The sequence below is a fragment of the Pempheris klunzingeri genome, chromosome 9 (assembly GCF_042242105.1).
Source record: "Pempheris klunzingeri isolate RE-2024b chromosome 9, fPemKlu1.hap1, whole genome shotgun sequence".
NCBI classification, from domain to species: domain Eukaryota; kingdom Metazoa; phylum Chordata; class Actinopteri; order Acropomatiformes; family Pempheridae; genus Pempheris; species Pempheris klunzingeri.
The window spans coordinates 8,753,186-8,825,274 of NC_092020.1; the positions used below are offsets into that span (position 1 = coordinate 8,753,186).

Consider the following 72,089-nt stretch of genomic DNA (forward strand, 5'->3'; position numbering starts at 1 on the left):
AAATAGTCATTGTTTGCAGTTGGAATTAGTGGATTCATTGATTATTGATTATTTGGCACATGCTGCTCCTCACCACAGTCTGGTGTTGGTTGGTAAATCTGTAGATTAATTTTACATCATCATTCATCTGCTCAAAGCAGCAAATTTCCCAGACAGTTTCAAGTGATGTTTTCATGTGTCTATCCAACTGTCCCAAACTCAAAGATATATTGAGTTTACAATGACATAAAATAGAGAAAAGCAACAAATCCTCACATTGGTTGAACTACCATTTAACCATCTAATTACACTTTAATTATTAGAAATAAGCTATTTTCATGCCACTCACCCTGAAGACAGAAGGTGAATCCACCTACAGATGCAGACACCTAGAATTGCAGGCTGGGCCATGATAAGGACCTGACAGGTCCATGGCGGATCTTCGCTGGGCCGCTGCTAGGTATTTAGCCAAAATATAATTCCCCTCAATTACATAGCAAACACACTGCCCTAACCCAAGCACACCGTGTGAGGAAAGAGGAGGAGGGGGGAGACTCCCAGTGGGTGGGAGTTGGCTCAGAACTTTTCCCCAGCTGTCTGGCAGCTGAATGCTCTTCTTTTGGGAGTAGTGAAATGTTATGTAAATGCACCCACCGCTTATGAATACATGATTCTAGATGATAAGAGTGTGTACAATTTCAGTAACTTACCTGTCACCCATACATTTTGTTAACACAACCAAGACATGCTTTTTGCATGATCCACAGAGAGCAATCAGATTATATGGCAACACTACAGATTTGTTCATTAAAACAAAATATCAGGAGGCTGTATGTGACCATTGCTAAATATTAAACTACCAGTGAATCAAGTAGGCCAATTACCAACCAAGAGGGATCACTGGCCTTAAATGTTAGAGAACATCAATCCTTATGAATCAGATTCAAAGCAACACCACAAAACCCTGGAAATATGGGAATTCAAAGCAGAGGATATGAATGGCCCATACATGAATTATAATCCATCTGCAGTTGTTCATGTTGGATACATACAAATGTATGTTGAGGCACTCCAGTGTTTTTTTTCGCACCGAAAGATGTGCAAAGCAACTCAGTGCGCCAATCTTGATCCATTATCCAAGTTGTACAATGAAAATTGAACAAGGAAGCTGAGCTCTGTAAATAGAGACGGCTTGCCTTCAAACATAAATAGAGTAAATAATGTCCATAATTCGTAACTGTCATTCACACAGTCATAGTTCTGCCACTTTCCCACAATAAATGGGATCCCACAATAGCTGAAATAAATAAATAGCTGCCAACATGATTGCATCTAGCTATCTATCTATCTAAACTAAATTGCTGTTAACTCTTTAAAATAGTTTACTGCGTTGTGCGGAGACTATATCTCCTGCAGTGCCGAATACTCTTTCTGATGAGGTTTTTTTTTTGCAAAAGACGACAACAGTGGTAAGTCCACCTCTGCTTTCCATCATTGTAGTGGGTGGTCATTCAGGGGCAAAGAAATCTGCTTTCTGTACCACATGATCTCCTCACTGGCCATGTCCCTTGAAGCCGGGAGTGATAAGGTGCACTGTGATCGTCACTTATGAACCTGTGGCATAAGACGTTATTGCCACTCGTTCAATATTGGAAAGTTCTTTTTTACTTTTGTTCTTTACTTGGGTATAAAACTCAGGCACCTATTTGTCGGAGAGGTGCTGTCTACTTGGTGTCTTGTGCCTTTGCTGTAGTGTGTTTTCCATATTTATCATAACTACACTGTAAGGTCTGAAGTCCTTAACAATAAAACAGGCTATAGATGCAGTGATTACCATGGACTGAGATGTGGCTGGAAGAAGTTTTTAAGAACTGCGTCTTTATCTTGCGTGTTCTTGCTTGTGCTAGCTGTGCCATCTCAAAAGGTGCATGTTCAGATTTGTTACGGTGCTATGTACTTCTGTTCTACATACTTTACAAAAGGTTGTCAGTCTGGATCTGGAAGTCCCACAGGATCTAAGTTCGGTCATTCTCAACCATTTAAGGAAGTGTCTTCCATCCTGGCCATAGGATTTTCAGCCCATACTCAGCGCAGATGTGCCTGTAGATTATGCCAGCCTCTTGCTTATGGCATTCCATTAGTTGACTTCTCAGGACCTGCCTTACCCCTGGCTGTGGCTGACTTCTTTGCTGCCTCCTTGTGGTTCCCATTGGTCAGTGCTGTAGATCCTGGTGATGTGGATCAGTGCGTCAGTGTCTCACTCATTCCAGGCATACAGCTTGATGTCATCCATGTAGGAGGGGTGACTGATGGTAGCTCCACTGCAGATCTGATACCCTTAGCCACTTTTTGAGATGATTTGGCTAAGGGGGTTCAGGCATACGCAGAACAGCAGTGGGGATAGTGCATTGCCCTGGTATATGCTGCACTTGATGGTAACTTGTGCTATTGGCTTTGAGTTGGCCTCCGTGGGAGTGGTTTTCCACAGCTCCTTTGCTTTCTTGTAGTCAATCCTGGCAGTGCACAGGTTGGTCTGCCTGGTTTTGCAGTCTTTGATGACAGCTCCATCGACCTGGTAATGCTACCAACCACGGGGTAGACCCAAAACCCAATTCAGGGATTATACATTTAATCTGGCCCGGGAAGACCTCAGGATCCCCAAGGATAAGCAGGAAAATATTGCTCGGGAGAAGGACATCTGGAGTGTCCTGCCTGACCTGTTGCCACCATGACCCGACCCGGGAGATAAGTGGTAGAAAATGGATGGGAGAATGGATGGATCATCCTCAAAAATACTACATAAAGTAGTGGTAGTAGTAGAGTTGGAAGCCCTGCAGATGTAGTGTACTATTCAGGATGTGCTCACCACGCTTTTGGTAAAGTACAGTGTGATAGATCTGTTTTTGTTCTGTTGAGAGGCAGCAAAATCTGTTTTTTTTTCTTTTTTTGGCCAGAGATATTTGCCAGATATATTGACAGGACCAAAGTTGGAAATCCCCATTGTGGCAGTTAACCAGCACTCTGGTGCATTCTGCCTGTCTCCTGTAAGTCTCATAGAGAGTTGCTGCTCCTTAAACTAAAAGCTCTGTCCAAAAGTTTGAATTGTTTAATGTTCAGAGGTTCCTGCCTGATGAGTGTAATCAGAAAGTTGGACAAATATACACACATATAAGTATCCTTCATAGTTTACACACCCACTTCCTGCTCCCTCTTTGACTCACAGTTACTTTAGGCATTCAAGATCAATAGCTCCACAGTACACCAACTGCTTTCAGTATACCAACCAGTATGGACCTGACACTCTCACAAACTGTCATTCACATTAGTCTCATCATTAGGAGAGAATGGCTGCTACAAGTTTTCCCCTGATTCCAGTAGATTGAGAGCAAAAAGTGTGCTGCTTCATGTTTCCCCCTTACACACAATTAGATGTGTATTACAGTGTGGAAGCATGAGTGTGTTTCTGTGTTGATGTCAGGATTAGCCTGTCCTGAATCCAAAGCGGCAGCTTTCAAACACAGCCTGCCTCTGTCTCCAACTCCTTTCCTCAGCTCAGCCTTCTTATCAACAAGATGGAGAGGAAAAAGGATGGACACTTGTGTGGACAGTGTGTGTGTGTGTGTGTGTGTTTGTGTTTGTGTATTTCTATTTGTGCAATCTGTCTGTCTGCATGGGGTTGCATCATTCTGGTTGGCCTGAAAGGCTGCTATGATGTAACTGGCAGTAATACCTTCAGACTGACAGAGGGAGAGAGAGCAGGAGATACTGAGAAAAGAGAGAGAGAGGTTCAGGGAGGGGAGAGAAGGGAGAGGAGACTGGGGAAATGGAGAAGAAGCAGAAAGGCTAAATGTGAAATAGAGGAGAAGAAAATGTTAGGAGGGTTGACGCAGCTGCCTGGATATTTGTGAACAGGTTGATACAGGTTCACAAGCCTCATCTGATTCCCATAAATAGCTGCTTCCATTCTACTGATAGTGGATGATTCAAATGTTTTTGATGTTTTGCGTCATGTGCATGAGGTAGAGTCAGGGCGAAGATGATAATGCAGGGAATTGGTTCGCAAAAAACGTTCTATGTCTTAACACAAGAACGGCTGCAAAATCTCTTCAATCAGAATCAAACGTATTATCGTTGCTTCTTGATTTAAAAAAGAAATCAAATTACATCAATCACTAAAATGGTTCTGTTCCTCACGTTCGTATGTTCGTACGTACTATGCATTAGTATATTTTTGAATAGATTACTGCAATTCCCTGGTCCTAGATATAACAAACCAAACCTTCAGCTGCTTCAAAATGCAGCAAAAATGATTCTTCCTGGAACAAAAAACTTAAGCACTTAAGCACATAAGCACCTAACTGCATTTCCTTGTGACCTTGTGAGCTTTCTCAGTGTACTTCAGAATGATCTAATGTGTATGAAAAAGCTATACTTTTCACATAGCTTTTGGATTCAGCAGATAATTATACCTTTTTCATCATTGAAAAGAGATGCTGTGTGAAATGTCTCTGCTCTAACTGTTTCTTGTCTCTGATTTTGCACAGGTGTTCCCACGCCAACGGAGGAGGTTCTGCACCACACGCTAAGTATGTTGGTCCGTGAGCGAAAGATCTACCCGACACCTGACGGATATTTTATCGTAACCCCTCAGACTTACTTCATCACTCCAAGCCTAATTCGAACCAGCTCCAAGTGGTACCACTTAGACGAGCGATCCGCTGACCGACACCAGCAGCAGCAACATCAGAACCAACAGCAGCATCAGCAGACGCAGTGCACCTCCCCTCTCTCTGGCACTATCACTCCATCTGCTTCTGGAGTCGTGCGAGATCGAACACATCAAAAGTCAAGCCAAAACCAAGGTGGGGGTGGTGGGGATTCCTTTTACAACAATTTCCGCGGAGAAGACCCCCCTAGCCACCACACCACCCTGCAGCGCAGATCCCCCAAAGACCATCGGGAGGCATACTCATCTCCACACTCCCCACAAACGCCTCCGCAGCAAGCAGGAGGCAACACAGAAAAGAGTCGCAGCAGTCTTGGGTTCCCCTTCAAGACGGACACACTCACTAAGCACCGAGGCGGGGGAGGAGGAGGAGGAGGGGGATGTGGACCTGGAGAGCTAGAGAAACAAGCAAGTGGAGGAAGCGGTACAGGAAGTCGGAAGTTTGGTTTGAAGCTGTTCCGTCTGAGCTTTAAGAAGGACAAGGCTAAGCAGCTGGCCACATTCTCTGCACAATTCCCCCCCGAGGAGTGGCCACTCCGCGATGAGGAGGTGCCCAGCCAGCTGCCACGCCATGTAGAGATGGAGATCATCCGCAGAATCAATCCTGACCTCACTGTAGAGAACCTCGCCAGGCACACAGCAGTAATGAAGCGTCTCGAAGAAGAGCGTGCCCAGAGGAGCAAAGCTTCGTCAGCCAATCACAGCTCCAGGAGTAGGAGAAGTGGGGGTAGACACAGGAAGCAGTCTCAGACCAAACTCAGCCGCTCACATAGCAAGACGAGAGTGTCCCGTGGTGAGCCAAGCGACGGTTCCCACTTGGAGCTGGCCGACAGGGACTACAGAGCCTACTCGTCCTCACTGGCTCGGTCACCGAGGGAACATGCCCTGGCCATGGAGCGGCAGCGGGCCAGACTTCACCTGGCACACAGCAACCCCAACATTCTCGACTCCTCCCACCTACCTGTAACACCAGAGTGGGATGTGTCTGGAGAGCTTGCCAAGCGCCGCACTGAAATGCCTTTCCCAGAGCCAAGCCATGGCCCATCAGCCCACCACTCCAAAGTCCACCGCTCACACTCCCACACGCAGGAGAGAAAGTCCAGGAACGAACGCAGCGGCAAGGCCAAGGAACGTTCCAGATCCATGGACAATTCTAAAGGACCACTTGGAGCTGGGTTGATTGGACCACCTGATTATTATGACGACCGAAACCGGTACTATACTGACGATGGCACCCTGCGAGTCAATCAGAACACCTCTCACTACACCACTCCCCCCTCAGCTAAGCTGCCTGTGGAATCCCTGGGGCTGGATGGTGGCAGGAGCTTAGAGAAGAGTAAGAGCAGGGACAGCATGCCAGCATACTCACCCAAACCACTGTCCACATCTATCCCTCCTGATGATTTTTTTCAATGTGGTGGTTCCTCTGAGGCTGTTCTCACAGCAGCAAATCCACTGGGAACTGGGAACAAAAGTAGCCATGATGGATTAAAACTTGGCAGCACTGACAGGAAAATGGACAGACAGACACCCTATATTCTAGAAAATAAGGAGGACTTGTCAAAGGTGGGACCCAAGGGTGGCAGCCTGCCTCCAATACCTCTCTCCATCCCAGACCCCCCCCTACCTAATGGAAGACCTCCACACAGTGTCTCCTCTGGTCAGGAGAAACGCAAGGAGATCTTTAGTAAAGACACACTCTTCAAACCTCCTCCTAGCCTCCCCTTGCCTGGCTACAGCTCCCTGAGAAAACCCACAGCCCTAGCCTCCTCAACTCTTTCCTCATCCTGTGATGTACTTGATTCCCAGGAGGCCTTTGATGCTCCCAAATCTCTGGTGGCCACACCATCTGCTCACCAACAGGGGATTGAACCCACGCCCAGTGCAGCAGAGGCCTCCTTCGACTACTACAATGTCTCAGATGACGATGAACTCGAGGAGGGTGGGGCTAAAAGTCAAGGAGAAGACGATAAGCCCGGAGGAGGCATTGTTGGGATGGGAGGTGGTGGAGCAGGTACCATGCAGTGGCTACTGGAGAGAGAAAAGGAGAGGGATCTACAGAGGAGGTTTGAAAGAACCCTCAATTTCCCTGGTGCTAAAGAGAACCTTCAAGAGCCCAGTCAGAACCAGCAGTCAGCCCACTCTGCTAGACTGGACAGTATGGATTCCAGCTCGGTCACTGTGGACAGTGGATTCAACTCACCACGGTGAGAACGTATACATTATCCATATATACAAACTGTTCTACCTGATAGGGTCCTGGTACTATATAATCACATTCACCACTCATTTATTTTTCCATTTATCACATGCAACAGATTGTGTTGTGGGATTGTTTGCAAAAATTAGTAAATGTTTGTCCTTGTAAGCTTTAATTTATATTTAAGTAATTCCTCTTTAGTTTTAAGGACTGCTGGTGATGATTTATAGCCCCGATGACTCACAATAATACTGCAGACTGCAGGTGACACATGCAGAAATAAATCTACTTTTTGCTGTTTTATCAGTAGATTCTCAATGGACAAAAGCTGGGTCAGTCCATCTGAAACGGGCTGTCAGGCTGTCACATCTATGTCAGGAGTCAGCACTGAACATCATTAATTGAGTCTGAATCCAGTATCAGATTCACTCGTCGATGAGAATCATTTTGAATAATAAATAATTTCAATATTTAAAGGTTAGATATTTAGTATTTATATTATAAAGTTTGATATTTTAGTTATAGATAATATAGATTTTAAGTTATTGATATTATAAAGTTTGATATTTAATAGTTTGCTCGATATCACTAAAGAGAGATAGGTGACACTAAAGAATTATCATGACTTTGTGTAATTATTCACACAATAGGAATTATATTATTATAGAAATTGCAAATTATGCGGCAGCTCGCAAAATCTTCACCTCTACTTCACCTCTCCAACTGCCCCTTCTGGTCACTTTTTTCATAACAAACTACATCAACAATATATTTGATTGCTAAATTCCAAGTAGAAACAGAAGTTCTTCATCCTGCATCCCCAAGAGATTGAGCAACATTGTTGCCAGAGCTGCTGACACCATGGAAAAGTTGAGAATTATTAGTTATTGTTGCATCTCTGTGTGATAACAACCAATATCACCTTTACAAATGCAAAAATGTGAAGAGGACATCAGATATACATGTTTATTTCTCTAATAAAACATTTGGGATAGGAATTGATAAGATTTTATTGATATCAATTCGGCCACACAAGATATGTATGTGAACAGATTAAGCCTTCATTGCACAACATGGTACAAATCCAAGCTAGCTTTATTAAATATTAGGTCTACAAAACATGACGTTTGTGGTCAGAACTAAGATCCAGTCAGAGCTTTGATCAGGCAGCGTTTCCCATCAAGACCTTGGCTTTGCAGTTGTCTATGACATCAAGACAAGTTGGACACAACTTTAACTGGCGTGCATTGTGCAGGAGTATGTGAGTGAATGCTCACAACTAAAAGGATTCGTAAAAGCATTGCTTAACATGCAAAAATGTGAAAATAATGTCAGACAACCTGAAACCTCAAATGCATTGTAGAGCTCTGCTTTAAAAACTTAAAAGTAAAACTGACAGAATCACCTGTTGGAAAAGCTGAAAAGAAGAGCCTAACATTTTAACATTTGAATTGTTTCTGTAGCTGAAAGTATAGTGGCCAGCCAACAAAGTACAGAGGAAGAATAAATCACAAAAGGATTGCTGAAAAAGCAGAAATGGGAAATTAATTGCCAGAATTGGAAGCTGATCTGCATTATCTAAACCAGCTAAGAAGCACGAGTGTCCTTAAAGAGCTAGCTTCAACATTTTAATGGTTTCTGTAGCATAAAGTAAGCAGCAGTTGACTAAAAAACTTCAGGAAGTAGAGAAAAGTGCAAAGCTTTGCTGAGAATGCAGAAATCTTTATTATTTATGAAATTCAGGTTTTGTCTGTGGCCCCCAGGTATGCTCCTGTTACCATCCAAGGCCTTTAGTTCTGAAAATCCTGCCTCATCCATGCCCCATAATGAGTGTTATCTGGTGGGGCTTTTATTTTCAAAATCTTGCCTTGTATGTGGTTACAGGTAAGCTCTAGCTTTTGTTACCATCAGAGCGCCCAGCTCCTGTTAGCTTGTTGGGACTTGGTGTGTGTGTCACTGAACACTACAAAAATAGACTTGAAGCTTAGAAAAACATGGGGGATCTACGTGGAACGCAGAAATGACTGATGTGCTGAAGATGTAGATGGATTTGTATTGTTAAAGTGAAGAGTGATGGAGAAGTCAGTGTAAAAAGTCCAATATTTGAGGTTTTGCTCACAGAAGTCCATGGTTCCGTTTGTAAAGGGCCAATAATCAGGAATGATCCTTTCTTCTAGTAAGACTGCCATGTATCATTTACTTTTCACAGCAGCATTTTCTCCAGGAATTCACTATTTCTGCTTAGATTTTAAAGAGGGAAACTCCTTCCACTGTACCCTATTTTCTCATGAACGTGTCTGAGGAGTTGAGGCGTGTGATCGTATGTAGGTAGGATACCTGAATGTTTGGCTTCTGATGGCAGAGTAGATTAATACAATCTACTATCAACTCTTGTCTTGTTTCCTGAAGTTGTCCTGAAGTAAGGGGGAAAGTTCGTGAGGAGGAGGAGTGAAAATCTTTTAAACTGTGGTAATTCATAAAGCGTAAAAGTTTGAATTGTGTTTGTTTGATTAAAGTCTGTAGTTGAAAATATATTGAAAGTCTTAAAGTAAAGTAAAAAAAAATGGAAACAAAGTATAAAAGGTTTGGAAAAATAAGTCCCCCTTGTGAAATATTGCTCAGCAGTAGCAGCAATATTATTGCTAATATTATTGTTAGTTTTAATAGTAGCAGGAGTATTATTAGCAGTAGTACTAGTAGTAGAGAGAGCGAAGCTGAGGTAGGTAGACAAACTGCTGGAGGTCTAATCACCATTAGCTGCGTTCTAGAACCTCTGTTTTAAAAGTCCAATTAGTGGTTTTGCTCAAAAGTTTCTGAGCCAAAGTATCACAAGACTGAATGAGACAGTTGAAGGGCTCTATTGTTGCGTTGATGCAGGAAATTCAAAACTGATATTTCAAAAACTGTAATAGCTCAAAGTCTTGTGACCCATTTAGTTTAAACGAAGTCCAGCTGAAAGTATGTGGAGGTAATAGCATTTCAAAGTTGAGTAAGTTGAGGAGGATTTCAAGTTTGTGCTCACAGGCTTACATTGTGGAAAAAAAAAAGTTAAAAACAGCTGAGTATTTTAAAAAGTATGAAATGTATAAAAAATGTCCTGAAAGAGCTGAACATTATTTGTTTGAATGGTTTGCAGAAGTAGTAGCAAACTGAAAACTGTACAGAAGAATGATAAAGTTTGGGATAACAATAGTGTAAATGCTGAATGTAATAACAATGATTAATAATAATATTGCAATATCTAGAGTGTGAAAGCTGCTAATATTCTTGGGCATGAGTGCTGCAACCGCCTTCTTCAAATCCCACTAGAGTTTTTCTATGAGATTCAAGTCAGGCGACTGTCAGGACTTTTACTGAAGCCAAGCCTTAGTGGACTTTGAGGTATGCAGGATCATTGTCCTGTTGGAAGGTCCAATGACACCAAGCTTCAGTTTCCTCACAATCAATCAATCAATCAATCAATCTTTATTTATATAGCGCCAATTCATAACAGAGTTATCTCAAGACACTTTCCATAAATAGCAGGTCTAGACCAAACTCTTTAATTAGAGAGAGACCCAACCATTCAGGAATTCAACATGAAGGATTCAAGAATCCCCACACGAGCAGCATCACAGACGGCCTGACATTTTCTCCTGGTTTCTGTTTCCTGATACTTGATTAAATCCACGTTGCCCTCCAAACGCTGCAGGTTTCCAGTGCCAGAAGAAGCAAAGCAGCCCCAGCCATGCTTCACTGTAGGCAGGGTGTCTTCATTCTTCCTCCTCCAGACGTACTACTGATCCATAGACCTGAAAAGTTCCAGTTTTGTTTTATCAGAACAGAATCCCAAAACTTCTGTAGCTCATTTATTTGAGCTTATTTGAGCCGACTTGTCTTGTGCCTTTGGGTCAGTAGTGGTTACTTCTTGAAGCTCAGGCATGGAGGCCTTCAGCTTTTAGTATGCTCCTTACTGTAGGAACTGAAACCTCAGTGTCTGCTGCCACCAAGTCCTGCTGCAGGTCACTGGAGGGTTTTTGTCCTCCTGCCTCCTCAGAAATCTGGTTGGAGCCTGTTGATAGCTTCCTCTTTCTGCCACATCAACGTAGTGCAGCCAGTGTTCCTTTAGCTTTGACCTTACAAACTATGCGTCCAGCAGTATCTCTAAAAACAGTCAGTGCCTTTGCTATCTTTTCGTAACCTTTTCCTTGTTTGTGCAAAGCAATGATCTCCTCTCTTAACTCAATGATTCTTTTCACTTACCCATATTTCTAACATGCAACCAAACATCACTGTGAACAAACCTCTGGCCAGTCCAGGTATTTGATGTTTTTTTTTTATCTGAAGCACACCTGATGCAACTAACAAGGCCCTTGATGAGCTGCATCAGGTGTGCTTGAGACAACAGCTGATTTACAAACGAGTGCTCTTATGATGATATTATTCTATTCAGGGGGTTGAAGAATCATTAAAAGTGGCATTCTGTGTTGAATTTGGAGAAACCACCTGTAATAGTAGTTGTGTTTAACACTGCTGAAAGCCATAACACCTACTTTGCAATGGGGATTGAATACTTTTGAGTGCAACTGTAAGCAATCAGTAATAAGGATCGGATCAAGCATTCTGTGAAGCATCCTTGTTGTCCTTTTCCTCTTGTTTGTTTCCAGCAGAAGTGGAAGCTTCAAGCAGTTCCTTTGTTGTCGTTGTTGTATAATTTCTCATTGTGTGTGTCTCTGCAGAACAAGGGAGAGCTTAGCATCTAACACCTCTTCCATAGTGGAGAGCAACCGTCGGCAGAACCTGGCGCTGAGCCCCGGCCACCTTGGCACCACTACTGGCAGTGGTCCCCCCTTCTCCTTCCGCGCCATCCCAGAACCTGCTGGCACCCAACCAGAGAAACTTCAGAAGCCCAGTGCCTGCCTTGCATCAATCACCAGCGTCTAGGGGCAGAACCAAAGGCTGGGTGGAGTGCCGGGTGCAAATGGACTGGGGCTAGAAAATAAAAATCTTACCCCCAAGGACTGTTACATCTTTAGACTGACAGACTGTCTGAATCAGTGGAGCTGCTACAGGCCCACTGTGGAACTATAGCTGTTAAAACAAACACACACACACATACACACACACACACAGATTGATGAATACGAACAGAGCAATTTAGACCACCAGTAAACTGCTCTCTCTCTCTCTCTCTCTCTCTCGCTCTCGTGCACACACACACACACACACACACACATACACAGACTCTGACACATCCACACCAGGCCACTGGGCCAACTCTGACCATGTCATTCTACAGCCTCTAGTTTACACTGCTGTTGTGTTGTTTCACTGGTTCTTGTGTGTGTGTGTGTGTGTGTGTGTGTGTGTGAGTGAGAGAGTGTGAGTGTGTGTGTGAGTGAGTGTGTGTGTATGGGGGGTATGTTTATATAATCTGTAATCTCAGGTCATGTTATTTCCACTCCCATTCCAGCTGCTTCAGATCAGTGTATCTCTCTTGTGGTGTCTCTTGGTATTACATCGGGAACAGATACAGCTCTGCTGGCTACCGTTACTGATGGTGCACACACTTACTGATCCAGCTCATGCTCACTACTCGTCTCTGTTAGCCCCTCTCTGAAAGTCACCACTGTCAGACACTCTGTAAGGCAAAAAAAAAAAAAAACACCCTTGACCAACACAAACACAACGTGAGGTGGTGAAACAGTCAGATTCGTAACCTGTAAAGAAGACTGTTCTTACTCACACACTCTGCAGAATGAAGCTTATTACATATTGTAGCTGTCTGAACACTGTTGCTAGTTTCACCAGCTTTTAAACTGTTGTCAGATTTATGGACAGCTTGAAGTGTGGCTGCAGGGAAGAGATTTCTGATTTAGACTGTTTAGGCTTTTATGGAGACAGATCTTCTTTTTATGTTACCCCTCATGCCCATGGTATGCAACCGTGTCATATTTTAGTTCCATCACAGCTGCTAGAAACAATCCTCCACCATTCTAGCCGGTGTGCCGGCGTCTACTGGATATTCGATCTTTTCTCCACTCTTACTATCGCAACAAACCGGGTGTGTTGTGTCCAATAAAGAGAAAACTTTATTAAGGGGGAATTCACAAAAGCACAGAGACAGGTTGAGTTGGAAGAGAACATATAGGGAGCCTGTCATTTCTCAGACACAAACACACAGAAGACAAACGGGGACGAATAGGAGACCTAAGAAAACAAGAAACCGTAGGCACGGCTGTGACGATGACAGCAGCTTTCACCCGTTTCAGCAGTACAGCTGAAATAAAGAATAACCGATTTAAAACTGTCATTCAGTTGGAACGAGCCGACAACGATGGCACAGCAGCAGATTACTTTACTGCTCAAACACGTATTACCTATGTCACACATATAGGCTCTGGAAAACGAAGCGTTAGATTTGTATGAAGAGCAGTGCACGTTAAGACAATCGCTGCCGCCACACAAATCGCGTTAATTTGTTTTTTAAATTGTTACAAAAATAACGCATTAATTTTTCCAACACTAACATACACATCTACAGTATGTACATTACTATATAAGTGAATTTATATACAGTGTATAAATGCCTATTTTTATTGAATGAAATTAATATTTAATTAAATGAATTGCATTTTGTTACTGACTTTGTCTTTAAGTACATATAGCAGAACTAGTTTTTCCTCGTTTGCCGTCGGTCACTTCACAGTTATGTTCACGCACGAGCTATCGTGGTCCCGCAGGTCATGTCACAGCCTGTAAATGTATTCATACTGACTGCTGAGGTAGCTAATTTCACGTAAGGTCACAGTCGTGTGCCAGTCACAGCACTAAACCCACAGTTCAACTTCTCAATCCTTAAAATAACGAACCGGTTTGATGATTGAGAAGGAACCATTGTTGTTGTTAACGTGGAGCCCGCAGAATTCGCAGGGCTTTCCAGTGATCATGTTATAAATGATGAGTTTAATGTTTCAAGAATATAACTGTAGAAACTAAATAACAGCAATTAGGTTTGCTAGGGAAGGCGTAGTGCAGTGAGTTGGGGGTGGGTGGGGGGGGGGCGTAGGATACTCATGAAGTTACTTTGATCTACATATGATGCCAATCAAGTGAGGATTGTTGTTTGAATCCCTGTTCGAGTATGATTTTGCTGAGTAGCACATTATGTCGCCATGTTCTGTAAGCCACGCTCTGTTAATGTGAAGTTTGCAGTAAAGTGTGTCCGTTGGAAGGCTAGCTACATTAGCTAATTAAGAAACACCCTAAGGTCGTTACGAATGAGAGGGATCATCATACTCCAGACTTGTTCCTTTATTTATTCATTTTTAACACTTTGGCAGACTGAGCTTAGGCTTCATGACCACCTGAGCAGGAAAAGTGATCTTCTGTACTTCTCAAGCTCTTTAAAGCTCACGTGAGGCCTCCTGTGGTCAGATGATGGAAACTAGACCCATTTAATGACTTCATGGATAAACCCATGAGTCAGACATTTTTTTTCGTTGAGCTGCTGCCCCTAAGTTTGGCACAGTCGGGTCTCAATAAACACAGAAATTGAGAAAAATCATATTTTCATATGGACAGTTTTCACCATTTACTGCTTGTATTCATTTCCATTTGAAGCGAGAGGCGCATGGGGAGTGGGTGGAGAGAAAGATTTAAAGATTTGAAAATGCCGGTCAAACAACTCAGAAAAGCTGAACCAAACTAAAGTTAATGTGTGAAGATCAGACTACTTAAGGAAGCGATGCAGCTGCACCTGGTGGACAGAAGATGTTACAGTCACATCCCTAGGCTTAGTTTCACTATCTCTTACCTGTTAAAAAGCCAGTTGCTCACTTCCTCTAAGGGGTTGAGATTCTAACTGGAAATAATCGCTGACCATTTTTCGCTAGAGAGGAAAACTCGATTTGAGATAAAAATGTATAAGTCGTTGCATCCGAGAAAGAAGATTACATTCATTAGTGGCAGCTGGCACCTAAAGTGTCCAACACAGAACATTAGACGGGACTCAGAAAGGACTCCAGACCAGTGTTACACACAACAAGCAGGGATCTGAATTTATTTTTTGAGTTTCTTTATCGACACGTGCCATTTACTTTCATTTTGATCAAGTTTAAACCCCTGAGCCGCCCTCACTCCTAGTGCAAAGGTGGTCGATGATGGCCAGTCATAATAGAAAGAGTGATGATGGAGTTGGACTGAAGTATTAAATGGCTGCTTACACACAGGTCAGGTTTCACCAGCAATGCATTTAGCAATCTCCATTTCGTCCCTTTTCTGAAGCATTTAGGTGAATAGGACTACACAGTGACTGAAGAGACGAACAAGGGTGACCACTGACAATGACACAGGGAGATGTGAATTAAGACCTACGAGCTGAGCTGGGGTTTCCTATCTTGAAAACTCCTGCAGTCTTATAGGCCCATTTCCCATGTTTCCCATCCTCCTATAGGTTCAGGTAGGTGTCAGTCATCCCAGTGTTGTCTTATAGGCTCCTCTACAACTACCTCCACAGCAGCAAAAACACAGCCCATCCTTTTTGCTATCACACTGACATCAGCCTCTAGCCTGTGAATGTCTATACATATATGCGCAAAGTCACACACACACACATTTATATACACACACACTAACACACTACACATCAAAGTGCTGGATTCCTTGTTCTGTTGTTTCCCTTTCCTCACTAAAAAGGTTTCTTTTAGTTTCTTCTTCTGGTACACAGATGAGCACCTGTAGATCAAATTTAGGTTGCACGGCCCCACGTTGCCGTGCAGAAAGTAGAGATGAGCCTTAAGGGGTCCAGTATGCTTGAAACAAACTAGTTTATATGACATGTCAGCTGACCATGTCTGCAGTCCGTGTTTCTACCTGAATTGCCACACCCGCCCTCAAGTGTGTGTTTTGAATTTGCGCACTGGAAGCCGGGGCTAAAATGTCTGCCACCATTGCCTCCCCCTGACTGCATCAATCTTGACATGAGAAAAGTTTGCTGCACCATGATCCAATACACACTTCATTTGAAGCTTACTGACCCTTTAAGTGTGCCTCGGCATAACACCATTCATAGTTTGGCTGCTTTCGGTTAAAGAACTGTGCGTATCAGGACACTTGGTGCTCTCATCTTGACTTAATTTGTACGGTACCTGCTTTTAAAACAATTTATTTTCATAGGTTTCCCTCAATTTGTCCCTTCTCTCAGTGTTGGGTGCTCAGTTCCCGCTGCTCTGCAGTCCTTGTTGCAGCCAACCAAACTGTTGGTCTGGGCAGCGGTGCAGGCATCACGACAACCAGAATGAGTCGTTAGTGTAGCAAAGAGGACAAGAACCCTCGCCTGCTTCCCAAATGCGAATACATGGCGTTTGCTGGAACACATGACCAAGCTAGCCATGCTGCTACTGGGAATCGAACTCCACCCCTTAACTTTCATGTGCTCAGCATAAATGGAAGAAAAACCCTTCAGTCAAACACGTCTCTCGTGAAAACTCCCCTTGATCCCATGAAAGAACCAATCCGATTACTCCAGGTATGATGTAAGGCGGTTTTAAGCAAGGTGTCCTCGCTGCAGTACCATTCTGCTCCCTGGCCTACTGCTGGGTTTTAGTCTTCATTCTACCACTGCGTTGGGTTCCACTCTGCATCTTTACACAGCACAACAGCAAAAGGTTCAGTACGCTTCAAACTACCAATGCTAGGACCTTACTCTCTTGTCTCTCTGTACTAGGGTTGTTTGGGATGTTTCTGTTTCAGTTTCAGAATATGCTCACTGTCCTGTCGGTTTTTTGTGATTCTAATCTCTGTTCAGTCTGTTCCAATGCTGTTCTTGGGTTTTAGTCAGCACGGGCGCTAGGGACTAAAATCCAAGGGTGGGTAAGGGTGACATGACTCATTTAGGTGATACTATACTATTCTTTGAAATTCTAGTCTCTGTTCTATTAGTATTCTAGAATTGTAGCTCGTAGTCAAACGAAATCAGCAGGGTTCTAACACTACTTAAGGTTTTGGTCCATCGTACTCTAGGGGTGGACTGTACCCCCTTTCTGTATAACAGGGTTCTTGATTCTGATAAACCCAACAGTGGGCTTCCAACCCATTACAAAGCCCACAACAGTAGGGCTTTAGTGCTTACATTGTTAGAGTAGAGTTCTAGTCCCAATTATACCTCCGCACAGGTTTGTTGTGCCAGTCGTGCCCACATTGTTGGGCCTTATCCTGAGTCTCCGACTACAGAAAGACACACAGACATGCAGGGGGTGTCCCGTCTCTCAGTACAGTAGTTTGAGCTCTATTGTACCAATAATCATGGGCTTACCATTACAGTCACTACTTGAGTTCTGGTCCCTAGAATGGAGTGTTATCTTTTCTACCACAATTCAGGGGCTGTACCTCCTTTTCCACAGCCACAGTGTGGTTTTTGTCTCTTTTCTACCAGTGAAATAGGACTGTCGTCCCCTGCCTAGTGGAGATCATGGGTTCCATCTTTTATGTCTGATGTTTGCACTGCGCCCCACCCGAAACCTCCCTGTTACCGTTTGGCCCAGTGGCCCCTCATCAATCCTTAGTTCCCTCCAGCCACAGTCCTGTAACCTTCCATCCCTTTTCTACACTGACAGTCCATGAAATGTCTTCCCTTTAACATTGGCAGTGGTTTATGAAAATGGACGTTCAACAATAACATTATTTCTAATGGTGACGGTATGTCATCCTGTAAATGATGTTTATCTGTCATGCCTAGTTAAATAATTTAAACAATAAAAAGAGGGATTTTTTTAAAATATCTATTATATCTTAAAGTCCCTTTGATGTGTAGTACTGGTGTTACCGTTGTTGTAGTGTATGTGATACCCTATGGGGATTGTGTTACTTTTTAAGATAATAAAATAACAATGTTTGGTTACACCATTGTTGTGTGTCTTAATGCGATCACAGTGTTTTTCCGAGGAGTGCACGTGCTCCTAAAAGAATAGAATTAGGAGCACACGCAGTTTAATACACGAGTTTAATAAGAAACATTTTATTACATAAATGAGGAAATCTGGCCTACAAACGCACTGAACACAAGAAATGAAGGGAACACAGAAATCACACATCGGCTCTCAAGGAGCTAATTATTCAAGTTCAAAATCTTTACTGTACATCGTGTAGTTCATTGAGAGCCAGATGACATAACAACAGTCAATGGAAACCAAAATCACCAACAGACTGAGGCACAAAATTATAATCAGGCTGATCAAACTTCATCCCAGACCTGGATCAGGGCATCAGTGAGCTCCTGGACAGACCGACACATAACATCCCAGAGGTTCTCAGTTGGATTCAGGTCTGAAGAACATGAGGGCCAGTTAATGGCATCAGTGCCTTCGTCATCCAGGACCTGCCTTCACACTCTGACCACATGAGGCAGCAGGAGGAACCGGGGCCCACTGCACCAGCATACGGTCTGAGGATTTCATCCCGGTACCTAACAGCAGTCAGGGTACTGCTGGCTATCATCACTGACCCACCACCGATGCTGGATGATGATGCAGGCAGCATAACGTTCACCACGGCGTCTCCAGACTCTTTCATGTACAGTAAGTCACGTGTGCTCGGCGTGAACCTAACTGGACAGACTGATATCCCTGAAGTTTAACTGACGGTGTTCTACTGTGATGATTAAGTGTTCCCTTAATTTTTTTTGAGCAGTGTAATATCTCGATAGTTTAAGGCTAAATGACATATATCCTGATATATACATTTTCTAGCCCCAACCCCATAAAAAAGGTAAACAACTACATGTACATTTTAAATAATCATTGACAGTTTCTTGTCAAAAAAGACAGACCTTCAGCTCGTTCAGTAGGCTGCTGCTACTGGAGCTCTACTGTGAACATTACTCCTGTTTTTAAAGCTTTACGCTGGCTTCAGACTTTGAATTACTGCTGCTAGTTTAAAAGATAATCAATCTCAGACCAAAACACATCTTGAATCTCCTTGCTAGATAGGTTAGCAATCCAGTGTGGCCCTTAGATCGGTGGGAAGCAGTCAACTAAGTAGCAGAACCTCGAGTCACATCCCAATCCTAGCCTTTGACTGATTGAACGGCACCGTAAAAGATAAAGAGATTGAGACTGAACTGGCAGGTTAATGTTGGCCAACCACACACACTGCAGCTCTTCTTACCCTCATGACTGGAATCACCCAGCAGGTGGTGCTGTTGCACTACGGCTGATCTCACTGCACTACACGACACATTGAGTTTGCTTGGTTGTTGTCCCATTCAACACTTTCGCTTGCAGCTCCAAGCTGTATGCACAGGGCCATGATGTGTATTTAATGCTGGCTATAAATAACACACACGTATGATCTGTATTATCTACACCCTTCTACACCTCTATTAAACGTCCCTTTACCTTTTTAGTCCCCTCTTTTTTTTTTTTTGCTCTGTTGGTACTTTCCCAAACTAACAAGCCCTTCGTGTGACGGTAACTTTAAAAGGCAGAGATGACTCTTCTGTCCATCGTCCTTTTTTTCCCCCTCTCCTTTTACTTTCTCAAACCCCTCATGGTCATCGAAAACCACAGTTTTTCCTTTCTCTCATTGCGTTCCGGCGTGGAATTGAAATGTAAATAGTTGAAAACACACCAACGTGAACCCCTCTTGCACCTGATAGGTTGATCACACTCATACCAGCGTTCACTGGACTGCTAACATTGTCCTAAATCAGATCTGGAACAGCCGAACATACGAGCTGAGCAACAGATCAGGCAGTTGCAGAATAATGTTTCAGTTTTCGTGCACAACAGTAACACAGTGAAGATCATGTCCGGTGGTGGAAAGCAGCTGACCAAGTAGATGTATTCAAGTCCTGCTGAGTACAATTTCGAGGGACTTGAACTTGAATATTGGTGTGCAGAGACTACTGGATGTGTTTGTACGTCCATCTGATGATGCTTTACACGCCCCTGCTTGTGTCTGAGTTATTAGAGCTAAAGGCTCGTTGCAAGAAGTTCCCATTCAAACATGATTAAGCTGTGGCTCAGAGGTAAAGCTGGGGACACACTAAGAGAGTTTTTGCCAGATTTTACCCACGATTCCCAGTTGGGCAAAGTCTGCACCAGTCGGGGACAGTCGGCATGGCTAGTTGGCACAAAAATCTGCAGACCCGACCTCAGTTGCAGTCAAACATGTTTGAATTTTTTGAGCTGAATCGATCGGGGGGGTGTGAACTGCTAACACGAGTTGCCAACAGCCAATAACACAGGAAACTACAAACTGATGCATTACCGCCACCAACTGGTAAGTCTGTCTACCCCTTAACCTGTCGACCTCAGTCCAGTTGGCTTTATTTGGTTTGCCGTCTGTGACCCCTCAGCAGGTGCAGCTGTTCACCGTCTGTCAGTGGGTCTTTTCAGAATCTCCACACACTGTGACAGTTCAGCAGTGCGTCCCCATCTTAAATCTCTACTCCCCTTTTCCACTCCCCTGTTGCAACGTTGTTATTGTCATGTGATGTGCTAAAAATTTGTGCTGAGGTTTTTTTTACCGGTCCCACACTGCACTCCACATGAGTACAGTCTGGTGTCGCATGTTTTTTCTCCTCCCCTCTCTCTCCTCTTGTTTTCCTCCCCACTGTAAACAGAATTTCCCCTCGGGGATTAATAAAGCATTTTGATTGATTGATTGATTGATTGAAAGCGGAAGGTCGCTGGTTTGATTCCCGGCTCCTTTGGGTCAGCATGTCGAAGTGTCCTGGGGCAAGACACACTTCAGTGTGTCTCCTCCTGAATGAATGACTGAACATGTGATGGAAAAGTGCTTTGAGAAGTTAAAATAACTCTAAAGGAGCTTTACAGACACAGACCATCCACCTTGTAGCCCCCAACAGTCTGGCCTGTCTGACGGGGGGGGGGGGGCATCCTCACCTGTGATGACCTGCTCCATGCCTCTGTGTGAACATGTCCCATTGTGCCTGTGGCCCCACCCACCACCACCAGTGGGAGTAGGGAGTCGTTCCCTCTCAGCTGACTGCTCACTTCCACCGCGTGCAGTCGCCCGTGAAGGTGCCCCCCCCCCTCGCCCCCTCCAGCCCAGTCTGCGAGCCCAGCACAGCCACCATGTCCCGGAGACGCTCCCCCGCGGGCTCCCTGCTCCTCCTGACCCCGCTGCTGCTGCTGCTGGGAGGGGGCCAGCAGGCCCTGGGGGCCCACCCGCTGCTCGTCTTCCTCATCGATGGATTCCGTTACGATTACATGGATGACCTGCACGCGCTGCCCGGATTTCGCGAGCTCGTGAGGAATGGGGTGAAGGTGGATTACATGACGCCGGATTTCCCGAGTTTATCATATCCTAACTACTACTCACTGATGACAGGTAATCTGTCTGCCTGCCTGTCTGTCTGCCTGTCTGCCTGCCTGTCTGTCTGCCTGTCTAACCCAGAGGTCCGCGGCTCTTCAGCGCCCCCACACTGGGAACAGCTCTTATTGTGTTGATTCTGTGATACAGATTTTATTAAAGCGTGTTTTAATGTTTCTAAAGTGAAATCAACGTCACAGTCTACGTCACACTGTGCAGCCTCCTCCGGTGCAGGTGAGCGGGCTGAGCAGGACAAATCCACTGGGAAGAAGTGGCTGCTAGTTTTTAAGGAAAGGAAGCCGTTCACAGAACCATTCATCCAAACACCAGGGCGTCTAACAAACAGGAAATTGTCTCTCACTACTCTCTGCTCTCTCTGCAAAGACCGTCAGGACATTAAACTGAGCTCCAGCTGTGATGGAAACAGTGCTGAGCAGATACAAGCTGGACTATTGTCACGTTATTCTTTTTAAAGCTATTAGGCTGCAGCTATATAGTTTATTTATGTCAAAGTCAACTACTTTTTATTATTCATTTTCCACAAATCAGGCGAAGACTCAAAGTGGACCTGCATGGTTCTGTGTTTTATTTCTAAGTAGGTCTTTTCTTTCCTCCTCCTCAGAGTTTGGGGTTTTCCTTTGTCAGAACAATAACATTTCCTTTTGTAGTTCTATAACTTCATATACGCAACAAACTACAGCTCTACTATATATAAAACTTAATACGCAGCGTTATCTTCATTTTAAGAGTCAAATAGGTTTCGCGGCTCCAGATGAATGTTATTTGGTGGGATGGGGGCAAAAATGGCTCTTGATAGTAAAGGCTGCAGACCTCTGCCAGAACTATTTCAGCTGAATATATTACATGGCCCCTTATAGCTGGTGGTTTCCTTTTAACATAGTCAGTTGCTTTCATTCAATAGATCTAAAGATGAGCAGCTAACTTACACATTGCTACAGTTCAATGTCAGTCCTGAATTCTTATTGGTTACTTAAATACTAGTGAGAAATATGTACACGTTGTTGGTGGGACCTTTCACAACCCAATCCTGGGAATTATAATTCCAGTATCATTGTAATATCAGTTAAGTTGTCATGATGAACAGGGAGGATTTCTGTGTTTCATCAGGTACATGTAACTGCTAAAACACTTAAAGCACGTGAAAATGCAAATAATCAGCCACTATTTTCTAGTTTTGACGCATGAAAAATGTTAACGTACAGACAGTTGCACTCAAAATTATTCAACCCCCAGTGCAAATTAGGTGTACTGGCAAAATGTACGTACTGTTGGCTGTGTTCAATGAACAACTCAAACAAGCTCAATGAAATAGCACATCGCAACTAATTATAAACATTATAATATTACAGGCGGTTTCTCCAACTAAATAAATAAATAAAGATTGATTGAACTTCAACATAGAATGCCACTTTAGATGACTTCTGTATATTCTAAATGATTCAACCCCCTGAATAGAATAATATCATCATAAGAGCACTCGTTTGTAAATCAGCTGTTGTCTCAAGCACACCTGATGCAGCTCATCAAGGGCCTTGTTAGTTGCATCAGGTGTGCTTCAGATAATAATAAAGACATCAAATACCTGGACTGGCCAGAGGTTTGTTCACAGTGATGTTTGGTTGCATGTTAGAAATATGGGTAAGTCAAAAGAATTGTCCAAAAAGTTAAGAGAGGAGATCGTTGCCTTGTTACAAAAGACAGCAAAGGCACTGAATGTTTCTAGAGATACTGCTGGATGCATAATTCACAAGGTCAAAGCTAAAGGAACACTGGCTACACAAAAGAGGCTAAAAGAGGAAGCTACTAACGGCTGCCACCAGATTTCTGAGGAGGAAGGTAGCTAAAAAAAGACCTGCAGCAGGACTTGGTGGCAGCAGACACTGAGGCTTCAGTTTCTACAGTAAGGAGCATACTAAAAGCTGAAGGCCTCCATGCCTGAGCTCTCGTACACCGTTACTGATCCAGAAGCACAAATTGGCTCCAATATGCTCGAAACCATATAAATAGGACACAGAAGTTTTGGCATTCAGTTCTCTGGAGGGATGAAACAAAACTTTTCAGGTCTATGGATCAGTGGTACATCAGGAGGAGGAAGAATGAGGCATGGCGGTAGCTCGGTGATGCTCTGGGGCTGCTTTGCTTCTTCCGGCTCTGGAAACCTGCAGCGTTTGGAGGTCAAAGATGGATTCATTAAAGTATCAGGAAATCCTGGGAGAAAACATCATGCCACCTGCGAGGAGCCCTTAATTAGCATGGAGACATGGCAGTGGGAGGTAAAAGGACATTGGCTGCAGGCAATGGTTTGAAGAAAAAGCTGATCCTCAAGAAGTGGGTCTTGAAGGGAGACGAGGATATTTTCAGAGGGGAGAGAGCATGGGTTATAAATGGGTTACTGCAGATAGGGCATGATGTCTAGAGAGGAACAGGGTAGCTGGTGTGTGGCGTAATATGCATTAAAAGAATTCCAGCCAAACAGGCTGAGAGAATGCTTGGGGCCAGGCTGCTGTGGTTAGCCTCTTGAAAGGGTTTTTTTTTTGTGCATGCAAACAACATCAATTGGCTAAAAAAAACAACAGCCACACACACCTCTACACACTTCAGACTGGTCAAGTGTATTCCGCTTGTTCATAAAGGAGATGTCTTATTACTGATGCTCATCTCCTGGCCGACAATGTATTATTAATCACACTCTCTGATCTGCTCTATATTCAACTTCACCCAACTCCCAAGTGCTGCTGCACATCCATGAGCCAAAATAACAGGTTTAATGTTCAAAAAAACACATTATTTTTTCTCTATTTTAGAAAAACAGAATAATCTACAGCTTCAATCTTGCCTTCAACATCTCTGCCTCTGGTGAGGCAGATTCAGCAGGTGGTGACAGTCGGCCTACTGAAGGGCTGGATCACGTGATCAGCAGATCTCCTTATGGCATTATAAAGGGAGTCGAATCTAAACAGTGTGTTTTCACACATATTCAGTGAAACATGCAGCAGGAGAAAAAGAGAGAGGATGGTCTTTACTCAGATTTGTCTGTAGTCACACCAGGGACACATATTTATGTTGAAAAGACTTGACACTCTAATGAGGGACCTTTTAACCAGCAACGCTGTCTGCTGTCCTCTGCTTGTGCGCTTTGCTTGTCTCTCACACATCCCCCCAGCTTACTGTTACAGACTGCACCATTAACCTCCACTCATCACAACTAGTCAAAACTTGTTTTTTCTATAATATGAATGTATTATTATTATTATTATGGGCAGCACGCAGTTGTGCGATGGTTAGCACTGTTACCTTGAACCTTTCTGTGTGGAGTTTGCATGTTCTCCCCATGCTTGTGTGGGTTTTGTCCGGGTACTTCAGCTTCCTCCCACAGTCCAAAGACATGCAGGTTAGGTTAATTGATGGCTCTAAATTGCTCATAGGTGTGAGTGGTTTGTCTGTCTCTGTTAGCGACCAGTCCAGGGTATACTGGAATGGGCTCCAGCTCCCCCTCGACCCTAATGGATAAGTGGTATAGATAATGGATGGATGTATTATGTCTGTAACAATCAATCGTTGTCACTTGGGCTGAATCAGATCCTGATGCGATCTGTCTTGTAGTTATTAGATGGCAGGGTAAGTTGTGTAGCCTTTCTGAATGTTCATGTTATCAAACGTAGAAAGTAGAAGAATTCTTCCACAGTGGAGCCAGCATCAACACAAGGGGGTCAACTGGCACGGCAAAAAACAGATTCTTCAGACATGCTGAAACTGAAACAACTTTAAGATTGAAGATGACTTGGTGAGATGGACAATTTGAGATGTTCACTGGTTGACTGCAGCATGTGTGTGTGGTTGTGTTAGTGATGCATGCTTGTGTGTCAACTATCTTAGTAAGCCCTAAAAACAACAGCCCATCCTGGCCAACAGGATGTGAGCCTTTGAGCCTGCCCCTGATGATTTGCTGATGTGTGGGTTTTCATGGAGCACATTCTCCTCTCTGGCTGGTACACATACTCATACACTCATGCACGCATCCAGTGTATTAAAACCATGCAGCTCTGCTTGATGCTGATATTCTTTTGCTTGAGCTTGAATTTCCAAATTTGCTTTGGATCAAAATCAGCAATGTGTTAGTTTGTCCCTAACCCATCTGTCTCAGCTGTAGGTTCTGACTGAAGATGAAGATGAAAATCGTTAAAAACAGCTCACTCGTAGAGATAGCTTAATCTGTTACAAAGACTAATTTCACAAAAGTCTGCAGTGTTTGTGGTAATGAAGGAACATGTCACCCAGTATAACATTTGATCCCATTTCAAACCATAATTTTTATGATACACTCTTTAGATCCTTGTTTTATCTAAATGTGGCTGGCTAAAAACTTTTAGTCTATCCATCTAGTACTTAGTCAGGAGGACTCAAAAACAGACACATTATATAAGAGTCTTAACACGATTCACATGTAGGCAGTCAAACAAAGCAAACAATCCAGGGAGGGTAAGGCAGAGACAAAGTCAAAAAACGAGAAGAGATCAAACTAGCTAAGGACTCAAGGAAAAACCGCTGAAATGCTTCTCACAAGGAACAAAGATGAACTGGCACTTCACTAAATGTTCTTGGATAGGCAGGTAATTAGACAGTGGTGGAACTGGTGGGGCAGAGAAACAATCAACAGTGACAGGAAAAACACCATGGGAGGAAGTAAAGACTCTGAAACGAGAGGAGAGGTAAATAACAAAATAAAGGGTGGTCCCATGTAGACAGCTACACCCTCTTCCCGGGATGGTATGTGGTGGTGCCAATGTGGTGGTAATTTGCTGTCCCATAGTGGACTGAACTCCACAACAGAACCAGAGGATTCGCCGATTGAGGCTGTGAGAAGACTGGATGCTGACCACTTTTTCCAACTTCGAATGGTGGCAATTGGTAGTGGGTGTGAGTGTGACTGCTTATTCCAGGAGACTTAGTTCTGGGAAACCAGGCAGCACAAACAAGTCTCCAGCTCCTTGTTCAGCCACTCAGTTAGTTAGACTCTGGGTGGTACCCAAAGGAGAAACTGATGGTGGCCTCAAGGAGACAGCAGAAGGCCTTCCAAATGGGAGATGAACTGTGATCCCTAGTTTAACTATTATCTATGGGGAGATGGAATGCATTGCTCGTACTGTTGCCTGGGGGCAGGGGGTAACTTGGGCAGGGCAAGGAAGTGAACCATCTTCGAAAATCTGGCCTCCACCGAGAGAATGGTGGTGTTACTTTCAGAGTGGGGTAACCCTGTGAAGATATCCAGGGTGGTCAAACCAGGATATCAGACCAGGGGCAATGGGGCACCGGTGCATGAGGCCCAAGAGACTGAGGATTCCGAGGATTTGTACAAAGGGCATGTAGCCACACACTCTCCGCTTCCTTAGGAGCTCAGTGTTTGGCCTGCGAGCCAAAAGAAAACAGAAACAAACCGTCTGGGACTTGATTATTGAGGTTAGCCTGCCCGACCTCCTTCTCAATTCCCTGTGAGACTGCCCCTACCACACAGGAGGAAACAGAATGGTGGAGAAGGATCTCAGGCCAGCTTCAGTTTCAAACAGACGTGACAGTGTATTAGGTTTGACATTTCTGGAGACAGGGTGGTATGACAGAGAGGTTTAATTGAAAACGTTAAAGGAAAGAGCCCACCTGGCTTGTCTTTAGTTAAGTCTCCTGGCTGAGGGAAAGTTCTTATGTTCATTTCAAACCAGAAAGTGGTACTCTCCTCCCTTCCAGCCAATGCCGCCACTCCTTCAGCACTATCTTGACTGCCAGCAGCTCTCTGTTGCCACATCGCCTACTGAGGCAGTACCACTTTGATTCCGCTCCAGGGGGAGTTTAAAGCACACACTGAGAGGGCAATAGTAGTGAATTTCCTGAAATTCCTCAACATGTCATTTGTGAAAATTGAATCTTTGTCAGGGTGAACAGGCAAACAGTCCAGTGAGGATACGGCAGAGATGAAGTCAAAAAATGAGCAGACATGAACTAGAGGACAGAGCAGAATATGACTTTATATCATGGAAGTCTATACCTGCCTACGGAAGGCCAGCAGTGATTACTGTCAAGCTACAACATCGCTGTGGACTCCTGTTGTGGAGCCCTTGAGTGTAAGTCTGCCACTTCTGCCACAACTTTTCTTGCTGCACCTTCCCTATACCCTGCCCAGTGCCTCCATCAGCACAACCAGATTATGCCTGGGTATGGATGGGGGCAAAACCCAAGGTTCCAGTCTGCTCTACCCCTTAGAAATCCTGGTCCATGGATACAGAGTCCATGGATACATGCAGATTATCCAGGTGATTAGACATAGTTGACATGTCTCAGTTTCCCTCCTTAGCTGGAGCTCCAGCTGCCCCTCATCTTACTTGAGTTCCTCCTATGGGATTAACAAATCGACAGAGCCCCATTGCCAAGGCATCCCAGGCTGCTTCTCTCCCTCAAGCCTTGTTGTCGGCTCATCCATGGCCTAGCATGTTTCTATCCTTGTAACGGAAATCTTTGGCCAGGTATCCCACATAAACTCACTGCCCCCAAACATTTTTCACAATCATCTCTTTGCATCTACTGTCTTACTCCCAAGGAAGTCAGTAAACATTTTAAAACAACAAACACCCATGAGGTAAAAGGCCCTGATGGTGAACTTATACCTGCCAGGGTCTTCCAAAGGTCTTACAGTTTTTTCTCTCTGGACAACTATAATCATTCCTCCTCTTCCAAATAAACCCCAACTATTCCCTAAGGAAATATTGACTGTAGAACAGTAGCCCTCGCCTCTATTATAATGATGTGTCTGGTAATGGTGTGAAACTTCTTCCACTTTTATTGGTAAATGGTAAATGTACTGTACTATATAGTCTTTTCTTCAAGTGCTGTAACACATTCACATTCACATACCATCCATACATGGCACAATGTAAGATTCCAAGCTGCTCACCAGTCAGACACTAACAATTCACATTCACAGCAATTTAGCTGTGGTACATTACCCAAGGATACTTCATCATATGGACTGAAGGAGCTGGGAATCAAACCGGCAATCATCAGATTAGTCGACCACTGAGCCGCAGTCGCAGTTTTCTGATGATACTAATGTGATGCTACCATATTAGCACTTAGGATATGATGCAGACTCTGACATTACTGGCTATAGTTTTGAAGTTAAGTAAAAAGTTTGTACAAAGGTGTGATGACCATCTCACTAGTGGATCATTTTGTACTACTAGTCCATAACACTTGTATTATTCAGGGTCCACCATCAAAACTTTACTAATTGGAAAGTTTTAATGGTTTTCATCAGCTAATTGTGGTATTGCCTTTTTTCTGTTACTGTTTGTCTTTTGATGCTGTTTTTCCTTTTCTTTGTTTTTGTAATCGACACCATGTTTTTGTAAATGTGGGTTGCCCTTCAATGATTATAAATAAAGGTTGAATGAATGAATAACAGTGTAGAGTATTGATGTGGTTTTAGGAGTTCTCTTGACATTGGATACTCACACTATGCTGTCTTTTGCTATTTCTGTTGATTTGTCAGGCCGTCACTGTGACATTCATCAAATGACTGGGAACTACATGTGGGATCAAGCCTCCAATAAGGAGTTTCTGATTGGTACCAATCCTGACAGCCGGTTGCCTCTTTGGTGGAATGGATCAGAGCCATTATGGGTCACCTTGCAGAAGCTGGGGAAAAAGGTTTTCATGTACTACTGGCCCGGTGAGCAAACACATTGTTAACTGACACACTCAACTGAAGCTGTTTGCATTTATTGGTGGCGTTTTGCAAACTGCATGCACAAAACAGATATGCTTTTATTTTAAACAATAAAGCTGCCTACACATATTATGTAACAGCTTGCATTGTACTTGCACTATATCTACTATGTTGCACTATATGCTTGTAAATGCAACCCAAAGGCTATTTTCTCCTGTTTAAAAGATATTGTGTATTTTCTGGTTCTGAGCGCTGCCAAAACACTGAGGATCATTACACTTAATACTGTTTAGACACAGATGGAGTACTGAGGCTTTTGCTGCTGCTCTGCTAATGTAATGCTTATACTATGCAGGATGTGTGGACATTGCGTTAGCCCTGAAGATGTTTCTCCACTCATCCAGAGGCTTCATCAGTTCTATCCACTGGTGGAGAGCTCCAGAGTGATAATGTAAATGTCTCTGCTCCATTTGTTAGTCTGATGTTGCTACTACGACTTTTAGTGACAGAAGACAGAATCTTTGAAACATGAGTGATGGAGACCCAAATATGTGGTAACAAGTATCAACACGTGTAGGTTTGCAACATTACTAAAATACCAAAAGCATCTTAAACTGTCTTTAAGAATGAAATAAGAGAACCTTCAAGTCTCTTTAGTTAGTTTATTTAAGACACTTGGCTGTAATTGAGTCTATTCAGTGTCAGTGTCCATAGAGGATAGTCAATGTAAGAGAATAGCAACGGTTAGACTGAAGATTAAATGACAGCAGTTAGTAGTTGCGGTATATTGAACATGGGGATTCTGTTCCTCTCCCTTAGAGGTTTACTGTGGGTGGCCAGGGTAACAGCTGGAATCTGAAGAGGCATGTTTACAACTTGCAAAACATTCATTTTCAACAGAAAAACATTGCATTTTCAATGCATTCTGTGCGCTCACTGTGATTTAGAAATTTAAAAATTTCGTACAACACTTTTAAAGCCACAATATCCACCTTATCAATGACAGCAAACATGTTGGTTGTCAGCAAAAAGACATTAGATCACCTAAGTATTTGATACAGTTCTCTTAGCATTGAAATAAGTTTAATGAATTGCAGAGCAGTGCCCCCAATTGAATTGATGGAAATTGCTGTGCGGAACTAAACTGGATGAACCCACAATGCAGACACAGAACAACTGGGTGGTTGGGAGACAGATGGGTTTATTTACACCAATGGATAGGAGCAAGGACGGGGAAAAGGGGCTAGCAGGAAGCAGGACCGGGGTGGGGACCAGGGAAGACAACCAGGCGGAGCAGGGAGCAGGAGCGGGACGGAGACCGGGGAGGGAGACAAAATCCACGACATTAGTTAGTGTATACACCCCCCCAGCTCTCTTTTTGTATTGCTATGCTTGAAATGTTCGTAGACATTCATGGTCTAGTACATTTCATACTGACTTGGCTTGTGGAAATGCTGTGTAACTGGTAACTATGCAGTCATTTAACAATTGATAAAAGTATTTTTTATTCTGCTATTGAACTTTGATCATAGCACAAAAGAAATGCAAAACAGACCAAACTTTGACTTTGAATAGAATTCTCTTACTTCCTTGTTAGTCCCTCCCTTTCGTCCCAGCATCATTTCACTTTCCCATGTTTGTATTGCTGTAGTTGGAGATGTTTTATGGGATGAAGGTTGGTTATTAATTTAGGACACTATTTTTCTCTAATTTATTTGTTATTATTACTACATCTGATAAATACTCAATGTGGTACACAAAATAGGGCAGTTACAAGGAAACTAGTGAGAAACAAATCAGTAGCAATCCGATAATTAAATGGAAAAGTGTACTCGGTAGAGTGCAGATCGCTGCCTGCCGATCTCTGCTTTGGCTAACCATAACTGAACCTGTAATATCCGAAGCTTTACAGGATATTCATGTAGCTTTTCTTTTTTTTATTACAACCTTTGGTCCTCCTGGCATATTTTTAGTTGTGGACTAAGCTGTATACACTGTAAACTGTTTCTATAAAAAAGTTAATAGATGCAGGAGGACCACTGCTTCACCTGGCTTTATCTTTGCTAAGGTGCTAAAAGCATCAAAGTGCAAGCTGATAAGAAAGGTCTCTGCACACTTAGATCTGTTTAATATATCACTTTATTTCTGAAATTTAAGTCCATCATACCTTCATCTTAGCATACATGAAACAACTTTGGAGAGGCTGCAGCACACCTGGATACATCCTAGTGGTAGAGACTCCACCTCTTGGGAATTGTAGTTTTTAAGTACTGAGTGGAGTACTGAAGCTGAGGAACAGAAACAGGGATGGACAACAACAACCAGAAAGACACACTCCTGGATCCTTTGTACTTTTGGTCTTATGTCCCCATGAACCTTTATTGGCTTCACATGCACAACAGATGAAACTCATCTGTTGTGAAATAAGTGTTGTGGTTCTCCCATTTACAATTTAACCTCCACACAACTACTAGCTTCCCTCATTTTATGGATAAAATGCCCCTGTCTTGAGAAAAGGTTGTTATATATTGTCTCTAGAATTTTTTTTTCCAGAGCCTAACAAATTGAGCATGTGAGGACCGTATGTGACCTGTTCTATCATTTTGTGTCACTTTTGAGTTTTCTGTATGTCTGTTAAGGGGAAAAGTCTCAGCTTTATGACAATACCACCATTATCTTTCTACTCCAACTATTTTATGCCCTTCAATTGTAAACTGTCATGAAACCTTTTTAGAGAAAAAGGGCACCTAAGAAAACTATCAACATTCAGCCATTATCCAAATGAAGTGAAAGACATTTATGAAGACTCAAGGCAAAATTCACAGATTTCTTGGTCTCACGTGATAACCCACATTGAAAATACATGCCCGTGGCCCATGAAAAACCTTAGTTTTCATGTATTTACACTGAACAAAAATATAAATGCAACACTTTTGTTTTTGCTCCCATTTTTCATGAGCTGAACTTAAAGAGCTAAAACATTTTCTATATACAAAAAACAACCATTTCTCTCAAATATTGTTCACAAATCTGTCTAACTCTGTGTTAGTGAGCACTTCTCCTGGCCTTTTATTGTGGCCAGCCTCAGGCACACCTGTGCAATAATCATGCTGTCTAATCAGCTCATGTAGCTTTTCTTTTTTATTACAACCTTTGGTCCTCCTGGCATATTTTTAGTTGTGGACTAAGCTGTATACACTGTAAACTGTTTCTATAAAAAAGTTAATAGATGCAGGAGGACCACTGCTTCACCTGGCTTTATCTTTGCTAAGGTGCTAAAAGCATCAAAAAGTGCAAGCTGATAAGAAAGGTCTCTGCACACTTAGATCTGTTTAATATATCACTTTATTTCTGAAATTTAAGTCCATCATACCTTCATCTTAGCATACATGAAACAACTTTGGAGAGGCTACAGCACACCTGGATACATCCTAGTGGTAGAGACTCCACCTCTTGGGAATTGTAGTTTTTAAGTACTGAGTGGAGTACTGAAGCTGAGGAACAGAAACAGGGATGGACAACAACAACCAGAAAGACACACTCCTGGATCCTTTGTACTTTTGGTCTTATGTCCCCATGAACCTTTATTGGCTTCACATGCACAACAGATGAAACTCATCTGTTGTGAAATAAGTGTTGTGGTTCTCCCATTTACAATTTAACCTCCACACAACTACTAGCTTCCCTCATTTTATGGATAAAATGCCCCTGTCTTGAGAAAAGGTTGTTATATATTGTCTCTAGAATTTTTTTTTCCAGAGCCTAACAAATTGAGCATGTGAGGACCATATGTGACCTGTTCTATCATTTTGTGTCACTTTTGAGTTTTCTGTATGTCTGTTAAGGGGAAAAGTCTCAGCTTTATGACAATACCACCATTATCTTTCTACTCCAACTATTTTATGCCCTTCAATTGTAAACTGTCATGAAACCTTTTTAGAGAAAAAGGGCACCTAAGAAAACTATCAACATTCAGCCATTATCCAAATGAAGTGAAAGACATTTATGAAGACTCAAGTCAAAATTCACAGATTTCTTGGTCTCACGTGATAACCCACATTGAAAACACATGCCCGTGGCCCATGAAAAACCTTAGTTTTCATGTATTTACACTGAACAAAAATATAAATGCAACACTTTTGTTTTCGCTCCCATTTTTCATGAGCTGAACTTAAAGAGCTAAAACATTTTCTATATACAAAAAACAACCATTTCTCTCAAATATTGTTCACAGATCTGTCTAACTCTGTGTTAGTGAGCACTTCTCCTGGCCTTTTATTGTGGCCAGCCTCAGGCACACCTGTGCAATAATCATGCTGTCTAATCAGCACCTTGATATGCCACACCTGTGAGGTGGGATGGATTATCTCGGCAAAGGAGAAGTGCTCACTAACACAGATTTAGACAGATTTGTGAACAATATTTGAGAGAAATGGTTGTTTTTTGTACATAGAAAATGTTTTAGATCTTTGAGTTCAGCTCATGAAAAATGGGAGCAAAAACAAAAGTGTTGCGTTTATATGTTTGTTCAGTGTATTTTATGCCCTTCAATTGTTAGCTGTCATGAAACCTTTTTAGAGAAAAAGGGCACCTAAGAAAACTATCAACATTCAGCCATTATCCAAATGAAGTGAAAGACATTTATGAAGACTCAAGTCAAAATTCACAGATTTCTTGGTCTCACGTGATAACCCACATTGAAAATACATGCAGATGCACGCCCAGTAAGGATAAGCCTACCCATTAAGCCCATGAAAAACCTTAGTTTTCATGTATTAAGATACAGACTACGATTTGGAATATTATGTTACATATTTATTACATTTGTTTTGCTATATTTAAAATGATTTCCTATCATTTTCATCTCTCACAAATGCTCATGTCTTGACATTAGCTAGCCTACACACACAAACATTACAAGCCACCTCTAACTAGTGATTTCCTTGTCCATTTATCATTAGAAAGCACATTACACGGCTTCATCAATAGAAAAAACTAGGCTTGTGTAGCCAAGCTAAAGTTCAGCTCTTAACACTATTTATTTCTGTGATTTATTCGCATCCTCTCACCGTCTCCTTGGCATAAAGTGCTGGTAGCGCAGATTTCTGTTGAGTTTGCAGCTAGCTTACACTTGTACTCCCAGGCTTGGTCCACTTGTCGATTGAATTCAGAAGTCGAGCGATTTCTTCTTTGCGAGAATTCATTTTGTGTGAGCTGCTCTATTAATCCATCTGTCTTCGTCTTCCTCCCTCAAAAACATTTTGATGCACAACACCAGTGAACATGCTCACTGGTGTTTTGACTGCTGACAGTTTCATTTTGTTTATGCGAGCTTGTGAATACTTAATATTTTAAATGGATTTTGGCATTGAAATAAAGCTGAGACTAATCAGAAACATGAAAAAACTCAAAATAGCCTCAAAATTGAAAATTGACTTTTTATGAAAAAGAGTTGTTTCTATGCCAGTGTGATATCCGACTCATTTTGATGGAAATGCATCACACAACAGAAAATCCTGTTGTTTATAAGGTTTGATTAAATCTTGTTCCATGTGTTTCTAAGATAGAATTATTATCACTGAAGATTAATTAGCATTATACCAGCAAGACCACCTCCTGAGCACAAATGCCCAATGGTAAATTTAAAAATAAAGCTGTGGTAAGAGCTGACTTTAATGCACACATACTACTGTTTACAATGCTATTTATCCAAAGTCTGCAAACGATGCATGTCAGTGTTTTGCATGTGTGTGTGTGTGTGTGTGTCTTCAGGCTGTGAGGTGGAGATTCTGGGTGTCCGTCCATCATTCTGCGAGGAATACGTCTACAACCCATCAGAGAAAAGCCTCACAGACTCAATAGCAAACGCTCTCATCGTCCTGAGGTAACACCACAATGACCTGCATGTGTCATGTATCCTGCGATATCCAGTGATCCATGACTTACTTTTAGCCATCACATGGAAAAAGCTGTCAACTTGCGACATGACTGCTTTGAGTAAAAACAGAATTTTGAGCTTTTATAGCCTCATATGTTAATTGTTAAAACTATAGAGAAAATTCAAGGTTAATTTATTGGTCATTTTACAACACAGGGTTGCACAAAAAATGAAACTTCATGTGGCACACGTGCAACATATAATATAACATAACATAACATAACATATATACAGAGTGTGAGAATGCCCCTGACCTCCTAACAAGTTTCAAAAGGAGCAGGATGTAGCAGCGTGGCAGGAAAACAGGTATAAGGAGGAATAAGGAAGACATGTTCTTTTTTAGTGTCTGGCTGTGCAGCACAGGTGCTATTAAACTTGCTCTCACGATTTTGACTCTACATATATAATTTTAAAAATGTGTGCCAGTCAGACATGCAACTACAGAAGCAAGTGGACACCTTTTGAATTTTTCTGCTTTAAAGCAACAAGAGATCCCTTCAACTGTGGATAAATCCAAACCTTCAGGTATTTCATTCACGCACAAACACACATACATACAAACACATATAAACACACACATACAAAAAGAACACGTCTTGCCTTATTCCTACTTTTCACATTTTCTCTCTTATTGTAACTTTGTGTTTTCCTGCTACGCTGCTGCATCCTGCTACATCCACATTTTTGAACATTATAACTGAAATATTTAATGTTTTTAACTTTTTACAACTCATTCATACTTTCAGATGGAAACTCCACATTCAAAATGTTCCATCTCTTTCATACATTCTTGGTAATATTCAACTTTTCAAATCCTATTGAAACATTTCAAAATATTCATCTTTGTTTGAACCTTAGTTATAATTTCAAACTCCTTCACATTCACATAGAAACTCAATTCAAACTTGTTCACAATTTTCATACCAAAGTATTTACACTATTTGCAGTTCAAATTTCATGCCCCAAATTTGTGCCGGTCGCAGAAATGCGAATACTGAAGCAATCAGACTTACTCTTTCAGCTCTAAGAGCCTCCAAATTGTCAGGAGTGCCAACCAAACTGCATTGAAAGTTGAGGAGGAAATCAGAATGAGGGACACCTAATCCAGTTTTGACACTACAAACACATATTTTACATCAGTGTGTTTAGTAGAGTCACCTCTCTGTCACAGTCAAGAAGTCTCAGCGATGGGAATTATAGTCTTTCAGTAAAGAGTTTGACACCTTACTTTCTGAGATGCCTGTTAACAGCAGTTTGTGGAGTCTTAACTGATGTGACTGTGACTTGCAGGAGGAAATCCCTGCGCTTAAATCGCACTTCTTGCTAAATTTTTCAACTTTTATTTACTCATTCACGCTTTCATGTACAAACTGAAATCAAACCTCAGCATGTTCCACACCTTTTATACAATATCTGTTTTATTCATCTTTTAAACCCTATGACTAATTACTAAACAATTATCCTCCAGCTGTTTCCTCATAAAAAGTTAAGCCAGCAATGTTTTTTGCATCCTGAATTCTGTTCCCACATTTCAAACTCTTAATTTTTAAAAAATTTGAATCCTATTAAAACTATTCAAAACAGTCAATTTTGCTCAAAGGTTAGGTTGATTTTTCAACTCTTATGTACTGATTTCATAATCCATTTGAACTTCCACATCTTTCAGATGTTCTGGCTAGTATTCAGTGTTTCAATCCCATTCATAGTAATTAGACTCACCGATTTCCCATTTTACCAACATATTCATATTCCTTCAGCTGCTGCTTCAACTCAGCAATCCTGTCAGCTGTCAGCATTCACATTGTGCATTGTCTAGTTCGTATTATTTTTCTTATGCCTGTTTTTCACAGTGCTACTCCTCCTGCACTGTTGCCAACACAGACACAAAAACAACAAAAATGACTTTTCCTAGAGATTTTGCAAGAATCGCAAAAAACAGAGCAACATTTTGCCATTCATTGAATCATTTGAATGTATCCTCAGTGCAGTCGTGAAAAGCATCAAACGCTATGGTGAAACTGACTCTGATGAGGACTGCCCCAGGAAAGGAAGACCAAGCGTTACCTCTGGTGTAGAGGTTCACAGCAGTTCATTAGTCATCGGCCTCAGAAACTGCAAATGAACAGCACCACAGATAAATGCTTAACACAGATCAAGAAGCAGACGCGTCTCAACATCAACTGTTTAGAGGAGGCTGTGTGAGTCAGGCCTTCATGGTCAAATTGCTGCAAAGAAGCCGCTAGTGTGGAAGAACAACAAGAAGAGAATTGCTTGGACCAAGAAACACCTGGAATGGACATTAGACCAGTGGAAATCTGTACTTTGGCCTGATGAGTCCAAATATTCAATTCAATTCAGGATCAGAGGCCAGAGAAGACCAGGATCCATAGGAACCAGGGAACCACATCAGCAGAACCAGGACCAGGATCCACAGGAACCAGAGAACCACATCAGCGGGACCGGGACCTGGACCCACAGGAACCAGAGAACCACATCAGCAGGCCAGGACCAGGATCCACAGGAACCTGAGAGATGAAATATTATATTCAAAGATTTTTGGTTCCATGCGCCACGTCTTTGTAAGACGCAGAAAAGTTGAGCGGATGGTATCTACATGTGTGTTACCACCATGAAGCATGGAGGAGGTGTAATAGTGTGGGGGGGTGCCTTGCTGGTGACACTGTTGCTATTTTACTCAAACTTAAAGGCACACTTAACCAGCATGGCTACCACAGCATTCTGTACAGCACTCTCAGCACAGCTATCAGCGACATGCCATCTAGTTAGTGCTTAGTGGGCCCATCATTTGTTTTTCTACAGGACAATGAGCCCAAACACACCTCCAGGCTGTGTGAGGGCTATTTGACCAAGAAGGAGAAATGATGGAGTGCTGGGTCAGATGACCTGACCTCTAAAATCACCTGACGTCATCTAATTGAAATGGTTTGGGATGAGTTGCACCACAGAGTGAAGGAAAAGCATCCAACAAGTATTCAGCACCTCTGGGAACTGCTTCAAGACTGTTGGAAAACCATCCAGGTGACGACCTCATGAGGCTGATTGATAGAATGCCAAGAGCGTGCAAATCTGTCATCAAAGCAAAAGGTTTCTACTCTGAAGAATCTAAAATATAAAACATATTCTGGTTTGTTTGTCACTTTTTTTGTTTACTACATACGTGTTCCTTCATAGTTTTGATGTCTTTAATATTGATTTACAATGTAGAAAATAAAGAAAAACCATCGAATGAGACATTAATACATTATTTAAAATACAATACAAATACCTATTACGTCAATAGACTGAACAGACTGATACGCAGGGCCAGTGACTTTGTAGGAGTGAAGCTCGACTCTCTGACGGTGGTGTCAGAGAGGAGAATGCTTCACAAAGTGGGAGCTATTTTGGACAATGTGTCCAACCCACTCCATGAAGTGCTGGTTAGATACAGGAGTTCTTTCAGTGCCAGACTAATTGTACCATGATGCAGTACAGAGCGCCACAGGAAATCATTCCTGCCTGTGGCCATTAATCTATACAACTCCTCACTCTGAGTGTACATGTTGTTGTAGATTATTATTATTATTATTATTATTACTTATTATCGTTATTATTATTATTATTGTTTTTATTATTATTATTATTATTATTATATAATACAACTCCTCACTCTGAGGGTACATGTTGTTATATATTATTATTAGTAGTAGTGGTAGTAGTAGTATTAGTATTATATAGTATAACGCCTTACTCTGAATGTACATGTTACATATTATTATTATTAGTTGTAAGGATGCTTTTCTGTGGTTGTAGTAATGAAGAGAGGATTCCAAGATTCATTCAAGAAGTTTATGTAGGTTTACGAGCTCGGAGTCTAACATCACAGGCATAGATGAGACTAAAGAATACAGAGCAAAGCTTTCACACATATATATATAGGATTCCACAAGCAAGATCTGGTTTCAGGTATGTGAGGGGGTGCCCCAAAGATGGACTTAACCTTTACATGAACTGACCATCGTCCAGACAAAGTGGAGTCAGGAAGATATAATGCTGACTTTAGGGGAATGTGCATGTTATTTAGGACACGTGTCCCTGCAGCATGTTACATGAAAAAGACATTCTAACATTAGTGGTATTATTATCATTATTATTATTATAGATCATTTTTTATACATACTTTATATATTTATATTTTTACTTTGTGTTTGAAGTTTATTCTTATTCTTTTGGAGCTGTGTGTAACAAAAAGCAATTTCCCCCTGGGGATTATTAAAGGAATTTTGATTCTGATATTTAGCAACTTTTTACCCATAATAATGCCAATTATGGTAAATGGTGGTTATTTCTTGTCATTTTGACCATTCAAAGCGCTTTCACATGGCATCCTCATTCACCCATTCACACATCATTCAAACAGGAGGAATCTAAGTTGGAGGTGACTATTCTGTCACAGAGCTGGAGATTGAACAGCCAATCTGACGATTGATGGACGACTTTTACCTCTAATCCACCCAACAATAGTAACAAATGAGTGTATGTGTGTGTGGGTGCTCTTGTATTACCCACTTAATGGGGTCAGAAAACTGGGAGAATGCATTTGGGGCCCACAGTGTTTTGTGAGGCCATGTAGATGGACCTTACTACATTGTTGTTATTGACAAAGCTAAAAGTGTCAAAATATTCGTTTGGTGATGGTTAAGGTTAGGGTAAGGTTCAGGGTCAGGGATAGGTTAGTGTTCTTTAGTTACAGTATTACATTGTGTTCATGGGAATTCCCCACAAAAATAGTGACACATACTTGGGTGTGTGTGTGTGTGTGTGTGTGTGTTTGTGTGCAGGTCAGGCCAAGCAAGCATGGCAGCAATATATTATGAGAGAATAGATGTGGAGGGCCATCACTTCGGTCCAGACTCTCAACAGGTCAGAACAGCTGTGCATCAACTGGATGTCGCAATCCAGACACTCAACAGCAAGATCAAAGTTAGTAATATCACTATTGTAATAACAATTGCAACCTATACTGCATTTCCTATTATATAGTTTTTAAAATCTTTTTCTGCTGTCATTTTCTCGCAGGAGGCAAACATGGTGAACCAGCTGAACATTGTGCTATTTTCAGACCATGGTATGACAAAGATCCAGTGGATGGACAAGGTCATAGAACTAGACAAGTATATCAACATGTCAGACATTGTCAAGATGATGGACAGAGGACCAGTGGTTAGTCTGTGGCCCAAAGATAACAAGTACCAAGAGGTGAGCCCACAAACAAAAACACAACAGACAGATGAAAGGTAAACTGTCAGGGTCATCGTTTGTCCATCATTACCCTTTGAGATCAAGACATCTTTTTGGTCCCTGACTTTGACTCATGCAAAGCCAGGATATTCTGAAGGAGGGGGGTGTCTTCCACTTATTCATAACTTGAAAATTACTTAATGTTCTCAAAACAAAATCAAAATATAAAATATAAATTTCTGTCAATAGTCTTTCCAGTCTTGACCAATAAAAATCACACAGCCTGTAAACACTCACAGCAAAGTTTCAAAAAAACTTCACTTCACATAGATCATAAACATAATTTCAAAATGACTCACTGAAGTTGGTAAAGAAATATAAATGTTATAGTGACTTTTGACATTTGCGATGTTGACATTCGCACCAAAGGCCAATGTGGCGTCCATATATGTGTATGTCTATGGCAATGGGCAGAAGGCACTGCTGTGTTTAAGCTTCAGAAATGCTAGGGGAAATGTAGCTTATATGGATGCCACCACACTACTTGATCTATTAAAGAGCTATGCTGCTCTTGGGGTCCATGGACTACATGTTTCTTCATGTTTTGAACAGAGAGTTCTCTCTCTGAACTAATTTTCCTAGAGCCCTCAAGTTTTCACACCTATGTGCTAAATGCACCACTGGACCAAGCTTTGTCACTGCCCTTGGCCAATGTGTGTCACGTGATCCACACAACTTCAGGTTCCCCCACCACCTTTTCTCTCTTTTTTTCGCCTGCCATGGCAGTGACATGAAGTCCTGCCTGAGCCAAGTTTATTCAGCGCCAACTGACTGAAAGTCCGGCAGTTGACCTTCCAAGCCAACAGGAGCATACCAGCAAGTTGCTAACTAGCAAGAAACAAAGGAGCGACCGGATTTCTCCAGCCTGCAATCAGGACACAGCAAGGACAAAGAACCACAACCCTTCTGCCAGCCTAGCTCATTAACAGATTTGCCAGCTAAGAAAGCAGCACACTTCCTCTTCCCATTTGAGAACTGGTAACTAACTCTAACTGGGCACACAAACAGCACCAACCCAACTGCACACATGGCTAAGCAATGGTTTAACTTTGCAAATGTATTGGATTTGATCTGCTTTAATGTTGTGCAGTGCGTTTGATTATTGTGAAGTGTTTACTACTGTAGACTGTTATGTTGGTTGGTTGGTTTTACTCACAGACAGAGGGTCTTGCATGTACCGGGCACCTTTATCTTACACTCTCACATGAACCCATACAAGTTGGCCTTCCAAGAGACAAAGCCACTACACAGACTTGGGCCTTTGTCTTCCTCTGACCTACACACCAGTGGTCTGACTGTATGTAGCCTCCATTTGGTCCTCCCCCCTTTTGTAGTCCTCCATCTACCCTTCTTCTGCATATTCACATGTACACATCCCCTCTCTCATACACACATCCTCCCCATTGCTTGTTAGCTAAGCAGATTTAGTTAGATTGTTTGTGTGACCAAATTAATAGTTAAGTTATTTTATGAGACTGAATCAGTTAAAATCTTTTTCCTCATTTAAAGAGGTGGTGCCCCAATCGCCCTCGATTGGGGCACCACCCAATGAAGTGCCACTGCTGCCCAACTGAATACTATGGGCGCAGACTTTTGCAGTTACATCTAACCAAAAAAGTAATCTACATGATAAAGAATGATGATAACATTTACAGTTGTAATACAGATGAAATTCCTATTTGTAGGTCACAGAATTCGATGAGCTACAGGATATATGTAAAGCAGCCATAAATCAAAAATATAAAAGTGGAACCCCACCTAATGCCGAAGACATTCTCAACAGACTGAAGGAGGACATCTTAGATCCCTATATCATATGCATCCACATCCAGAGCAAATGATGAGCCAAAGTCACAAGGTCTTAGTTAACGGATAAAACAGTCTTGACATGAGCCTCCTGACACTCTTCAGTTCATACCCATTTCACATATTTTCACGACGATGGAGTACCAGCTGTTCCAGCAGCGAAGATGGGAAAAGAAAACACACATAGCCAAAAGTTGCAAGAGGCGCTTTTCTGTATGGGGCACAGAAGAACCAACAACAATCAACCAGTCAGAGGATCTGTGAGATAAGAGGTTAATCTACTGGCTACAACACAGCAAAGTAGGAAATACCACTATAAAATGATCCACTTCTGATATGCCCCTCATGGGATATGAAGTATAACAAAAGCGGACTGCCGCCGGACACAGCTATACTTGGTGGAATCCCAACATTAGAGTGGTGTGTTGCCAGTCATCACAGACTTTGAACCAAAACAATAAAGTTGTGGGCCGTATAACCAAACTTATGAGCTAATAAACTGCTGACTAGATGATTCGCTGAAGACCTTTGATAATGGGAGCTCTGATCAGTTTCTTAGTGATGTATGGAGAAGTGATGAAATAAGAGCTTTGTAGTAAGGTGCTTTACAGATGAGGGTTGCTGTTTAAAATTATTCTTTTAACTCTGCTCATGTGTGTGTGTGTGTGTGTTCGTCCAGGTGTATGCTGCGTTGTCCCAGGTCCCTAATATGCGTGTCTATGCCAGATGGGAGATCCCTGAGCGTTTCCATTTCAGAGGAGGGAAGTTTGTTTTCCCCCTGACGCTAGTGGCTGAGCCCAGCTGGTTTATCATCGAGGTACCAAATAATATGTATACTAACACATCAACACGTTCACTTTAATAAAGTGTACTTCTCTTCATTTACAGATTTCCTTACTCAGAGTAACTGCTTTTCATGTGAATGCAAAGATATGAATGGTTATGAACAAACATGGTTCCGCATAATGAGACGAACATGTGTCTTTCAGTTATTTCATCATCTGTGTCTGCTCCAAACTTGTTTCAACAATTTCATTAATTCATTTGACTGTGCTGTTTAATTGTAGAAGTTAGAACAGAGAAATGTTTTTTTTTTTTTTTACATTTTGACTCCCTGTGGAGTTTTTGACATCTGGTAGTACTATGGAGCTGTTTATCTATGAGTGGTCCCCATCCACGTCCAGGTCAGCCTCTATTCAAAGTGCCTGAGAAGTGTAGAGAAGCTTCAAAAATTGGCTTTGCAAATGTTCCATGAGGAAGGAAATGGTTTAATTACATTTGTTAGAGCTCAAAGATGAATACAATCCTTTAAGGTAACACTGAATATAAACCAAGAAAACCCCACAGGGCACCTTCAAGGTTCTTACCTCAAGCTGAATTAGAAGCTATTCTGGAGTGTTCATCTATATGTGTACATTGGATTGGGATTTTGATTGTTGCTGCCATCAAAGATCCATCAGACCGTAGCACATCCATTGCTCTATTGCTTGTTTAAATCTGCTTTGTGTGTGTGTGTTTAATCCAGAACAAGACAAGACTCCCATTCTGGGGAAATGACTCTGGGGAGCGCTCAGCGTGGCAAAATGGCTGGCATGGTTATGATAATGAATTTCTCGACATGAGAGGCTTTTTCATGGCAACAGGACCTGGTAATAAACAAATCATATCTTAATAGTAGAATCACTGATTTTTTTCAAACCTGTGATCCATTGAGCAAGCATTACCCTTCACGCTGCTATCTTGAGCAACCACACTTTTCTCTTACTATCCACTAAAGCAGAGTGTACCGTGCCAGTGGAAAGACGCTACACTGAGCTCAGAACCCAAGTTGGGCTGGGTCCTGGGTGTTTTTTCAGTATGAACTTTGCAGGAGGATGGACATGTATTGCTGCTACAAGTCAAATATAGTAAATTATTCTAAAATATTATAGAAAATAACATATCTGAGATGTAGATCTAATTATGTTTACTTAATTTCATCCAGACTTCAAGCGGAATGTTCGGGCAGCTCCAATTCGAGCGGTGGATGTCTATAACGTGATGTGCTGGACATTGGGAGTGGAACCTTTGCCCAACAATGGGTCCTGGTCTCGGGTTGAGTACCTCCTGAATGGCTCAGATGGTCCATTTCAGCCCACAATTCCCTGGATCTGCTGTATAGGTCTGTTAGGAATACTGCTGGCACAATAGGAATAAAACATTTAACAGTTCAATGTTTATGGCACGTGATGGTAACTACAAACTGTCTGCTAGAGTTAGAATATTAAACTGTATAGAGGTTGATGCATCTGAAAGGAAGGGAAAACAAATAAAACGGACAGGAAACTGTGACCTTGAAATGGTTGAAGTATTATTAAGGACCAAGAACTTGAAGCCTTAAGGGGCCTAGAGAGTTTGCCAGGACCTCATGCAAACTTCCTAAATGGACTGGGGGAAAACGATCAATTCTACATGCCCGCAATACCTTAGATAGTACTTCCATTCTGGATCCTTAAAATCACTATTCTCTTCGCTCTTCAGCTCTCCGTGTCTGATCAAATGTGTTGCTGTCTGAGGTGGTATATACCTTAAATGTCCAGCAAAAATCTAATAAATGTAAATTTTGACATTTGCCTGAGCAGTTTCTCTGTTTTGACTTGATGTTTTCTTCTGCAGTTTCTGTTGAACTCTCCTTTTTCTGCCATTTCTTTTTTCCAAGATCTAATTTTCTCCAGAAAACTGTATTGCATAGAAACAAAGAGTGAATCATTTTGGAAAGAGCACCTTTAGATTGATAAACTTTATTCTGTTAAGGATGCTGATGTTGCCCCTCTTTTGATATGATCTACAAGTATTATGACCATCCATTTTCATTTATTTCTCCTTAGATTCTGGAAAATCATGTTTTCAGTTTTTAATAGCTTTTGTGGAGGCGAGGATGCTCACCTTTTCCTCACTGAAGCCACTGCCATTAAGCATTTCTAGTCACGGCAGTGTCCTTCATAGGTTAGCAATATGGCGGACTACCATTAAGGCCATCAATGAATTATTTCCTCCATCAATTACAAAAGCATTCAAGTTTTGAATGGGTCCTTATCAATGAGCCACATCGACCGTTTTTATGGAGGGGAACACGCTTTGCATTACTTAAAAAATCTTTATTTTAACTACGATAGTAATATACCATTTACATTACTAGATGTAATCATAGATCATTTAGAGGCAGTGGCATTACTAATTTGGCTCTACTAGATAATTGATTTTTATTTATATTGAAGAAAGTACACCATGTTGTGGCCGCTGTCGACTATTGTTTTGGGCCATCCGCCATCTGTTGGCTTCATTCCATTTGGAATGGCCTCTGGTTGGACGTAATCCTCATCTAAACACCCTTAAACACCTCTTTTTAAAAAAGGCATGTGATTGTAAATGTGAAGTTGCTCATTTAATTTTATATGTAAAACAATAAAGCACTCAAATGGTTTGTGTGTGTGTGTGTGTGCGCGCGCATTATTTTCCAATATTTAAATATTAGTTAAATTATTTTTAGAAAATCAAATATCACCTTGCTTTAAAAAGTATATTTTGTTCTCCGGCGCTCAGTAGTATGGCTGCCAGTAGCAGTAGATAGATACGGGGTCTTAAGTTGGGGCCAGGTCTGTGTAAAGATATGGGCACAAACAGTCTCTGATTTTTCATTGTTTGGGTTGACTGAGTCGCGTTTCAACCAGCCTATCTTCCCGCAACCATTAGCTAGAAGCAGCCTTTAATACAAGCTCTGTTAGCTTAGCTCTGATCCCGACTCTCTCTCCTCTCCTCCTGTGGCGATCACCCCTCCCACTGCGGTGCTTGGTCTGGGTTTTTCAAGTTTTTCAAAGTGTCAAAATCAAAGAGTCAATCTTCCAAATAGGCACCAGGAGACTTCACAGTTCAGAGCAGTGGAGGTTTATTTGTCGACAAAAAAGCCCAGAGATCTGAACAAGACAAAAACAGTTCTGACTAAACAATGCAAGAGTTCCATCTTTTATAACCCCAAATCAGCAAAATGATCTCATCTGCCTCCCCCCTCCCATCTGTCCCCACCCAATTAAAATATACCACACCAGGAGGAACTTAATTTGACCCGATCACTTTGTCTTATCTGGGGAATTTCCACTGAGCAGTAATTATTATTTTTTATCCTATAGCACCTCCTGTTGACACCATTAGGGTCCAACTCCTCCTCAATACATTTTTTTTTAAAACAATACATTCACTTCAACTTACACCATTAGATTCTGGTTTCCTGCATTTTTAAACAAAGTGTAAAAATGATATATTTAAAACAGAGTATAAAATGTGATATTTGGTTACATTGTTTCATACTTATTGATTGGTTACATGCTCCATTACCTTTCATCAACACTCCTCTCATACTAACCATCGTGTTACATATCTTTCAATTTCAATTCCTACTACAGCTTAATCAACACTTAATCAATACATTATATTTACATCATGTGATATCTCAATATTTGATACCACACTCTCTCCTCTCCTCCCACTGCGGTGCTTGGTCTGGGTGGATGGAAGATGTTGTGGGCAGTGATGAATAAATGTCTCCTTTAATCCAAATTAATTCAAGCGTGTACTTCTGCCACAAGTATTAAGTGTTTCAGCAATAAAGGAAAAAAAATTGGCCAATGGTTGAAACAACTATGTAGCGAACTCTGATTGAGCTGCGCCTACTGCATTTAGCAGCAGCTTTGGTGTGTGTGTGTATGTGTATGTGTGTGTGTGTGCATGCGTTCGTGTTTCACCGACTAAAAAGTGTCATGTTAGCAAATGTTCTTTTTGGCCGTCTTTCAGAGCAATGAGCTCTTTTCTGACATTAGAGGTGACTATTAGGCCCAGAGGCATGTAGTTATAAATGTTCGTTCAGTTTACACTGAGAATAGCTAAAGAGGATGAATTCGATGATTTGAATAAAGTTTTACTGATTCACAAGTATCGTGTTAGTAAATGGTGTTTTTGACCGAAAAATAATTTCTGACATTAGAGGTGCTTAGTCAGCCTAGAGGCTGGCAGTCATATATTTATAGTCACTCATTTAACACTGACAATAGATGATGAAATAGAAACCTTGCCAGTGGCAGCTCACATCAGCAATTTACTTTACAACATGCAATTAGTAAACTTTTCTGTGGTCGGTTTGCCTATATGTAGCCAAAAACTCTCCAGCTCTACTCTGTAACACCTATAGCTGATTGGACTGGGTTCTTTTCATAGATCACACAACTCCAGCAGAGTTTTCTGTCAAGCTGATTGCTTCACATTAATTATGTCAATTTCATCCATAACTTATGAATAGTTTAAGTTCATTAACTAGTTTTGAATCAGGACCCTCAGTCTTTTGATGTAGATGCTTGTCTAAAATAGGGTATAGGTTATTTTACCATTTTGTTCTCTTCTGTAGGGAGTCATGATGGTTGCCAATACACGGCGGAGTTCATCAGTAGTTGGTCCGATAGTCTGGCAAAAGGTCCAGAATTTGTCTCCCACCTCCTCCCCATCGTCCGCAATGTTGTCTGCTTGGGACGGAGCTGGTCCTGGTGGTGACAGGGAAGCGTGCAATGTGGTGCCCCAGGTTCCCCCTGGGACTCCTGTCACATATTGCCACCCCAGCGACAGTGGCAGGGACTGATAGTTGGTGGTTGTCGTGGAGGAGGAGGAGGACTGCGCCAGTGAGAAGGCTGAACAGGGGGCCGGAGACACCAACGGACTCGTGGGTGAGGGAGAAGAAAAGCTGAATGGGGGAGTAGGGACCTCCTGAGATGGCACTGGGGTTTGGAGAGAAGGGATTAAGTGGAGAGAAGGTCTCTCTGCTGAGCCTGGATTTGGGGGGTGGAGGCAACAGGAGGAGGATGAGGCGGGCTAACAGCCCAGGAGTCAGAGTGGTTGCTGTGGGCGGGCCTGACGTTGGAAGAGGTTGACTCCCAGCAGGTGGTGTCATCATGGCGGCGGATGGAGCCGTAGGAGCTGGGGCATTGGATGAATGCAGTGAATGCAGAGATGTTTATCTCTTATGCTTATCTATCTTATCTAAATCCTTTGTGCACACTTTCCTTTGTTGTCTTAGTTTCTGCTCTTCAGTTTCAAGTTTCTCTTTTTTTCAGCTGGTTCAGACTAAAACTACCCCCTGCCGGAAACCCATACCTTTCATTCCATATTTGTAAGCATTCCAAAGATTCAGGACCATATCTGTCCTTCATGGTGTCAGCACATGGTGGTTCTGGGCATTTTCTCCGTACAAAGAAGAGCAATGATAAACCTATTTTGGGTTTATTATTAGTCTCTGTCAAGACAGAGCAGATCAAGTTCTGTTCGAGGTTTCTTCCCATTAAAGGGGAGTTCTTCCTGCCACTGTTGCTCAATATAATATCTGATACTGCTCATGTGGGGATTCTTGAATCCTTAATGTTGAATTCCAGAATCGTTGGGTCTCCATTCATCCATCCATCTTCAGCCACTTATCCAGAGTTGGGTCGCGGGGGCAGCAGTTTCAGCAGAGATGCCCAGACTTCCCCGGCCCTAGTCACCTCCTCCAGCTCATCCGGTGGGACCCCGAGGCGTTCCCAGGCCAGCCGAGAGACGTAGTCCCTCCAGTGTGTCCTGGGTCTTCCCCGGGGCCTCCTTCCGGTGGGACATGCCCGGAACACCTCCCCAGGGAGGCATCCAGGAGGCATCCAAAACAGATGCCCGAGCCACCTCAGCTGGCTCCTCTCGATATGGAGGAGCAGTGACTCTACTCCAAGCTCCTCCCCCTATCTCTAAGGGTGCGCCCAGCCACCCTGCGGAGGAAACTCATTTCGGCCGCTTGTATCCGCGATCTCGCTCTTTCGGTCATGACCCAATGCTCATGACCATAGGTGAGGGTAGGAACGTAGATCGACCAGTAAATCGAGAGCTTTGCCTTTCGGCTCAGCTCCCTCTTCACCACAACGGACCGATACAACAACCGCATCACTGCAGACGCTGCACCAATCCGCCTGTTGATCTCACGCTCCATCTTTCCCCCACTCGTGAACAAGACCCCGAGATACTTGAACTCCTCCCCAGGGACTCCCCACCGACCCGGAGAGGGCAAACCACCTTTTTCCAGTCGAGAACCATGGCCTTGGACTTGGAGGTGCTGATTCTCATTCCAGCCGCTTCACACTCGGCTGCAAACCGCCCCAGTGCACACTGGAGGTCTTGGCTCGATGAAGCCAACATGACAACATCATCCGCAAAAAGCAGAGATGCTATCATGTGGTCCCCAAACCAGACCCCCTCCGGCCCCTGGCTGCGCCTAGAAATTCTGTCCATAAAAATAATGAACAGAACCGGTGACAAAGGGCAGCCCTGCCGGAGTCCAACATGCACCGGGAACAGGTTTGACTTACTGCCAGCAATACGAACCAGACTCCTACTCCGGTCGTACAGGGACCGGACAGCCCTTAACAAAGGGCCCCGGACCCCATACTCCTGAAGCACCCCCCATAAGATGCCACGAGGGACACGGACGAATGCCTTCTCCAAGTCCACAAAGCACATGTGGACTGGCTGGGTGAACTCCCATGAACCCTCGAGCACCCGATGGAGAGTGTGGAGCTGGTCCAGTGTTCCACGACCAGGACGAAACCCGCATTGTTCCTCCTGAATCCGAGGTTCGACTATCGGCCATATCCTCCTCTCCAGTACCCTGGAATAGACTTTTCCGGGGAGGCTGAGAAGTGTGATCCCCCTATAGTTGGAACACACCCTCCGGTCCCCCTTCTTAAAAAGAGGGACCACCACCCCGGTCTGCCAATCCCGAGGCACTGTCCCTGACCGCCAAGTGATGTTACAGAGACATGTCAACCAAGACAGTCCCTGCACATCCAGAGACTTGAGGTATTCAGGGCGGATCTCATCCACCCCCGGTGCCCTGCCACCGAGGAGCTTTCTGACCACCTCGGTGACTTCGGCTTGGGTGATGGATGAGTCCACTTCTGAGTCCCCAGCCTCTGCTTCCTCAGTGGAAGACCTGGCGGTGGGATTGAGGAGATCCTTGAAGTATTCCTTCCACCGCCCAACGACATCCCCAGTCGAGGTCAACAGCTCCCCACCCGCACTGTAAACAGTGTTGGTGGAGCACTGCTTCCCCCCCTTGAGGCGCTGGACGGTTTGCCAGAATTTCCTCAAGGCCGACTGGTAGTCCTCCTCCATGGCCTCCCCGAACTCCACAGGCCAACAAGGCCCGATAGGATTCCTTATTCAGCTTGACGGCATCCCTTACTTCCAGCGTCCATCACCAGGTTCAGGGGTTGCCACCTCGACAGGCACCAGAGACCTTACGACCACAGCTTCGAGCGGCCGCACCGACAATAGAGGTGGAGAACATGGTCCACTCGGACTCAATGTCACCCCTCCAGGTCTCACTGTCGCTGCCCACGTGAGCGTAGAAGTCCCCCAGTAGTACAATGGAGTCCCCAGTCGGAGCACCATCCAGCACCCCTCCCAGGGACTCCAAGGAGGCCGGGCACTCTGCACTGCTGTTCGGCCCATAGGCCGAAACCACAGTGAGAGACCTGTCCCCGCCCCGAAGGCGCAGGGACGTGACCCTCTCGTTCACCGGGGTGAACTCTAACACATGCCGGCTGAGCTGTGGGGCTATAAGCAAGCCCACACCAGCCCACCGCCGCTCACCTCGGGCAACGCCAGAGAAATGGAGAGTCCAGGCCCTCTCGAGGAGCTGGGTTCCAGAGCCCAAGCTGTGAGTGGAGGTGAGCCCGACTATATCTAGCCGGTACCTCTCAACCTCCATCACATGCTCCGGCCCCCCCCCCCCCCCCAGCGAGGTGACGTTGGGTCTCTCTCTTAATTAAAAAGCTTGGCCTAGACCTGCTCTTTATGGAAAGTGTGTTGAGATAACACTGTTATGAATTGGCGCAATATGAATAAAGATCGATTGATTGATTGATTAAGTGGCCACTGTCCACACACACACACACACACACACAGCTTAGCTGGAACAAACAGATAGCCCGAGGGTAAGAGCCCATGCACAGACATACAGACAAGACCACAAAGGAAGGGGGAGCAACGTCACCCTGGAATTGAATAGAGACAACTCACATATATATATAAATACTTATTTACCACTCTAAGGTCACTCTAATATACTTTAACTAAATAACTAACTAATATAATATAATATAGTATATATATATATAATATAGTATATTACCATGGATTTGCCACCTCCACTCTTGGTTAAACAACCATGGCAGCAAGAAAAATCAGACCTTTTTTTTCTTTCTCCTGGAGGAATGACTCTTCGATCCTTTGACCAAAGGAAGCAGTGAGTTCCAAACCTACCTAGTACTTTTATCAGAGCCTCTACGAAAGGATCCTCGGCGTGAGGATATCAACCCTCCCATTCTGTGCAATAGACGAGGGGATTCTGCCCCCTTCCTTTTCAGGCAAACTTCACCAGTGGCAATAAGTAAGTAAGCAACAATAAGTGAATAAATGATAAAACTTAATGATTTCCACTCTAATTTACTTTCACCAGACTGGGGCCTTTCTGTGGAGTTTGCATGTTCTCCCCGTGCTTGCATGGGTTTTGTACTTTGTACTCTGGCTTCCTCCCATAGTCCAAAAACATGCAGGTTAGCATGTTGGTGACTAAATTGCTCATAGGTGTGAATGTGAGTGTTTGTCTATCTCTATGTGTCAGCCCTGTGATTGACTGGCAACCTGTCCAGGGTGTACCCCACTTCCTGCCCAATGTCAGCTGGGATTGCTCCAGCCCCTGAAAGATAAGCAGTACGGACAATGCATCCATTGACATACTGCAGCTGCCCTAAAAAAGTACATACTTTCAATGGAGTATGTGAACAGTTGGGATAACTTCCCTTGAACTTTGACTGCATTGCTCTAACATCAGTCGCAGTCCGTAGCACAAAATTTGAATATTGTTGAACTGGAGATAGATAGATGGGTGTTTAGTTGTTGAGTCTTTTTATTCTTACAGATAAAATTTGTTAGAAAGGTCTGCTATACCATGTTCCCTTGTGGTGGAGGTGTGCAGCAGTGCTACTGAGCAGGTGAAGAGTGCCATTAATAATGGGAGAGTGGAAAGCAGATTATATGCAATAACCTCAAATTTAAATATATTTCCTTAATGTTTCCATAAAATCTTACACTGTATACAGGATGTTTAATAGAGAAATGGATATCAAGTCTGATCCAAGCTTCTTTATCCTCATTTTCCTTGTAAGGCAATAGCAGAACTTCAGACTAACTTCTAAATATGAACATGAAAGATGGTGTCAAGAATTGTCCAGTCACATTAGATCAAAAAGCATACAAACAATACCGATTTGCTGCTAATAAAAGTGGGAGTGTCTGGGCCAGTTAGTGCTGTGTCCCGTGGTAAATCTGAACCAACAAAGCAACCAGAGCAGGTTCAGGTCACGTGCTTGCCAAAAATTGAGGGTCTACATATGCTCTCATTTGACCAGTGGCAAAGTCATTAATGAAGCATATGTGCTCACACTGAAATCAACCAAATGCAATTTGAACCACATTTTAATGAATGCTGACAGTTGGCACATTACATAAAAGGCACGTTGTTTGAGTGAAGAATTTTTAGGATTTTCATTATTATTTATATTCAAGTAGACTTTCTTCTCTAGATATTTTAGAGGGGGCAAGCCCTGTATTAATGAACTGCCAATGCTAAGTAATGCATCGATGCCCATCACTGCTCCTCAATGCCATTTCATTTGTGGAGAGGGTAACAGCTACACATTTACTGCTTTTGGAATGATTGCAGAACTTTTGTTCACGCTAATCTGCTCTAGGGGGGCCAACACAATAAGTTCCAAACATCAATATATTTATATTCTTTGAGATGATGATGATGATGAGATGAAGGTAGAATCTAGCCACAGAAACCCCACTATAGAGTACATTTTACCCATGCTGTTGGACACAATATATCTTGACAACTTTGGCTCTTCATATTTCTGTAGGTTTGACATTTGTCAGATGCTTTAAGTTCAGAAGCTATGAAGAAGGAATCAGGGCATATCCCCCCCACACACACACACACACTGCATATCAGCTACATCACATGCATAGTGTGTGTTTGCAGAAGCTCCACTCACTTCGTCATAATTCTGGGAAGGCTTCAAGGAGGAATACATTATAAAACCGTGATAGACTCTAAACCCCCATTCATACATAATAAATTATTCAGAGCTCTGTAAACTAAACTCAAAGTCAATGATAAATGCAATCCAGTCACCATAGCTCTCATCCACACTTCATTAGGCAGGCATGAGTGCAGTGGAGACTAAAATAACAACAGAGAAAGGGGGGATGAAAGGCTTTACCTTAGTTCGAGCAGAGTGGAGGGAGTGAGTGATTGAGATGAGGAGGTGGAGAGGGAAAAGAAAGAGAGAGCATAGGGCTGAAGGATTAAGTGAATGAGAAAGACAGACTTTTACCAATCCCTCTAATAAGAATTCCTGGGGTATGTGTGCATTTAAACACCTGTGACAATCCCTTCTTGGGATCGAATGTGACTGCAGTCTGAAATATTTGGAAAAGTCAGTCTGCAGAACTGTTTATGACACAAAGTTAAATTAAACAGCTTCTAAGTTGAGCTTTGTAACTTTAATACCAATGAATCTCATCGTCTACGTGGAAATTATATCTGGCCTTCAAACCTCCTATACCTATAACCTCCTTGGTGCTCTGTTTTAATATTTATGTTTTTAGGGCATACATTTATTCATTTAACTTATTGTTGAGAAGAATTAAGGTAAATTGATGAATTACTTCATTTCAATCTGTGCTGCAGTGTGTGAGAAGGGTGGACACTGGAGGGCAGTAGAGTGCCAGCATTGCACCAGCAGCCCGGTTTCTATCATGGTGAACTGAGGCTTGAAATTAGCATTCACAGTTTATTTACTATTGATCACTTACTTTCTCACCATCGTTTTCATTCCTTTACCCCTTGCAATACATATTGTACTTATCAAATGTGCAACCACTGTTGACAGGGAAGAAACACAGAGAGAGAATAAAGGATCCACAGTTAAAGGAATGTGGGAAATGAAGGCTTATTAGTCAGATTTGTTTTTATCTTGCTTTCTTTTTGCAAAGTTTAGTATAACCCAACACAAAAACAAGAGAGACAATCGTGTAAATTATAAAACTATATAAATACAACACACTCTAACCTCAATAGCACATAATATGGACAGCTTGAACACCGGGGATACCTACATGAACTATTTAAATCTTCTGAGGTAGCTGACTTAGGGGCTTTTTGTAGACAAATTTAGAAATCCAATTTTGTATTTGTTTGTTCTGATGGTATACAGACTCTTGAGCTGTATTTTTTAAATTGGGAAAATAAGGACTGACATTTTGAACTTTTTTGTGTTTGGATTGGTCTGAAAAATAAGTGCATCAAACAGAAGTAGCAGAGATTAATTCGCCTTTACATTACAGTATATAAACAGTAAACGCATCATGGTTTAGAAATACAATGAATACATACAATATACTCTTTTGTTGCCCTAAGGAGAAAGACTTCCTGGTTTTTTTAATACAAAAAACATTGGCTCTCAAACTCCTGTTTTAAAACAACAAAGTCTGTCCTATTTCTTGGCTTCCTGCTGCACATTACTCCATATTTCACAGCATCCCTTGTCAGTTTGTTGTTATACCTTCTTTTTTACACTGCTCAAAAAAAATTAATAATACCAAGTCAATTAAATGTCAGGGATAGCAATCTGTCCAGTTAGGAAGCATAAGCGATCATGCATTTTGGAATAGTTGTGAATCAATTTCACCTCTTTTCTGCAAATGAAAGTGGTGCACTGGAGAGGCAGCAGCAAGATAACGGAAAGGAATGGTAAAGGAAGGGTTCTGCAGGTGGTGGCCACAGACAATTTGCTTTCTCCATATCTTTCTTGACTGACTCTTCCCTAGTTTTGCATTTTTCTAGTGTCCTTGTCACTACTGGTAGCATGAGGTTGCAGTCAGGTTGCACAGGTAGTCCAGCTCCTCCGGGACCATATGTGCCGTCGCAAAAAGGTTTGCTGTGTCTCCCAGCATAGTCTCAAGAGCATGGAGGAGATGCCAAGAGACAGGCTGTTGCACGAGGAGACCTGGACAGGACTGTAGAAGGGCATCGACCATGGTACCCTGACTACTGTTAGGTACCGAACTAAAATCCCCAGAGCCTAACCTAACCCTTGTCAGACCTTAGGCTGGTGCAGTGGGCCCTGGGTCCCTCCTGGTGCAGGACAATGCCCGACCTCATGCGACCAGATTGCCTTTGAAGGTAAAGGGTGGTCACACAAAATTTTGATTTGATTGAGATTTTTCTTCTGTTCCCTCACTTTGCATTTTTGTAAAGTGAGGAAAATAAAGAATTAGATTTTATATGTTTGAAAGCATTCTTACTTTACAGCATTTCTTCACACCTGCCTCAAACTTTTGCACAGTGCTCTACATACACACAAAGTCATCTTCTTGAGAAATTACTTTCTATTGTCTATACTGGCATAACAGACTAATTGTTCATAGTGTGATACAAAGAAATACACTGTTATGTCTCGTCGTGTTTGTCAAGTTTGTTCACTCGCTGTGACTTCCTGCCCTTGTGTGTTTCCCGCCTTTGTGATTGTCTGCCCCGCCCTGAACGTTTCCACCTGTTCCCCATTACCTCTTGCACAAATAGTCTGCGTCTCTCTTTGTCTTGTGCCAGATCGTCTTGTCATGTCAAGCTCTCTCTTTTTTATCAAGTCAAGCCATTGTATCAAGCCACTGTATCCCACGCTAAGTGTATTGTAAATGTCTGGTCTTTGTTTGTATTAAAGAGTTGTATCACCTGTCAAAGAGTGTCATGCGTTTGGGTCCCTCCTGTCTCTGAGCCCCAGTGCTTAACATATACTGCATTAATACCATATGCCCAGAGCCTCAATACCTGCAGCTCACTGGCTGTGGCTCAGAGGTATAGTGGGTCGCCCCACAATTGTAAGGTCGGTGGTTTGATCCCTGGCTCCTATGTGCCAGCATGTCGAAGTGTCTGAACACTGAACCCCCATTGCTTTAGTGTGTAAATGTGTGTGAAAGAATAGTCCAACTAAGATTCCTCTTGTGTGAGTGGGTGGATGAGGATGTAATGTAAAAGGGCTTTGAGTAGTTCCATTCTGAATTCCTGAAAAAAAATAAGCGGCCTACCTAAACAGTCTGCATCTATGGCCTCTATCAAAAACAGACACAACATATCCATTTGGCAAAATATCAGCATTTAGTTTTGTTTAGCACCACTGGGAGTTCCAGAGTTGCAAGTACTACACCAACTAACATGGATCATGCAGTGAAAGAATCTTGTTTTTCCACTGGAATGTGAACATCACAGCGTTTAATATATGTAGTGATAATGTTTTGATGTAAGATGTAGTTATATAACTAAAAGGCATATGCTACTAAATTATTTCTACAATTTTGGAGACATACTCATCATAATTTATCACATTCATTGTTATTGTCACATACACTGATACACAGTATGACATACAGTAATGTTAAAGCGTTAGTACCTACCTCCAGAAAGCATCTAATGACAGCTTCTTGGCTCCTTGTTCTGTTCACTTCAAAGTGTGCAGAGAAGGTGTTCAGCTCTTAGGTCAGAACATAATCGGAAATTAAAGGCAACCCACAATGAAGATAACTGACACTAACTATAACGATGATTGCACTATGGTCATAGTTGTAGTGCGTTGTTTTTAAAGTTGAACGAAGTTATTAGGTGTGAACAAGACAGTGAAACACTAAGCATTCTAAATTGATGTGCGGTAGTTTTAAGAGTTTGCATGTTAAGTTATTTGCTATATAAATGCCAACACCACCATGTTGTTGTCTTTGCAGTTCTGTTCATAAGACAAACTGCGTGGACGACTATGCAAGGTGAAGCCATCAATGTTTACAGTTTGTGTAGAGGTAGAAGCAGGTAGCCATGTAACAGCAATACAGTTAAACTGCATATGTTGTATACATAAAGATAAATCAGCCACATGGCAAGTTAAGCTTTGCACAGTCATTAAAAACACTAAATGTAGTTGTTGTCAACTTTGGTACAACTACATTTTCAGATAAGAATGAAGGCATGCATTTGAGTGCTTCTCAAATATTGTCTTTACAATAAATGGTCTTGTCCTCAAAATCTTTGATCACTAATCCTGATAGAGTTGTGACTCGACTTAGTGCTACATATGCCTGTCCAGCAGCAAAAGTCTTTTTAAGGCAAACCACAGCTTTATCTACAGTACTTCCTTGTACCTTATGCACAGTGCATGCCCAAGCCAGTTTAAGTGGAAATTGACGGCGCATTCCGCCATTATTAGTGATTTTTTTTCGTCTTCTGGTGTAACAGCTGTGGAAGTTATGTGAGCTTGTGCATTTCTTTTCTTTCTGCGTGCTGCAGTTTGTTTGTTGTCAAATTTAATATACACAGTTTGAGGAAATGCACTGTTATTTGAAGGTATTATATCTGTTACTGTGCCACACACACCGTTAACAAGACCATCCATAACATCCACATTTTTGGTTAACATTACTCTGGTATTTTTCCCTAAGAGCAACGTCTCTGCTAAACAGGTATTATAAACTTTAGTGTGATGCTTTTGTCTTAATTCTAGTTGTCTCACTTTTTTCATAATCTTGGGCATGTATTTCCATGTAATCAGGGCATGTTTTTAATAGCTGTTTTACATTGTGCTCATTAACTTGGTCATTTGTTGGAAAAATCTGTAAAGCTGAGCTATCTTCGCCAGTTTCACATTGTTTTAAGATTTGAATGTCACTCAGATCGGGTTGTCCTTTTGCCGTGTACACAAGCGATTTAATAACTGTGCAAAAACTTGATCCTTCTAATTCCACAACCTTGAACAAGTTAGATCACATAGTAAGGTGCTCCATCATTTATGTAAAGTGGTTTTCCTTTTACAGGTGGTAACTGGAAGAAATCACCAACAGCAACAACACTTACATTGCCAAAAGGAGAGAAGTCGCCAGTTTGTTTTATTTGACGTAATCTACCATGGATATGTGAGCAGCTTATTGTCTACCATGGAGATTTCATCTTATTAATATTTGCAGTGAATTATATTTTGCTTGTAAGGTGTTGACTATCTTCACTCAAAGGTGTGTATGGTAATTGAATTCTATTTCCAATGTTAAATGTATTGTGCATGTAGTTGTTGCATGTAAATTGTACCTGTTGGAGCTGTTAACATATAGGTATCATCAGGATGTTGCGAGATTGTTAATAACCTTATGGTTTCATATTGCATAGCCTTAATGAAATGACTTTTACCAGTGCCTGCTCCACCTGTAATGAAAACATGAAAAGGACGAGGACTTTTCCCTGCAACTTTTTCTGAGCACCACTGCCTTATCTGATAAAAAAAAAAAAAGGACATATGTGTTTCATTTAGTGACCTTATCAATGTTTAGACCATCATTTCTACTCAAAAGGTTATTTTTTTCCAGGTGTGCATCTCTCTGCTTGCTAAGTGCTAGATCAGGAATAGTTGCTCTTCTATTTCATTGTTTTGAAGTTGCTGCTGACATTTTAATCTCTCAAGCTGTTGTTCAGGGCACAGGTCACACCAGGCATCCTCTAACACACCATCATCAACTACTGATGTTTCAGCATAGTTTAACACATCTGCATCCATTTCAAAAGCACTTCTGTTTGTGTCCACAATAATTTTGACAGAACGTATTGATCCATCACTACATTTGTTATTGCCATTAGTATAGAAATCTTCAAATGTTTCAAATTTTGTGGGTTTTAGTTGTATGTCAAGTCGATATGGTAAGAACAATTGCATTATACTATGATAAAATTTTTCTTTAGACTTTGTTTCAGAAAAGCGTGCATAGCGTGTGACTGCAGATTGTGTTTTAGTGCTTTTTGTTATGCATCCCAGGTTGTTGGTTAAAGGAATTTTATTTGTAGCAGTTTGATTTTTGGACAGCACACGATACTCAGATGCAAATGTTGCCAAGCACATGCTGTTAAAGGTATCATTGTTTGGCCTGTTTTTGTATCTTTCAACAATACCTACCATCCATGTATCATTTGCAGTAAGTTTCTGTGACCTGGCTTTGTGTTTTAGGACACTTAGTGGCAAACTGATTTTAACAACATTGTCTCCTGTTGAGACAAAGACAACTTTTCGTGAACATTCTTTCAGATGCAAGTTAATTAATCTGTACACTGCCTCTTGAGCACACACATCCCTGTTGTGCAAGTAGACACTGCCTAGTTTTTTTAAAGCATCTTTAGCATCCATATTTCCCTGTTTAGATGCTTCCTTTTGTGCATTGCCTAACAACAAACCAATGTCTCTTTCTGCCTTAGAAATGTATGAAATTATATACACTATGCATGCATATGCATCAACATATTGAATGTCCAAATTTGCATTCCAACATTTCAGTAGTGAGCTGGTATATTGGTTGATCCATACTTCGTTGACTTGTCTTTTTAGCACAACATGTGTATTTTTGTTCATACATTTATATGCAGCCTTATGTCCTGATTCAAACAACTTTCAAACAAATGATCTACAGAATCATAGTTGCATATTTTAATGTGGACATGCTATCTCTTTTTAATCTACACATATACAAGGGTTAGAGTTGTTAGTCTTATTTACATCACACTTTTTGCAGTGCGTATCAGTTTTACTGCGTGAAATGAATACGATTTGATGGCGGTCTAGGAAAATTAAAGCGACTAACTTGGCTCCTTTTTTTACATTTTTAGAATGTTGTTTTGAATGTCGCTGTACTGTTGTCACAATGTCTAATAGTGGTTCATCGTGTGATGGTAATTCACATGTAATGTACTTGTCAATGAAATGTATCACCTCCTCATCTGTGTTTTTATCAATCTGAGGTGCATTCTCTAGCCAAAACAGGCAATGAACATCCGGTGAACCACGTTGCTGAAACTCAACACGATAAAAGTAGTCTTGAATCTTTCCAACAGGATTTGCAGGTGACTTAAGTACTTCATTCAAAAAGACGGCAACGATAATCAGACATGTTTCCTTGTGGGAACAAAGCAGGAAAGCATTTGGTTTGTTTGTGTGATCTGTTAACAATTTGACTGGATTATTTCCCTCTGCTGGAGCCAGATTTAATACATTATCAAAATATTGATCCAATATTTCTTGGCCAATATCAATAGGCATCAGACATGTGTCTTGAAACATACAGTGCTGTTGTCCATCATGTAATAATTCATCACCATCAGCAGATGGCTCATCAATTTCCACAGATAAATCAGTTTCTGGGTCATTTATTCCATTTTGATGTTGCCTGCAAAAGTCATTTTGCTGAAACGGGGTGTTCGCAGGACCCAATAGCAGCACAGTTGATGAAAGAGCAGATGACTATCTGCTGGCTGGGTAAATGGGAGGCAACAGAACCAGAGAGGGACAGGCTAGGCGCATAGTCAAATCCAGAACCGGGGTCGGCAACGGGCAGGTAGTGATGGTCCTCTGACACCCGAGGCTCTGACACATGCGCGGTAGCTCATGAAACACTTGCATCGAACCACTGTGCCGAGGTGTGGTTTCATCACGTGACTAGTGACGTTTGAAGCAGTTTAGTGACGTCCGAAGCAGTAGAGTGATTCGAACGTCATACGAATCACCTGATTGGTTCGGTTTGTCATGTGAATCACTTGGCGGGATAGAGTGTGTTCAGGGATCGCCTGTCCCTATTTAGTGGCGTTGATTTGAATCTCTCTTTGCAGAGTAGGTTGGTTTGTTGCTGTTAGTAGGGTCAGATTGCGTAGTTTGTGGAGAATCAGTGTCGATAGACGTAAGTACGAGTGTTATTTTTACCTCACCTGTGTTTACACTGGAAAAGAATGATGAAAGTACAATGATGTCGCTATAGAAAATTGCACACACACACACACAATTGCTGTCCTTGGAATGGAAAATTACATATGATTGCATTCAAATTATGGTTGGCTTTGCTAACTGATTGTTTCACAGGTCCAGTGTATGCTGTGTCACGCAAAGCTGTCACAGCAACACCTCATCCCTGCTGAGGCATTTAAGGGCCAAGCATGGTAGAGACATGAATCCGGTGCCAGAGAACAGCCAGCAGCCAGCTATTGCCATTAATCCAGGTAGGCCTGTACATGACAGTTACAAAAGGATTACTGATGCCTGTAAATTTGTTTTATATTGCCCTGTGATACATTTCAATAACACTTAGTATTTTTATGTAACCAAACGCTTTGTATTGTATACATTATCTTTTTCAGGCAATAGAAAGAAAGACCTTGATGATGCTTTGGTGAACTTCATCATCAAGGATACTCAGCCGTTCTCTGTTGCAGAGGATGTTGGTTTTAAGGAGCTTGTGGCAAAGCTGGACCCCACATACACTCTTCCAACTAGGAAGGCTGTGAAGAACATGGTGGCTGCCAAATATGAGGAGGAGAGGGAGAAGGCCAAAGCAGAGATCCAGGGTGTCAAGACTGAGCCTGACGTCAGATATGTGGACCTCCATCAACATGGATGCATATCTGGCTGTCACCTGCCACTTCATCAATAAGGATGACCAACTGTCCACTCTTCTTCTGGGGGCCAAACAATTTCCAAAAACCCACACAGCAGCCCACATTGCAGCTGAAATTACATCACTTACAGTGGGGCCTAATCAATAAAGTGCGGTGCATTGTGACAGATTCAGCCAGTAATATGATTTCTGCCGCCAACACCTTGCACTTAAGGCAATGTAAATACATTGCGCACTGCCTGAATCTTGTGGTGAAGAACGCTATTGAGGCCACTCCTGGCCTCAGAGAGCAGGAAGGTGGTCACATATTTTAGAAGTAGTACAACAGCAAAAGAGAGGCTGAGCCAAACACAGCAGCAACTGAGCCACACTGTGAAAAAACTGAAGTTGGAGGTGGACACACGCTGGAACAGCACCCTGGACATGCTTCAGCGACTTTATGAGCAGCTCTGGTGTCTTTGACCACAGACCTTACTCCTCCGACCAACCAGGAATACGAAGCCACTGGAGAATGCATCAAGGTATGTGATAGAAAACCAGAGAAAAAAGATCGTAGAATCCAAACTGTCTCGTTGGTTTATTGCATAGTCTTTGCAGAAGGGCTTACTCACTTGGAGCATCATACTAGACCAAACAATAAAATCAAGTTCACCACACAGTTTATGCATTCAGACAATATGTATTTTCCTGTCATTTCAGCTGCTGGCTGCATTCCAGGTGGCAACTGTGAAGCTTTCAGAGGAGAAGAGTTTCAGCGTCGAAGGTCATCCCACTCTACAGAGTGTTGAGACATACTACTGAACAGTTGTATCCCCAACTCACCACCCCCATGGTGCAACACCTAGCACACAATCTGATGAAATGCTTGGGAGACAGACTGCAAGACAACGAAAAGCAGAGTTCACTGGCAGGTATGTTACATGGGAGCGGTCAGATGAAATGTCATTGTACTGTGCTGTATGACGACAATAAATCTGATTCTGATTCAGTCGCTACACTTTTGGATCCTTGCTTCAAAACATTTGGATTCACCAGTCCGAGAGTGGCAGCCGGTGTGAAAGAGCGTCTTGTCAGTGAGTGTGAATTCGGTGGTGGCTGCTGCTGCTGGGCAGTGCTTATGTTGATTATTTTTGTACAAACACCACCTCAGCCTCGTCCTCCGGCATCATCAGGAGTTGACCTGTGGAGGCTTTTAGATGAAGATGCCAGCAGAGCCTGGCAAATGCAGAGCGCCACAGCAAATGCAATCATAGAAGTGAACCGGTACCTGGCTGATCCACCCCGGGAAAGAACTGAGGACCCCCTCACATACTGGGCCACCCAAAAAAAACGTGTACCCAAATTTATATAAATTAGCGAAGCACTTCTTGTGTACCCCAGCCTCATCTGTGCTGTGTGAACAGGTATTTTCCAAGGCTGGGGAAATTGTAAAAAAAAAAAAAAAAAGAAATCGCTTATGTCCGAAAACTATGGAAAAACTATTGTTAATAAAAATTCATAAACAGTTACACAAGCACCCTCTGCCATGTTCTTTAAGCACACAGTCTGCCAAGTATACAGCTATAGTCTACTACTTTTCAATTTCGTTATACCAGTTGCAATGACAAGACATTCATTCATGCAACCAGACGTACCAAATAAGACATGTTTATTTCATCGTGTCAGCTTGAAACCATACAACCATGTAGTGTAGTCGAACAGGAATGAGGACGGAAAATCCCAAACAACCCATGAACCAATAAATGACACGTCTCCATTGCACTTAATTTTATTGACCACTAGATGTCCTACTCGAGCACGGTGTCATTGAAGCCTCAAGTAATAAACCATTTCTTGAATCAAGTGTAGAAGCTTCAACAAAGCCTCGATCAGCCATCACTACGGGCAGGCAGACAGCGAAGCCAGGAAAGACACAGGCGAAGCTCGTGGTCAGGAACAGAAGGCTGAGGTAGCCAGGGCATAAACAAGGAGCAGTGGTCAGGGGCAAACTGAGTCGGAAACAGGAAATCAGTCCAAACAGGAGTGCTGGAAGGTCAGGCGTGAAGCTAAGCCAATCTGGCAATGACGGAGTCTACTGCTGAACCTTAAATAGGCAGGTGATTGCAAGTGAGTGCAGCTGAGGAACCAGGTGAGGGTGATTGCCACTGATTGGAAGGCGTGGCCAGGTAAGTAGGTCAGAGAGTGGAAAATTACCAGCAGCAGCAGACCGGCACAGCAGATTGTGACATTTGCCAAACATTGTTGAACTCCACATCTTTGTAATAAAAGTTAGTTTGTTTTAAGTAGTTTAAGGCCTCTTTTATATGTGTAACAAACTGGTACTCATAATAACCATTATATGTTAGCTTACGTTTGAGTTTTACATGAAGTAGTGAGCCTTCCATGTTTGATTGTGGAAGTAACTTTGTTGTTTGCATAATATTTGATGGAACACAAGTTACAGGTCCATATACACCATTCTAGCCACCTTTGGGTAATGCTAATAGCTTCATAAATGGTATATGTTAAGCTATTAAATGTTGTTCTAAATTATTTAGACATTTTAATTATTTTGGAATACGATCAACTGATAAGTTGTTGATAGTACATTGAGATGGAACTTCACCTTTTAATAATTTTGATTTGCAAGTAAAACATACCCAAAGCTGACCTCTAGCTGTATGTAAAATTTGGCAAGGTGAAAAACAATCATTATCACATTTGTGTAAATATTTATCATTAATGCATGTAAATGATTTTGTTTATATATTTTTTGACTTAGTGCTTTGACTTTTTCTTTATGTGCATCATTTTGATGATATTTATTTTATGGTAGCTATTACTTTTTGCTTATGGTCTGAATTTTCATGATATTTAGTAATGCTCATTCCTTTCACCTTTTTCTTTATGATTTGCACTGTAATGATGTTTGGTTTAACTCATTGCTTTAACTTTGTTCTTATGCAAGACATTATGTTTGTACTTGTATTGACTACAGTACAATTTTTGCTTATATAATGTATTTGTGTGGTATTTGATTATATGCATTTCTAACTTCTTTTTATTTTGTAGATATTTAGAGGGCGTAGTTTTTGATTTGTCAACATTTGCACCTGTATCTGTCTGTTGGACTGCAGAGTCAGTCACATTCAAAATGGAACAATTAGTTAGATTTTTTTCTTAATCTCATGTTGTGTGTGTTACATATAATATTTTGTTACATAAATCATAGCAACTTTTCTTGTTGGATGGAAACACACAGAGTACTGCTTCAAAATGGTTGTCATCAAATAATTGTACATAATTTCCTTCATTTGTTGCCTCATGGCCAACAAGTTTCATCTTAGATTTATTGATACAATCAGATATTGAAACATATTGGTTACCAACAAATTGCATAAATTTGTTACTATGACTCTGCATGGATTTAATAATAGCAAGTCTTACCTTACGGTGAGCTTAACCCTAACCCTAACCCTAACCCTAACTACCAATGATATGTGATACTGACCTAAAAATTGTCATTTGATATTTTGTGTGTTGTTCAAACATTCCCTAATGATCCATAGAGTTTCTGTACTTGTGCAGCCTGTTTTTCAACTTTCATATTACATCTGCAGCATAATGTGATTGCATTTTCAGCAGACACAAGACAAAATCTATTTGCCATTCAAGTTATAGTTTCCACAACTTCTGAGTCATACACAACAGTAACATCATCATCTGAATCTACTGCAGCTGCACAACATTTACCATCCTGAGTAATTTTTAATGAACAAGAATTCTGCTTCTTGACATTATTTATTTCATAGTCTTTAGATTGAACAGTGACTTTTAATGGGGACCTAATATTATAGCCTTTGGAATTAGAACTCAAAGTGTGGGAGATACCAGCGTTCTTGATGGGGTTTGAGTGTGAGTGCCAGTTTATCATCATCTGTTTGTTTAAAGATGTGTTTGCCCACTTCATCTTTGGCTTGTGTGCCCTCAAAAAAGGGACATTCTTCGGTGAACTTTACCTTTGTGTAGATTCTGTTTTCACAGGAAGAGAGGAATCTGGGGCAACCATTATCGAGTATGTTTGTCTTGTAGGAGTTCAGTGTGGGCCTGTGGGCTCCTGAGAGGCAGACGTCTCCGATAATTGCCCACCCAAGATCAAGCTGTTGGGCGTAAGGTGCTTCATTGGGGCCGTTTACCTGGCGGCGAACTTTGTGCGCCCGAATTATGTCTCGGCCTAGGAGGAGGAGAATATCTGCTGATGGATCGAGTGGCAGTATTTGTGCAGCTACGTGAGATAGGTGAGGGTGAGCAGCTGCAGCTTCCGGGGTAGGTATCTCACTCCTATTGTCTGGAATCTGGTTAAATTCAGTGAGTGTTGGCAGTGGCATGGACACTCCATTAACACCCTCAATGACAAAGCCATGAGCTCTGCGCCCTATTTTGTCCATTGTACCAGAGCATGTTTTCATTGTGTATGGGAAGGCCTCGCCATGTAGACCAAACACATCAAAAAAGGGGCCAGTGATACATTACTTTGATCACCTAAAACTGCGTACATCTTCCTTTTCTTTTCAGGGGCTGAGCTGGGATACACATTGACCAGGCAAATTTTAGAACAAGACTTTCCTTGTAGTCCTTGTCCACATACCTCAGTGCAGTGAGATGTGGTCACCGTGGGGCTTGGGGTATCTGGCTCCCCACCATGCGTCTCTGGTGGAGTGTCAGGGTCTGTAATTGTCCATGGGGGTGGCCCAACATGCATGGCGGAAATGTGTGTGTTGCTGTTGCACTCTAAACAGTGAATAACGGCTACAGTCCTTGGCCCCCTGGTCTGTTGATGAGAGACACTTGTAGCAGATTGAGAGCTCCTTGAGTAGACCTTTCCTCTCATCCAACGTCTTCATTCCAAACCCTCTACATTTGGCAAGTGAATGTGGCTTCTTGTGCACTGGACACTGTTTGTTGGGGTCAAAAGAACAAGCGTTTAACTTATTATTGGGTGCGCCAACCTGTGTTTTGTTTGCTGTGATAGGGGCTCTGAACCGTGTTTGTCTCACTAGTGGCTTTTCTACCTTCATGTGTGCAGTGCTGCAGTTTTGTAGCATGAAGCTGGGATCAGTTTTCATTTCAGCGTGGCTGTTCACAAACTGGACAAAATAGGAGAAAGGCAGATAGTGAGCTTTATGTTCTTTCTTATACTTTGACCCTTGTTTGACCCACAACTCCTGCAGTCCGTATGGGAGCTTTTCCACGATAGGATTTATTCCTCTTGGAGTGTCGAGAAAGGTTAGGCATGGCAGATACCCTTCGTTCTTCGCCACCTCAAGCTCTAGAAGGAAATCTGCAAGCTCTTGTAGGAGGTGGCTGTCTTTAGAAGCAACTCTGGGAAAGCTCTCCAGGCGTTTGAAAAGAGAAGCTTCGATAACTTCTGATGAGCCATAATTCCTGTCCAGCCTTTTCCATAAACGCTGAAGACCTGCTTCTGAATTGTTAACGTGAACAGCTCTGATTCTCAGGGCATGCTGGAGAGACTCACCGCTAAGCCATTTGGTGAGTAAATCAAGCTCTTCACTGTATTTCAGGTTTAAATCTTCAGTGGCATTTCGAAACATAGATTTCCATGCTATAGTCTCTGGCCTATTGTCAAAAACTGTGAGCCCTGCCGTCAGAAGGTCACGACGTGAGAGGAGAGCAGCAAGGTCTGATACGTCAGTTTGTCGGTGTGGTGATGGAGATGGGGTGTGATGGGGTGGTGGAAGTTCGGGCTGCCACACAGGTGGAGAGCTGTTTAAATTACTAATATAATGCTTGTGTGGCCGGGGGTTGTTCCCCTTTTTGCCGCTGCTGGGCACTGTGCCGGCTGGGTACTGCGCCAGCGGTGCAGGTACTGATTGCGGGGCGGTGCCAGGTGAACCCTTAAGTTCAGGGCTGTGGCAGCAGTACAGGTCTTTTCCGCTCCTCGCTGACTCCCGTGGTGACTGGTTCGGCGTGGCTGACCCTTTGTTTGGTGCGTCCACCGTGTGTTGGTGATTCCCATTGGGGCACCCTGAGTTTTCCTCCCATGTAAGTACCCTGCCGTCTTTCTATCTTTCGTTTGCGCGTTAGCGTGTGTGGGACTCACAAGATCTCTGCTCCTTTCAGCGCGGCTGACGACCGGGGCAGGGGAGGGAGAGAGAGTGATTCATCCGAGCACCACCGTGTATGGTCACTTGCTCGCTCCGGTACGTAAGTTCCACGTTGTCTGCCTGCTCTTTTGTCTGCCGTTTGCCTTGCTAACACAGAGCGTAACTTTTAGGCTGTGCGTTTGAGCCAACCATCGAGGCCCACATCCTCCGGTGGCTTGGGGGTTTGCTGCGCTGGTATGTACAGATATAATTCTTTTTTTTTGTTTGTTTGTATTTGTGTTCATAGCAGCTTGGAGCAACTGCCTGCCCACTGCTATCACCACTCCCTGGACTACACTGCTGTTTTGGTTTTGGTTATTTTTGCATTCTTCTGGGGTTTTTTCTGTTTCGTTTTTAGTTCCGTTGCGGCGTGGGGTCAGCGCAGAGAGGTTTGTAAGATAAGATTAATAGTGTCACACACCGTTTGGAAATGCGTGGCTGCCCACGCCTCGTGACACGGGCCTTATGATGAAGGCCTTCACAAATTAAGTTGTTCCTTTTTTCGTTTGATTGTCTAACGATAGATTTAGTAATTTTCGTTTGGTATTTTGGTTTCATTTGTATTGTGTTAATCTGGTTTGTTTGTGTTTTTGCATAAATTTATTCTGCTTCATTTATTGTTTTTTTAGTTTAAATCATTGTTTTGGGGATTTCTTTGTCTAGTCCACACCAGTTTTTGTTATGTTTATGGGCATGTTGTATTAATCTGTGTTTTTTTGCTGCTTTCAGGTGCTGTGGGCTGACTGCGGCAGTTACTCCCTGGTGGTGGTGCGTTCTTCACGGTCCCCTCCCTCCTTTTTTTGATTTTGTGTGTGTGTGCATTTGCAGTGTCACGGGTGATTCATTTGAGGGCCTCCATCCTCCATTTTGGTTATCCTGCCGCTTGGTAAGCCCCCAGCCCTGTGGTTTTATATATTTTTTGCCCATTTTACTGAGTGTTTGACCTGGTGTGTGATTTTGTTTGTTTTTTTCTTTTGAACAAATTTATTAATAAAATTGATTTATGAAAACACGTCCTGCCCAGTGGTACCTGACCTGCGTGGCCAAGTTCATATAAACCTTAGATAAAGATTTCCTGGGGTGCTCATGCCACACTTGCTTTTCAAAAACTATTTAAACTATTTAAAACTATCTATTACTATTCACAATCACAGCAACCAATAGCTTCAATTATATTTTTACATTAATAAATGGGATGGATCGGTGAGCAGTCGTGGGTGAAGAGAGAGTAGAGGAAAGGACTTAGGACATACCCCTGAGGAGTTCCAGTGCTTAGGATCAGGGTGGCTGAGGTGTGGCGTCCCATCCTGACCCTCTGTGGCCTGTTTGTGAGGAAGTCCAGCACCCATGTGCAAAGAGAGCTGCCATTAAACTTGTGGGCAAGTTCATTAGCCTCCTCCTCCAAGAAGACTCTGAACTCATCCCACACCCTGGATAAAACTTTACCACATGACAGGACTCACGGTGGAACGAAACAACATTTCCTCACACAGTGCCACAAAAATCCAGGCTTTGATGGGTCTTGTTTCAGTGTATTTTACTGTGGCAATGATGTCTGTCATTACATCGTTCAGTTCGGCACTCAGCTGTTTAGACGTGAGCGCCTCTGTGTATCATGCAGTGCGTCTACTGCGCATCTCTCTGATAATATTTGTCCTGTCTTAGAGAATACTCTTTCGGATGGAACCAATGATGCCACTGAACAGAGCTTCTTAACCATGACATCAGGCTGGGGTATACAAGGGCCCGGCTTTTCCACCACATAAAGGGATCTTCATTTTTAGGAAGAAGATGCTCCTCCCGATAACCCTGCATCTCCATGACGGCATCTGCTGTGGGGTTTCTGGTTGCCACTGCTCCAGCTACCTGCTCACAGGGGTGGGAGATAAAATAATTTTATGATGAAATTGTGATCCTAAATTTAAAGAAAAAAATGTGATTTATATTTGCCACCTTTACCTGTTCATGGAAATAGCTCCAAACAACTGACTCTGGTGCAGCACTGCCTTCTCCTTCCTCATCGACTGGCTGCTGGGTGGGTTCACTGCTGCTTTGTTTGAGTCTTGCTGCTGCAGTTGTTCTTTGGAAAGCCTCATCAGCACGGTGAAAGCCATCTTTTTAAAATGGGGATCAAGTGCAGCAGCATCTGCAAGGGTGTGGTTGTATTCCATTCTGTGGAATTGAACTGACATATTTGAAAGCAGACAATTGGCCATGTGTTTTGCTTCCTGGGTTGTTGCCCTTCTCTGAAAATCAGCCGTGGCTCTCTGCAGTCCCCTGGCCAGCAGGATTACTTTGGAGGCAGTCACGTAGCTAGTGAGAAAATAATGAATATTGTTAGAATGATACAATTACACTTATACTAGCAGTGATAAATTGCACTTTTTTACATACTATAAAAAAACCCAAACAAACCCAGCAAGGTGATGAGGTCAATTATTTAAGCATGCTAATTGCCCTCCTGCTGTATTTGACACAAGTCCCAGCCACATGCCGCATTTCCAAAAATCTGACATTTTCCCAACCTGCAGAGAAATGTCCAAAGTGAACAGCTGCACTGCTTCACATGCTGTTCAAAGTGACATACTGAGCAACATGCATTAGGCAAATTTATGGAATTCAATTTCTGCCAGGAAAAGGCAAAAGAGTTTAGGAGGTAGTTAGGATGAATAAACTAAAAAATACTCATCAGAATTATGACTATGACTAATATGACGATAAACCAATTTATAAGTTTTGGATTTGTATCTCACAATTTTAAATGAATGTATCATCATTTTGATTTCAAATCTTTTCTTTCTTTTCTTTTAAGTCAAATCTTTGACCATAATATTGACTCACCATGAGTAAGTAATGAAATAGGGGGCTGCTCACCTGCTGAAAATGGAATGCGATAATGGCCAAAAATGACATAATATTTCCTCTATCCATACCAAACTGATCTACAACGCTTCAAGGAATAACACAATGCAGACTTAGTGACAAAATAAAAGCATAAAACACGAAATCACGTGATGTGATGTTTGGCTAGGATGTCAGAGACAAAGAAACTATAAACCAGTCGATGGAGTACAACTAGCATCAGGTCTAAAATAATGACAGCACTTGACTTGATATACATAAGTCAGTGGAAGAAGTGGAGGGTGAGCAGTGGAGAGTCTGCCAAAACACAGGCTGTATGAGGAGAGTTTTCAAGGGTGTGTTGGCATTCTCTCAGACTCCCTCTGTTTATGAATACATGGTGAGAATGTGATAACTGCAAATATCCTCATTTATCATGTAGTTCCTTTTTAAAATGGACTGCAAATGTGATCAAACCTGTAGTGCTATGACTGTGTAGGATACTGGATATCAATTGGTTGGAACTGTTCATATAGTTAAAGGGGAATTCCATTACTTTTATAGATTATAGTTTACTAGTCATCTGGGGCACTAGTCAGTTGTATCACGTCTTACCTGGCATTAGAAAACATTTGTATGGTCTCACAGATAACATTTATTTTGTCATAGTGATGCAAATCAGAGTATCTCAGCTTGAGCCTGGACATTACACATTTATAATAAAGTGACAAAAATTCAGGACATGCAGCAGGATAAAATGAAAATATGGTGTTTATGCAATCAGAATTCTGACTATAAAGTTGATTCTTGGAATAAACTCAATTTAAAGTCAATTCTGACTTTATTTCCAGAATTCCCAAGATTCAAATCACTTAAACCTTAAAGTTTCAGAATTCTCAGAATAAAGAGCTCAATTTTTTATATGTGGTTCTAATCCTCTCGTACAAACAACAACATGATTGTGTTGTCTTCTTGTTATCATAATTAATTGACTTAATCACCGGGCGATGAAGATCAACAATTCGATCCTGGCTCTGCCAGTCCGCATGTCAAAGTATGCTTGGACAAGATAATGAATGGCTAATTGCTCCAGAGCATACAGTGCACAGCAACCAACAAACTTTTCACACTGTCAAGACTTCCAACCTGGTTGACTTCCAGCAAACTAAAAGTCACCTTGACAGTTATGGGGTGCACCCGAGAGTCATTGCTTGTTCCTCTCAGGAATATGGGTCCTCACCACCAACCAGCAGATCAGAAAATGGTCACCTCACCTCAGCGACCAACAACCAATAGAGTCTAATGATTACTGATGATTACTTAGGCTTTTATTTGATGGCCATTACCAAAGGCAAACTCATTGTAGTGTGATGGCCTTGTGATGTGTCTCCTCCCCTGCTGTTCTCCATCCGGACTCTGGAGAAGTGGTCATCGACCTGCCTGGCCACACATGTAGGTGTGGTCCTACCAAATAACAGGCC

The 72,089-nt window shown here is 42.3% G+C and overlaps 2 protein-coding genes across 4 annotated transcripts in view; both read left to right on the forward strand.

Moving 5' to 3' along the window:
- LOC139207243 (storkhead-box protein 2-like) overlaps window positions 1-11,897 on the forward strand; it is a 78,972-nt gene extending 67,075 nt beyond the window's left edge. For all 3 annotated transcript variants that reach the window (XM_070836903.1, XM_070836905.1, XM_070836904.1), the window contains exons 3-4: window positions 4,524-6,912; window positions 11,624-11,897. In XM_070836903.1, coding sequence (XP_070693004.1) covers window positions 4,524-6,912; window positions 11,624-11,828 — 2,594 coding nt within the window. In that variant the 3' untranslated portion in view covers window positions 11,829-11,897. The remainder of the gene's footprint in view (window positions 1-4,523; window positions 6,913-11,623) is intronic.
- Window positions 11,898-20,983: 9,086 nt separating this feature from the next.
- On the forward strand, window positions 20,984-44,582 carry enpp6 (ectonucleotide pyrophosphatase/phosphodiesterase 6). Its single transcript, XM_070836960.1, has 8 exons — window positions 20,984-21,239; window positions 28,780-28,959; window positions 34,729-34,840; window positions 39,736-39,877; window positions 39,974-40,153; window positions 42,681-42,818; window positions 43,527-43,650; window positions 43,986-44,582. The coding sequence occupies exons 1-8, from the start codon at window positions 20,984-20,986 to the stop codon at window positions 44,189-44,191; spliced, it is 1,338 nt and encodes a 445-aa protein (XP_070693061.1). The 3' UTR covers window positions 44,192-44,582.
- Window positions 44,583-72,089: the final 27,507 nt, after the last annotated feature.

What these genes read in the sequence shown, in the direction of transcription:
- enpp6 (XM_070836960.1), top strand. Translation starts at nt 20,984, where the DNA reads ATGTCCCGGAGACGCTCCCCCGCGGGCTCCCTGCTCCTCCTGACCCCG. An exon ending in CTACTACTCACTGATGACAG is followed by an intron (nt 21,240 to 28,779) that starts GTAATCTGTCTG and finishes TTGATTTGTCAG; the next exon opens with GCCGTCACTGTGACATTCAT. An exon ending in CCAGCTGGTTTATCATCGAG is followed by an intron (nt 42,819 to 43,526) that starts GTACCAAATAAT and finishes TGTTTAATCCAG; the next exon opens with AACAAGACAAGACTCCCATT.